Genomic DNA, 60948 nt, shown 5'->3' with positions numbered 1-60948 from the left:
AGTATCAGAGGTTGAGAATATTTCAACCTCTGAAGACCAATAATAGAGATTTTATCGCGCATGTGTCAATTTAATCACTGTAGAAAAAATCAAAGATGAAAAACAAATATTACCATATTAATGTCTAGTTAATGTTTATGCAGTTTACTATTTACGAATGATCCCGAATATATAACAGTAAATACTAAACCTTTAATTATGGAAATGTCACTTTAATTGAATCGAAATAATAGGCGAGGACTTTATGTTATGATTCTCTATCACTGACTCTTTCTAAAAAGCATTGATGACGTTTTTGAGTTGTGTTTTCAACGACGGGATTAAAAATATCAACTTTGAACTTCATCCAAGATCTTGGATGTTCGTCATAGTTACTTTTCTCTTTGTTGATTGCACGCTGAATAGAATCTGGATTGGTCGGCACAGCGTCGATATATGATTTCGACCTGTGCTTTTCACGGTATGTATTCAATTTAAATCAGATCTTTTACCGGGTGTCCCAGAAAAAAGTTCCGCTCTTTGAAGTGAATTTTCTCCAGTTCTATGAATTTCTAAACAATAAATTCTTTTGCATTGGAAAGAGGAAGGATAAAATTAAAATTTGAGGGGTAATTTATCAAATTTAGTCAACTGGATCAAAAGTTAAGCCAAAATGACTAAAAATTATTTTTTTTGTAATTGCTCAAAAACGTTGAAAGTTTTATAGAAGCATAATTGCATGCGGAGCATGATTTTCATTGTTGAAGCAATAAAAACCTAATGGAAGTATCTTTTTATGAAAAACGAAGTAAGATTTTAAGTGAAACAAAGAAATTTATCTGAAAAACTGAAAAATTTGATAATTCCAACCGATATTTGACATCAATAGCTACACTGATGAAATCAGCGCTACTTTTGACTTTAGGGGTCCTTAAGCCAAAACTTGAAGCTGAATTCCATAGAAAATAATTTGAAATGGCCCAAATGAAAATTTTTAGTCCTTTAGAGAATTATTTCAAGCATTTTTTGTTTTCATGTCCACTTTAAACTCTTTATTCTTGCAAAAAAGTAATAATTAGGTTATAAAATTTGATAGTAATTTTTGAGCCTTTTCAAAATGTGAAGTTTTTATAAGCACACACGATTTCAAACTCAATTTGTAGACATAAAGCCGCTGGAGAATTTTGGAGGAAAGTATCAAGCAATAGAGTTCACCTTAAAGAAAACATTGATCGAAAAATCTTATTACTTGACGAGGGATTGCCAAGTTTACAGGCCTTTTTTAGTCCAAATATTTTCTTACGCTGATGTCGGAAACAATGAATATCGTCTCATCTAATTTCTAAAGCTTCAATGAGCCAATAAGATTTTAAGATGGATAAAAGAGCTCATTTAAAATGCACGATATATGAGAATATGAGCATGCATACATCGTAACTTTTTTAATCGTAGGGCGAGCTTGGTTACAATAGCATACTTCTCCTGTTTCTTTATACCTCCATGCTTGAAGGAAGAAATTTTGGCTAAAAGAAAATTTGGCGGATTTGGCGGATTTGACTGAAATCCGCCAAATTAAGTTCCCGCCAAATTAAACATTTTGAAAATATGATCTCTTTTAAGGTGTTTTTGCTATTTTTTGGCTGTTTTGACGCCATCTTAAGGTTAAATTTTTACGCGACCGCCAAATTAAATTCCCGCCAAATTTAGTTTTTTCGTCCATCCGCCAAATTAAATTCCCTCTGGAAAAACTTTTTTGGCCATCCGCCAAATTAAATTCCCGCCTAAATTTCTTCCTTAAAGGTACCCTGAGTATCAGAGGTTGAGAATATTTCAACCTCTGAAGACCAATAATAGAGATTTTATCGCGCATGTGTCAATTTAATCACTGTAGAAAAAATCAAAGATGAAAAACAAATATTACCATATTAATGTCTAGTTAATGTTTATGCAGTTTACTATTTACGAATGATCCCGAATATATAACAGTAAATACTAAACCTTTAATTATGGAAATGTCACTTTAATTGAATCGAAATAATAGGCGAGGACTTTATGTTATGATTCTCTATCACTGACTCTTTCTAAAAAGCATTGGTGACGTTTTTGAGTTGTGTTTTCAACGACGGGAATAAAAATATCAACTTTGAACTTCATCCAAGATCTTGGATGTTCGTCATAGTTACTTTTCTCTTTGTTGATTGCACGCTGAATAGAATCTGGATTGGTCGGCACAGCGTCGATATATGATTTCGACCTGTGCTTTTCACGGTATGTATTCAATTTAAATCAGATCTTTTACCGGGTGTCCCAGAAAAAAGTTCCGCTCTTTGAAGTGAATTTTCTCCAGTTCTATGAATTTCTAAACAATAAATTCTTTTGCATTGGAAAGAGGAAGGATAAAATTAAATTTTGAGGGGTAATTTATCAAATTTAGTCAACTGGATCAAAAGTTAAGCCAAAATGACTAAAAATTATTTTTTTTGTAATTGCTCAAAAACGTTGAAAGTTTTATAGAAGCATAATTGCATGCGGAGCATGATTTTCATTGTTGAAGCAATAAAAACCTAATGGAAGTATCTTTTTATGAAAACGAAGTAAGATTTTAAGTGAAACAAAGAAATTTATCTGAAAAACTGAAAAATTTGATAATTCCAACCGATATTTGACTTCAATAGCTACACTGATGAAATCAGCGCTACTTTTGACTTTAGGGGTCCTTAAGCCAAAACTTGAAGCTGAATTCCATAGAAAATAATTTGAAATGGCCCAAATGAAAATTTTTAGTCCTTTAGAGAATTATTTCAAGCATTTTTTGTTTTCATGTCCACTTTAAACTCTTTATTCTTGCAAAAAAGTAATAATTAGGTTATAAAATTTGATAGTAATTTTTGAGCCTTTTCAAAATGTGAAATTTTTATTCATTTCAGCATAATTTTTGATCTAGTTGACCAAATTTGATAAATGACCCCTCAAAATTTAAGTTTATCTTTCCTCTTTCCAATGCAAAAGAATTGATCTTTTAAAAATTCATAGAACTCGAGAAAATTCACTTCAAAGAGTAGAATTTTTTTCTGGGACACCCGGTATATCATCTGCCGTAATAAATTTCCCCAGGGTTACTAAAAAGGCGGAAATTTTTGGAAATTTTTGCGAATTTTACGACCATTACTGGGACTAATTTGTCCAAATCTGATGTTTTTATGAGCAAAAATGATGAAATTTTTGTGTTTTTCCGTCCTTTAATGGGACTGAGATTTAACCTTATGATTTTTCCAAGCTGTGTAGGGACTGCCAGGTTCCAAAAAGGCATCCTTAAAGGTGGCACATGTCCATACCCTTCATTTACCTAAGTATCATTCCCGGACCAAACTCTCGTCCTTCTTCGTTTATCATCTAGATTTTAAGTGTAATGAAGTTTATGACTATGAAAAATGTTTTTTGTTGATTTTGTAAAGCTTATCTTTATAATACCAAATTCACTAAATTGTCACTTATGCAATTATGAAATTAATTCTAATGAAGCGTGTATTTTTGTGTCTTTATTAAAGTTAGAAAAATCTTAATGAAACCCCTGTGTCACAGACCTGTTGGGAACCCCAGCCCTACTGGTCCCCGTTGAAAAAAAACTGAACTCCAAAACCAGCCCCGTTGATTTTTTCCAGAGAGCAAAAGAGTCCCCATAGCAATTTCGATAGAGATTTTCATTCCCTCAGTGGGGAAGAAGTTCCACCGGGGTTGTGAGACAGGGATATTTGATGGGATTTTTAAAAAAACTTGTGTGTGTGTGTGTTTTTATATACTTTTTGAAAAACGAACAATAAAAAAGACATCTGGATGGCGAATCCTTCAATACTTGTTAATTTCACTGGACTCATTAAAATCTTTAAGAAGAAAACAGTCGAATCTAGCGCCCCCCCCCCAAGCGGTTTGCGTGAATGCATGATCAAAATCACCTAAACTATGCCCTTCATTGTTTTACCATGATTCATTCCTCGAATGAGGAATGTGTTTTCAATTTTAGCTTGTGAAAGAGAAAATTTTTGTACGGCAGTTGTCCCAAAACGTTGTTTTTTTTTGTTTTTTTTTGATGGTGCAATATTTACATTATACTTACAATAGGGGCAATAAATTAGAGTAAATTTGGTTTTATAAATAAATAAAATAAATAATTGAAAACAATAACCGCTAGTGGCACTAGACTGTAGCTAGCAGCAAGTGACAATGAGTCTAACCTATAGGGTCTAACGAAAATGACCGATTGAAAAAAAATATAATAGCACAACTAAGTAGTTGCGCCGGGCTGTAAAGAAACAGAAACTTGAAAATTTCATAAAAACTCAATAAAATTTTATAAAAAAAAAAAAAAATTAATTAAGAAACATTAATTATTGCTAACTCTTGAACGAGAGTTAGTCAGTTCAATATCATTTGTATTCAGTTCTCTACTCCAAATGGAACGGGATCCACGAATACATAACAAAGACGATCTCAACAAGCTGAATGATATTTTTGATCGAATAAACGAAATTGATTCATGGAGACGTACACCACGTTTTTCAGCAAGCATCACGGCCAATCTTTTGTAGAATGTTTGGCATTCACGTCCCATACCTCCGTTTGTAGAAAATACTAATGGGGTGAAGGTACCATTTTCGACACTGTTCACACGTTCATTGTAATGTCTCTTTTTCTCGTTTTCGTTTCTTTGGAAGCACTTGCTGAGCTCCAAACCCCTGTACCTTCGAGCGCTTAGGTCAAAGACCCTAATATCAAAAAATGCTCTTTGGCCAGGTGTCCAGAACCCAGTTGCGCTAACGTCAAGTCGTGCTCCTTCGGACGTATTCGCGGTTTTGTGCGTCAGTCCTTCGCCGTCAAGGGTGATTAGTCTCGGCTCGTTTCGTACGTTGACGCATACCTCATCCAAAAGTTTAGCAGTGATATCTCGTACCTCGTTATGTCTAAGAGTAACGTAGCCTCCTTTCTTGCAGGACAGAGCATGGCTGATATCAAAACGATTACCACAGACACATTCACTTGGTAGACGAGGGATACTCCAGTCATAACGAATTCGCAGTGCATCGTGAAACTGTTCCTTGTTAAGATCATAGCCTTGATCTCTGATTGGAAGGTTGGTCAACCAGTTCGATGCTCCGGTATAGCAATTGGCTTCGTGGATTCGTTTTTGATCATCAGTCATTTCCGCCCTGATACGATCTTGTTTGTCTTGATTTCTTCGGGTTTTCTCAGTTTTGATCGCTGCTTTAGTTTTTGTTTCATTGTCATTTGGTGGTTGGAGGTTCAAGATTTGGTTTTGTAGATGTTTGGTGAATTGTCTCGAGTTTTCGTGTTCGATGGGTGCGATCTCGCATACGTTTTTGAGACCGAGGCCTCCCAGTCTAGGTGGTAATGATAACAAGTCTCTTTCTAAGTCATTTACAATTTTACCCCCTGTAATGGCTGGAATGAGTTGGTGTCTGACGATTGTTTCGATGGGTGTTAAGTAGTTTTCCATTTCTGGAATTGTTCTTAAAAAATACGAAAAACGATGCTGGTAACCGCTGGTGTAACACGTGTATGCTGATTGTGGTTGAGTCACCGCTATTTCTGAAAGAAGAGTAAGTTCCTTGCACCATTTATCAACAATTTCTTTACAGTAACGGTCTTTAAAGTTTATACTACCAATAACTGCACCGAGATGCCTTTCACCGTCTTTCGAAACCTGGATGTTCGTTTCCCGGAAAATTTCTTCAGCCTCGTCTAGGTATTCCTCTTTAACGATAAGCCACGATTTAGTCGGCTGTGGAAAGTAGCCGAAGTGAGGAACAACGGTTGTAATTTGTGACCACCAGCGTTTTAACGAGAGAAGCTTTCCAACAGAAGTTATATCGTCGGCGAATGCTGCCATTTTATCGGGGATATCTGCAATTATTGATAGCATTATATTCAAAAGAGGTGTTATTCCAATTGCGTACACTGCCATACCGATCGGATCTCCTTGAGTGGTTCCTTCATTTGACTTAAGCTCGACACCACCGATAACGAAAAGTCTAGCTGGAGAGCGATAGCAGTTATTTACATAGCGAGCAAATATTGGACATAGCACCTGGACGTTGTGAAGTAGAGCTTTCCGGTTAATGTTATTAAAAGCGTTAGCAGCATCGACTAGTATTACTGCTTCGGCTGCTTCGTTTTCAAATACAGATCGCATCGCGTGGATTGCTGCTTCACTGCCCCCTTTCTGGCCAGAACACATCTGTACTCTACTGCCACCGACGATAACGTCCTCTTTAACGACTGCCATTACGAGCTTCCCACTGATGCGCCTCAAAACCTCTCCTACGCCGATTGGTCGTACTCCTGGTTGTTTATCGAGCGGGACTAGTCGTGAAAAACGTTGTTTTAGCGTTCATCAAATGTTCACAACTTCTATGCATATGCCGTTAGATGAACGTTGAAACAACGCTTTGTGCCAACTGCGTGTGTGAATGGACTTATATTGTCATAATCGCACTTATGTGAGTTTACACTGAATACACCCTTTCGACCGTACTCGCGGGGGCATTTTTTGGTTTTGTCCGCTTTATCCCACTAAAACCATCCCAATCCTTTTTTGACGCATTTTTCTATATTGTCTTTTTGTGCGGAAAAAGGACTGGGACGGTTTTAGTGGGATAAAGCGGACAAAGAAATGCCCGTGCGGCAATTGGTGGCTATACGGTCGAAGAGGTGTATTAGATTCTTCTTCATCTTAAGTCCATTTAGACCTTTTCAAAAATTACGTCACGAACATCACTCATGCCTCGTATTCAAACAATTACCATGGTGACTATGTCTCTTGAGACATTAAATTTTTTTATAAATAGGAAGTATTTTTGATAAAATCCGCTGGAAGTTAATCACCATGGTAATAATTTCAAAACGAGGCAAGTGATGTTCGTAGCATGATTTATCGAAAGGTCTTTTATTAATTTTCACAGAGGAACTTTCGAAAATAGATTTTTTGATAAAAACAAACATATTTACATGAAAAAATAATAAATAATACCACTGTTCTTGTTTGCATCAAATTTCCCATTAGAGAAGTCCAAAGTTCCCTTCTGTATTGAGCATGATACACGGGTTGCAAAATTATATCAATGGGTAGCAAAAACATGTGATTACTCGAAAAAGTTCACGTGATTTTATTCCCACGTGATTTTATTCCCATGTTAATTGCTTTACAACTTACAGCTGATAACTTTATTAGTGTCAATAGATTCGAACTAATAGTTCCATTTATACTGAGACGGAAAAATCGTCTGAGACGAGTAGTTTGTAAAATGTGATATGTGGAGGAGATCCTATTTATTGAATGAATGGAAAGTACACTCCTCCATAATGCTCATTTTCTAAATTGCTCGTCTGAGACAAATTAATCGTCTCAGTGTAAATAGAACTAATCACAAATAAATGTCATTGTAACAAGCATATAAAGATTTCGAGTAAAAGCGTGATTTTGACTTTCAGACTTTAATTTTGCAACCTGTGTATTCATCACCTGAGTAAAACGCGCCTTTAAACACCTGTTGATGGGACATCAGTGAGGTCGTATACATATTTATATAATGAATAGCCGATCGGGAATTCTTTATCCTTGGTTTTAGTATCTGTCTTTGCGACTTCGAATGTTGCTCCAACTGGGTATAAAACTTCTCGTTGACTCATAAGATATTGTGTTTTAACCCAAGGTGCAATTTCATAACCTTGTGAAGGATCAACAAAGCGAATAAGTAACCGATCTTTTTTGTGCAAAGCGATCTTTTTGATTTCCTCATCAACAGCATCGCCTTTTAAGTGAGATATATCCATGGTGGATGTGAACTTGAAGAATGTTTCCACTGTATTCGATAAAGGTTCTTCTCCATTTTTCTTCCAATTGGAATCAATTCTCACCAACATTTTCCCGTCATATTTCCTCATCTTATGTAAAGCATTTTGAAGCAATTTAGCATGTGCCTGGAATATGGAAAAAAAGCTTTTCATAACCAGAGCGAACCGTGGTGCAGTGGTAGAGCATCCGGCTACGGTTCGCAAGGTTGTGAGTTCAACCCCCAGCCGGGTCATATCAAAGATTCCCAAAAATGGTAATTGATGGCTCTCTGTTTGATGCTCAGCAATTAAGAGAAGGATCAAGGGTAAGTGGAGAAGTGGAGAAATCCACAGAGAAAGAGTGGCGCCTTCCCTACCTTCGGGTAGATAGCTATCGAAAGAGGAGCCTTCGGGTCGCCTCCGACTGCGGTCGCAGACTTGCTTTCTTATATAACCAGTAAATTTTTGAAAAGGCTTCAATGCTCTTATTTTTTATCATTTTCAGGAATGTTTGCATTTATCACACCTTGAAATAAACCTTTTCGTTTCTGAGGCTACAGGCGCTGTGGTATAGTGGTCATTGACATTGGTTGCTGCATAGGCGACTGAGGATCGATTCCCACTCGCAGCAGCTCACTTGGCAAGTGAATGAACCTTCACCCTGGTCAACCCATGCCATGTGAGGGGGGTTGGGTTGTCAGTTCAAGGTGCTGACAGGGCGCTCATTGGAAGCGTCTATAGTTGCGAAAATAGGCCTCAAAGCATCCTGTAACTCAACCAAATAGAAATCTAATCTCATGTTTTGTTCATACAAAAGAAGAAGCATATTCGAGTGATAATATTTCTTTCTTAGAAAAAACTCTTTTTGTCAGTGACGTTATGAGAAGTCTTCAGTCGTTTTGAATGAAATATAGTAGAATGGGCTATTCCTGAAAAATTTCGTATGCTTGTCAAAAAAGGGTGACCACTGGATTTTTACACTCGAAAACAAGACTCCCTGGATATTCAATTTTACGGACCATCCCCTTTTAGGCGACACCTCCTTAACACAGAGGCGATGAAGGAAATTCATACACCCCTTTCGCACAGACCCGGACTCGTTTTTTCAGCCAGTGAGGTAAAGATAACGGACTGAAACTTAATGGGAATCGATATTCCATGCCATTGTTTTCAAGTCAGAAAATGAAGTCCATGAATAAAGCCTTTCAATAATTTTAACTTGCTTCTTCAATAGACTAAAAATCATCGACTTAACGATTTTATTCGAATTAGAGAAAGATTCGATTCGAATTACAGAGAGAATTTTTTAAATCACTTTTCAGCTGAGGGGACGAACATTTTAGTTCGAATTAAAGTAGGAATTGAAAAATAGAGTTCGAATTAGAGAGAGTTGACTGTAAAACCAAAACTCATACCTTCAAAGTGCATTTCCCTTGTCCTTCTTTGAATGCAGATGGGTTAAGTAAAAACGCATTGACTTGTGGGTCACGACTATAGACGTTGATTGCAATTCGATCAACTTCGGTTAATATGTCACTCTTTTCATAACTGTCGTAATCTTTCAACATTCTCTGAAACCTGCATTTGAGATAAAATTTGTTTTAGAAATGGGTATTGGACCATTCCATTTTATGACCATACAGGGGACGGACGAACATTTCTAGGGGATAATTCGAGAAGAATTTTCAGGGGGTCTAAAGAAGTGTTTTTTCATTTTTTCAGTAGGTAAAAAGTTATTCTTGAATTTCCAGGGGTTCGTCCACCCTCACTTTAAGACATGAAAAGAATTTTTTCCAAGGGTTCTTTAGCAAATTTTGCCACTTTCCAGGGGTATCTACACTTTCCCAAGAAAATTGTTTTCACTTGAAAAGGTTCGTCCACCCCTATGTATGGAAATTTTATGGAACAGCCCATTGTTTTAGTAAATTTTTCTGCATAGGAGCAAGAAACTTGAAAATGTTTCTTGATAGAAGAATATTGCATAGACAGTTAGGGGCTGTTTATGGAGGAGGTTGGATGGATTTTTGAACGAATCAAATGCATAAAAGTAAATCACGTGACGTTCGAAAATCTATCCCATCTCAGCCCGCCTCCATATGAAAGCCCTTTAAACTTATAAAACAAGATCATTGTGCTCACACAACCCTCAGCTCTATAGGAATCCATATTCCTATTTCAAAATTCTTTTTTATGTGATATTCTGATTGAGGATTGGTTCCCGCCCACGCTAAAGCTCTAAAAGAATGGGCCAATTGCCCATCCAAGAGAAATGATAGTCAGCATTTGATTGCTGCATCTCTAGTCGGGTTCAACTACCCTTTCGTGTAAGGCTGGAATTTTTCGGTTGAACCCGTCTATCTCCGAAAACGAGGTCTGGGTTCCAGACCCTTAGCTGCAAAATCTTTGACGCGGTCTTGCAAAAATCCGTAATCTAAACCTTCCAGATGTTGAAAATTTTCTCGACCTTCGAAGCTTTAAGGATGACAATTTTATGCATCTAGGTTCCAGATAATGTTTTCTCAAATCTGGATGATAAATATCAAAGTCGGTCGCCAGTCTGAGCAGATTCTCTTACATAGGCCATTTCACAGTCGCAAAGCGTAATGGGTAATCAGGACCACTGCGCGCTAATAACGACTTACTATTGGTGAAAAGTTTTGAAAAAAATTGAAGATTTTTGACTCTAGCCAACGGGAAGCCGTAATGGAGGCGCAATCAGTCCTGATTACCCATGATCCATTTCGACCGTGAAATGGCCTATAGCCATGACCTTTAAAAATTTTGTACGTGCCAGTGTACGTAAACAGAATTCTTCATCTACTCGGATATAGCTAAATTTGGCTAAATCTAAGTGACAACATTGCAAAAAATTGCTTTTGTATTCATAACGTTCATACAACATTATACCAAATTTCTTGAAAAAATACAGGTAGAGAAACTGTATTAATTTTATTACGTGACAGACTGACTATAAAATATAGTGGAGTCTCCTTAACTCGAAAAAGCAAGTGGAAGAAAAATTTGTTCGAATTAAGGGAATTTTGAGTTATGGAGTAAAGGTAAGGCATTTTTAACTTAAGGGACCATAAAACTTGTTCGAGTTAAAGTGATCAGAGTTATAGAGATTCCAGTTAAAGAGAATCAACTGTACAATCATGGTCGAAATTTATTGAGAATTAAGCTCATTTTCTCGTTTTTCGAAAGTTTGAGTTCGGGCGTGAAAATCGATTTTGAGCCATCTCTTAGATTTAATCGGATATTTCAATTTGGCTCGGGTTGATAGACCTCCAGGCGATATTATGAGCCTTATATTGGACCTTTCTTAAATTTTTGGATCCTCAGATCCTAAGGTCGTAGGTCTTAAGTCTCATGTTAAAACTCAGAGTTAAAACTCTACCCTTCCAACCTACTTAGAGCACTTACAAATCGATTGTGGTTTCAAAACTTCCCGGTGAATTTCCCTTTTTTCTCAAATATTACGACCATGATTGTAGTATCATAAAGACAAGCGTACCTCTTTTGCTCTTCATCTTTTGTTTTATAATGTCTGATCCAATTAAATATCTTGTTGATCTCCGACTTGATATCAGGGTCGCCGTCTTTTACATCTTCAAATGTCTTTGATGTTGCAACTGCCTCCAATATCTTTCTTCTGTCAGTTAACTCTTTTCGGATTGCCGTCAAAATGTCTTTGGAATTCTTTTCTTTAGGGAATTCTGTTGTTTCGGGCAAAATCTTTCGTACACTTTTAAGGAATTTTTCACTTATTTTCTTGTATTCACCAGCTGACAGCCTAAAAAAATATTCGAAATATATTTCTTTCCAAACGGCGAGGTTTACAAACTCGAATCCAGTCCCCTTTTATTGATAGATAGATAGAGTCAACATTTTATGACGATAGCCAAGTTGGACTTTTAAGACACAGACCTGTAAGCCCGATGGGCTAGATCTGCGGTCTTTATCGAAAAGTGAAGCAAGTTTTGGTAGGATTTCCTACCAAAGAAATCACGTGACAACAATCAATTTTACTGGTTTGAGAGATGCGAAATAGCGTTTTCCGCTTAATTTTCTTGTTGACGCTCTGAAAACAATTAAAAAGCTAAAATGCTAGATCCTTTACATCGGCAAGAAATTTAAAAAGACAAATTTTTGCTTCACTTTTTTTTTGAAAGCTTAAAGTTGCCCTTCGAGCTTTACCGATATCTGTGCTTTTAGACAGTCTTTCGGTTGTTTTCACAGGATCCACAGCCAGCCGGCTCGGCTATCTATGAACTGAACGGAATGTTGGAAAGAGCGGAAATTCGAGCCGCGAACTCCTGGTTTGAGATGCTGACGCATTTGACCACTCGGTCATCGCTCCTAAATCATTTTAACGCTCAGGATTGTATCAACGTCCATTAGTAAAATCAGAACGTGGTACAAGTTTCTTTGGGTACAAGATAGCAGGGTTTATTAAGATTTGATTTCTCGGAATGCGTTCAACTCATCCAAATATTCGAAAAAAAATTTTATCTTCTACTATAAAAGCTGTCATTGGCCACCTACTTGATGGGTCACCAATAGTTTTAAGAGAAAAGCGTAGTAGCGTCTGAGTATTCCAATACTTAATACTAAATACTCTCGCTTATTTGAACTTTTAATTTTTGAATCTTTCTATAATTCAAACTTCTTTCCAGTCCCCATCAAGGAGAAACCCTCTTAAAATACTTTCTACGATTCGATTCTCTCTGTTATACGAACCGCAAAGAAGATTCCCGTTCGTTCGAGTTGGAATGAGTGAAAATCCATTGTATATTTTAGAAAGTTTCTTACTTGAAATTAGGGTCACTGATAACGTCGATCAAGTTCTCCTTATCTTCGCCTGCTACGCACGCGCGGCCAAACAGTTTTTTCGTTTCGTCATCGTCATGAACGAGGTTCATATTCTGGTCATAATAAATGACATTGTGATCGATTGGTCCATCATCTGGGTGCGCATCCTTCTTGTTTGAAGCTAAATGAAAAAGTAAAGGTTAGTTTACAGTATACGGTAGAGTCTCTTTACTTTAGCTGTTTTTTTACTGGAAAAATTGTTTCAGCCATAGAGTTTCAAGCACGAAGGGCTAGAGGCGAGACTCTTGGATGGGAAATAAGTGATTTTAATTTCTCTGGCCTGAGAAGGGTTAAAGTTTCGCCTCTAGCCCTTCGGGCTTGAAACTCAATGGTTTTAATACACCCCTTATCACAACAAGAGAACTCCCTACCCACTAAGGAAAGTTGTTCCCTATATTAAATGCCTTTGCAAGAAGACATTTATTTCTCATTCCCAACAGGCAACCCAGCTGGCACAGAACGTTTTCAACGTTCATTTAACGTTACATGGATGTTGTGAACATTTGATTGACGTTAAAACAATGTTGTTTCCCAGCTGGGAAAACAATGAAAGTTTGGGAATTTTTTCGTTCATTTAACAAAAAAAAATTCATTTCAGAATCTTACAGCCATAAAATTGACGGTATATACAGAAAAAAGGATAACCGGTGGTAGGGTTCGGGGCAAAAGATTACATTGTATACACCCACCACTGTTAACTCCACCCTGTGCTTACCCCTGTTTTAAAATTTTACCCCACCTCCTAAATCATTCCATTTTTTGGAGCCTTCAATCATGGTCGTAATATTTGAGAAAAAAGGGAAGTACCCATGAAATTCTTGTAGCTACAAACGAGTTAAAATCGCTCTAACTTGGGTTGGAAGGGTAGAGTTTTAAGTCTGAATCGTCCAAAGGCTCAGAGTATAGCCTGGAAGTAGATAAATTTCTCTCAATTTGAAATATTTGATTACATTGAGCAGATAGCCCAAAAGCGACTTTCTCACCCGAACTTCAAATTTCAAAAAACGAGGAAATATCCAAACTTCTCAGTATTACTGAAACCCCCTTAACCAGTAAGAATGTATTGGTATAAATTCAATGCAATTCCAGGCTACATCCATGGCACCATTCGGTTGCTCCAGGGGATTAAGGCCGGGTCAATCAAATCCTAGCAAATCATTTTCTAGAAATTAATTTTGGCCACGCAAATGAAGTGTATCATTTAGTAAATTAAGATTCAATCTCAACAGATGTTTTCTAATTAAGAAATTTGCATTATCCGAAAAAAATTTCGATGAGTATCCTACCGTGGCTTTAAGTCGACTTAGCGCTTCTAAGTTGATCTAGTACTCCTAAGTTGACTTACAACTTAGTTGACTTAGTGCTTGTAAGTTGACTTAGAACCCGTAAGTATAGTAAGCCACGGTAGAATCCCAATATCAGAATTTACCTGTATCAAGATTTAATTGAGTTGCAGGGTCAACATCTTTAGCATTTGGTGGTCCATCGTTGAATTTCTTCAGTGAAAGTTCATCATTTTTGTCATCAGAACTATCGGTTGATAACGACGCTTTCAATTCTTCAACTTCTTTGGATTCTTCCTTCGATTTGTCTTTTTGGTGAAGAAAGTAGAAATTCTTGATATGCGTCAAGATGGCGTCATATTTTTTAACGGAAGCACTCGAAAAGAGCCGGATTTTGACCTCCGTGTTTCTATTTTTAGTAACAGAGTTAGTAATTGCCTAGTTTTAAAGAATAGAAATTTCGGCAAAAATTTATGATTGGACGGATGAAGGATAATTTAGGCTAAAAACCGATAAGTTAAAAAACTGTTTAAAGTCTGAAATAATAGGAAGCTAGGGAATGAATAAGATAATTTAAATTTGGTAGGATAACAAAATTTGGTGGTTGATGGAAAACGTGGATTTTAGCTAAATCCGCCAAATCCATCAAATTTTCTTTCCGCTAAAATTTATTCCCTGAAGGTAGCTTTACTTAGGTTTTTAATACTTTTCCTTGGTGCTTCGATCAGTTTGGAAAGAACGAGAAGGATGAATAATATCTGGTGTAATTTGATTTAATGGGGGCTGGCAGCTGGCACACAACGTTGTTTCAACGCTTATTTAACGTTCACAACGTCCATTTAACGTTAGATCAACGTTAAAACAACGTTGTGTGCCAGCTGGGGCGGGGTGGATTTTTGTGACGTTACAGTTAACTCACACTTATTTGAAATCGAACGGAGAGTCTAATTTGTTCGAATGACAGAAATTCAAATTATAGAAAGCATTTTACAAGGATTTTCCTTTGACGAGGGCCGAAAATTATAGAAAGATACGAATAACAAAAGTTCGGATTAGTGAGAGTTCACTGTATTTAAAGCTTGTAAATCCAATGAGCACGATTGAAAAAAATGTAATTCCCAGTGAGGACGAGAGTTCAGAAGTATTTATCAATGGATATTTTTTTCATTGAATACGATTTTTTTGTAGAGAGTGAAATTGGGGGTATATTTTTGTTGCTTTGACAATATAAACTCAATTTTTTTTTTGGTGTTTGTTAGAAATCTATCTCCTTCTAGCGTCCAACATTTATCAATTCTGAATTCAAAGATTTTGGCAACCAAAAACAGAATTTTTCTGTTTCTTAGGCCACGAAAAAATTAAAGATCTTTTCAATAAGGTTGGGACTTTAAAAAAAGTTTGTGAGAAACACCCCCTTTTCACAGACCCACTGGGGACCGAAAAAACTGGCAAAAATATCGTCCCCATTTGAAAGTTATACTCTAATAATCGGATAAACAAATCCTCACTGAAAAATATTGTGCTACTTTATCCATTCCCGCTTAATCTTTGTGGCTTCAAAAAAATGGATATTTCGGCCAATTCTTCCAGTGGGAAGGGGTACCAGTGGGTCTGTGAGAAGGAGGTGTAGAAATGCAAGCTCTTCATCCAGAACATTACGAAGCAATTTCTCGGTTTCGTATTTATATTTGAAAAAATCATAGCTATTTCAATTTTTTCGGAGGTTAGCTTAAAATGTTCCATTAACTTACTGTTTTCTGGTTGAAATTCTCTGTTTTCTCCTTTCGCCTTTGTTTCTTTTTCATATTCTTCAACGAAAGAAGAAAGCTTTGATCTCGGTTGTTGCAAAGGGTTTCCAAGGCTGTCTGAGACACATTTGGCTAGAAAGACCAGCACAAAAATACCCTTAAGCTTCATATTTGCAGATAAATTTCCAGAAAAATGCTCCTTTTCTCACCACGAACCACACAAATATTATTAAGCGAGGTATAGTTTATCTAGCTTGCCATATTAATACTTGAAAGTAGCACAATAATAAAACAATGATGAACAACTTTGTTGCATGCCGCTTGTATAATTCATTCATGTTATAAACGTGCACCTTTCAAATTATGGCTTCAAGTACAATTGAATGTAATCAAAACAATGCTGAAGGATGAAAATTGAAAACGAATCGAGCGAAATTGAGCCATAGAAAATGTAAACATTGTTGAAGAAATTTAAAAACTTTCAAAAATGGTTATACAGTAGAATCCCAGTATTCTGTAGCAGAGTGTATGTTTATCGTTTCGTAGTAGCAATGAATTTTGAAATTAGCCGTAGATATCGGGTCTGTGTACAGGCTAGAATCCCCAGTGGAGTCTCCATAACTCAATTACGCACAAAAAAACGCAAATTCGTCCAGTTTAAGGAAATTTAAAGTTGTAGAATAAGGTTTATAAGACATTGTTAACGGAAGGGGTCATAATTGTTCGAGTTAAGGAGACAATCAAGTTATAGAGGTTCGAGTCAAAGAGACTTCATTGTAAAATGTTGTAGATATCATTGACCTCCAAGCCAAAAACACTATTACTAGATTTCTATCTAAGATCCTGAGTGATCGCAAAGGCTACTTTTGTGTGAACTGAGTGCGCGTTGGATAATAATATAGGGGATTTGTCTACCAAGAACACTATAGCTTAGCTTTCTCTGAAATTAAGCTGTGGAGACAAACTGCAAGAATTTTATCGTGCATATGTCTCAAGCACATTATAATATTCAAATAATCGCAGATGGAGAGCATAATATATCCCCATATTAAACTCAAGTAGATTCTATTTCCAGATATTTAAAACTCTTCTGAGACTTGAAAACCCCCCGGGGGGGGGGCACTCGATCTGAAAACGACCATACGTTCGGCCCAAAATTTGGCTTCTAAAATCGGACCCTTACAGTGCAGTGAATTTCCATGAAAAATCATACCCTTACAGTGCACTGTTTCAAAATTTCTCGGCCGTAAGGGCGAAAATTGTTGCAATTTTCCAAGAAAATGTGTAATTTTTCCTCCAAAATTGACCAATTTTGTGCCAATTTTACCAAAAAATTGGCCTGTTATCACATTTTTAGCTGGCGAGGGTTTACAAATATAACATTATATAATGTTTAAATTTTCTGTGAGGCACCAAATCATAGATTGGAAAAATAAATTTGGATTTCGAAAAATAAGTAGGCGGAGGGAAGTTTGCTTGTTTTTCTCTCTTGTTTAATATGGAGATTTTGAAAAAGATGAGAAACTAGATTTTTTGGAATGGTGCCCTAATATATCTTCTGTGTGCACCAACAAATGTTTTTTTTTACCATTTGTTCATATTTGGATTTTTGAGCTTCGACCGTAGAGCTGAAGGAAAAGTTTTGATAAATTTATAAACCAGATATTTTATATAATAAAAGCAAAAGTGAAAAATAAACCTACAGGCTGTAAAAAACTAGGTAAAAAGTGTGCGCATCAGATTGTTTTTATCTTTCTTTCTGTTTTGTTTTTCTGGTCTGGGATTCGAATTTCGAAAGTAAACATTTTATTGAAAACGTGTTCAAAACAATCGTTTTTACGTGCACATCAATGTCAATCAAATTATTAACTCGCCAAGATTCTGTATCGAAATAAAAAAAAAAACGAACCGGAAAGCGGTTGGTAGATCATTGAGCAGACTCACCTATACTACCTGGGGTTTTGTAGAGGTCGGCATTCAGACTAGTAAGAGGAATGATGGTAAGTCAACGTTTGACACATGTGGTTTTCCCAGTAGGGTTCAACTACCATTGTACATAAAGGAAAAAATAGTTCAATCATAAGTAATGAGATTGAAGGGCCAGGTTACTAACTTGGCTATCGAGGAATGTGGAATAAATTACGGACTACGCATGGGATAACAACTCCTAGAGACACTGTAATGAGACTCTTAGAGAGATCGATCCTGAGGGTACCGAAATGAGGAAGGCTAGAAAGTTAAGAAGGCGTTTATCAATCTGATGGCCCTAATACGCGTGGCATATACATGGCTACGGGCTTTTAAGAACGCGACACTTATTGAAAGCTCGACAGTTTAAAGGAAATCTCGACAGTTTGAAAGAATAATTCTCGACAGTTTTAAAGAAATCTCGACCACTTGAAAGAAATCTCGACAGTTTGATTTTGATAGAATTCTCGACAGTTTGAAAGAAATCTCGACAACTTGAAAGAAATCTCGACAGATTTTGAAAGAAATTTCGATCGACAGATTTTGAAAGAAATCGCCAAATGACCCTTCTCGGTTCCATCATAGATAAGCTTTACAGAAAGCTGTGAAACTCGTTCCGTTCCAATAACAAGCATTTTGGGAATAAAACACAGGTAAGTTGTCAGGCGCCATTTTGAAACGTTCGGCTTTTTGTCGGACTCAACATTATAATACTATTATAATCCCAAAATAAAAACATAACGAGTAGCTTCTTAATCTTTCATTTGTTTGATATATATGTAACATATATAACTGAACTCTTATATTACAAGAGGGGACTGCTGCGGCCGACTGGTCTGCTTCAAGCTGTCAAGTCAAAGTAAAATTTTAAAACATCTTTCAGGTCACAGCTGGAGCCGTCTTCAGCCCTTTGATTCTGTGCTTTGACTTTGGAGAATGTCTCAAAGAAAGATAGTTTGGCAACGTAAATCCTCATCTCAATTCAAACGAAGGTATTTTTGTTTTCTTATAACTTTTTTAACCAGACGATCTCAATCAAAACTATTACCCAAAATTTTGACGTTCGATTGAGATTCGATTGCGTTCGACAATCGAATTTCAATCGGTCGATTGCGTTCGATTTGGTTCGATTGGTTCGATCGTCGATTCCGTTCGATTGAGATTGTCTGGTTTTAAGTATGGCGGATCTCTGGAAATTGTTTGGTTCCCGTCTTCCGACCGACCCTGATTTTTACTCTGAAGTTAGAGTCGGAGAGTCGGAGACCCCTTTTGCCACTTCTGGATTCCTAATTGTCAACCACTGCGTGCTCAGTGTTTACAAGTTTTCAAATCGAAATAGTGAGCGCGGCGCGCCAGCGGAAAGTGAACCAAAAACCAGTTTATCTAGGGTGTAAACTGGATTTTGAATTTTAGAGTTTCAAAATTGTCACAATTTTTTATCAAAATTTATTATATTGTAAGACTTTTTGCGCAATTTTTAGGTCCATAAGTCAAAAATCCACTGTTTGCCCCAGGGGTATCTGATTCGCGGTAGTAGCAAAAAACGGCAAAAATGGCATTTTTTGTCCATTTTAAGACTATAAAAGGCCAGGAAATGGTCAAAATGGTTTCTAAATGGTGTCTTGTACTAATATTCAACACAAAAAGACAAAATAACCCCAGCGAGATCGCTCAATGTTTCAATTTCAGGCTAAAAAGGCCGATTTTCTCGGATTCTGGGTAGCAAAATGCATGAAAGCAGCATTTTTGAGGACCCACAACTTTTAAACTTTTTAAGGTACACACTTGAAATTTTCAGCAATGAAACACTTCAGAGAAAGCTCCAGGAAAAATCAAACTTGAGTTTTCAAATATTTCCTATAAATCCATAATGGCGCCCTAGAAATTGAGTTTTCATGCTAAATGCCAATATTTCAAGCTAAAACTTGGTTTTCTCTGGCTAAAATCTCAAAAATGGTTTCAAATGGTGTCCTGAAATCTTTGGGTGATGAAAGTATTCAGGAAAAACTCTGGGATAATCAAAATGGTTTGGGTTAGAAATTTGCCAAAGTTCGCCATATGGAATTGCATTTCCACTTAAAAACGCGATATTTAGAGTTAAAGTCTAATTTTCTCAGACTAAAATCTCAAAAATGGTTTCAAATGGTGTCCTGAAATCTTTTGGTGTTGAAAGTATTCTGGATATACTCTGGGAGAACCAAAATGGTTTGGGTTTGAAATTTGCCCAAGTCTGCCATTATGGTATTGCATTTCCCACTAAAACGCAATATTTAGAGTTAAAGTCTGATTTTCTCAGGCTAAAATCTCAAAAATGGTTTCAATTAGGGTCCTGAAATCTTTTGGTGTTGAAAGTATTCTGGATATACTCTGGGAGAACCAAAATGGTTTGGGTTTGAAATTTGCCTAAGTCTGCCAATATGGTATTGCATTTCCTACTAAAACGTGATATTTAAGAGTTAAAGTCTAATTTTCTCAGGCTAAAATCTCAAAAATGGTTTCAAATAGGGTCCTGAAATCTTTTGGTGTTGAAAGTATCCTGGGAACACTCAAGGAAAATCATAGTGGTTCACAATGGTCATATATATGCCAAAGTCTGTCATTATGAATTTCATTTCTTTAGGAAGAACATTCAAGCTTACTCAAAACATTGTGTTTTAGAATGAAATACAATTCCATAATGGCAGACTTTGGCAAATTTCTGACCAAAACCATTTTGGTTTTCCCATAGTATTTCCAGAATACTTTCAACACCAAAAGATTTCAGGACCCTATTTGAAACCACTTTTGAGATTTTAGCCTGAGAAAATTAGAGTTTAGCTCTAAATATTGCGTTTTAGTGGGAAATGCAATTCCATAATGGCGAACTTTGGCAAATTTCTAACCCGAACCATTTTGGTTCTCCCAGAGTATATCCAGAATACTTTCAACACCAAAAGATTTCAGGACCCTATTTGAAACCATTTTTGAGATTCTAGCCTGAGAAAATTAGACTTTAACTCTAAAAATCGCATTTTAGGGGGAAATGCAATACAATAATGGCAGACTTAGGCAAATTTCTGACCCAAACCATTTTGATTCGTCCAGAGTATTTTCAGAATACTTCCAAGATTCAAAGATTTCAGAACACCATTTGAAATCATTTTTGAGATTTTAACCCCAAGAAAACCAAGTTTTAGCTTGAAATATTGGCATTTATCATGAAAACTCAATTTCTAGGGCGCCATTATGGATCTATAGGAAATATTTGAAAACTAGAGTTTGATTTTTCCTGGAGCTTTCTCTGAAGTGTTTCATTGCTGTAAATTTCAAGTGTGTACCTTAAACAGTTTAAAAGTTGTGGGTCCTCAAAAATGCTGCTTTCATGCATTTTGCTACCCAGAATCCGAGAAAATCGGCCTTTTTAGCCTGAAATTGAAACATTGAGCGATCTCGCTGGGGTTATTTTGTCTTTTTGTGTTGAATATTAGTACAAGACACCATTCAGAAACCATTTTGACCATTTCCTGGCCTTTTATAGTCTTAAAATGGACAAAAAATGCCATTTTTGCCGTTTTTTGCTACTACCGCGAATCAGATACCCCTGGGGCAAACAGTGGATTTTTGACGTATGGACCTAAAAATTGCGCAAGAAGTCTTACAATATGATAAATTTTGATAAAAAATTGTGACAATTTTGAAAATTCAAAAAAAGTATTTTTTCATGGTTCCAGTTTACACCCTAGTTTATCCATGATCTCCTGATTTTTTAACCGATTTCATAATTCGGACCTTCGTGGAAGCAGACCACGCTCGCGAAGCATCACTTTCTAAAAAACAAGATGTTGCATGATGATTATGGGGCTCACAATCAATGAACAAAAAGATGGTATGTATGTACAAAAAAATATTTTCGACCGACCGACTTTGTAAAGTCGAAATGACGGGAACCAAGCAATTTCTAGAGATCCGCCTATTAAGAATCTCTTAATCTCTCAGTCTCTCGCTCACCTAGTCTGGAGACCATACTCTGTTACAAAAATATTTCTATCCTGTTAAAATCCCAACAACTTCACTGAAATACAGAGTATGGAATTATTGACAAAATAACAAAAGAAAAAACCGTTATTTTTTCAAAACAATTCAAAAGCTCGCGCCACTTCTTGAAACAATAGAGCTGTTTGACGTCATACTTTTGTTTATCAAATCATAACAATAAGATATTAGCCAATCAAATTCTGCGATTAATTCTTGCATCTTGTATAATTCCCGGCTACTACTGTCTATACTTGATATTTTTTTGAAACCACATAGACAGAGAAGTCGGGTCTCCCAGCTATCGCTCACCCTGCTGCCTGCCTGCTCCAAAACAGTGTCGTCAGGGATATCCCTTAATTGCAGTATACTGCAATTGCGGTATAAAGGTCACTTTCACATTTTTTCATATACTGCAATATACACCATTTAACAGTGTCGACTGCGCACGCTTATTGTATGAACAATATAATAGACCTTTTTTCAAAGAGGACGTCCTGTTGAATAATTATGTGGACCAGCCATATATAAAAACAATCATAAAGCCATGCATAATTACTGTATCATGCATTGTAATAATTATGCATGGTTTTATCATTGTTTTTTTTGCTAGACTACATAATTAAATTCAACAGGGTGGCCTCTTTGAGAACAGGTCTATTTTCCATTGTTTTGTTTTGATTTTGGCAACCACGGAAAAAACTTCACTCTCCCCCGTAAAAATGGTAGGTAAACATCCAGTTCTCATAAGAAAAACCAGCAGAGAAATGGTACTGTAGGTAATCCTTTTAATCAAAACTTCTTTTCCTCTAGATGAATTTTTGTGAAATTTTCAGGAGAGATACTAGCCTGGATATCCAGGCTGTAAACTATTTCACAGTCTAGTTTTTAATATTTTATGTTCTGGTTTACAGCCTGGTCTCCCTAGAGCGATTTGCATTCTCTTTAAGAGAATGCAGTCCGCTTGCTTGCGCTCACTTCGCTAAAACCGCAAGGGCCAATCTACACGGCGTTGAGCAATTCTAAAGCAAAAATAGGATAGTCCTCCAGTTGCTAGTGAAGATAGGGCTTTCTGTTACATGAAAACATGAAAAAGAAGAAAACAAGTTCATTTTCCAAGAAAACATGGTTGGTCATGATAATGCATGCAAACTTTTTTATGGACTTTGGTGTAATCTTTGGATGTTTTAAATAGTTTTAGATCTTGTAAGACTGCTTTTTATTAATTTTTGTTTTGCTGCCCTGGGTTTGCTAGGAAACATGGTTTTCACTTTCATTCTCTAGGGAGACCAAGCTCTATAATTTTAGAACTTTGTATGTTGAGGTAAATTTTGTTTTTTCTAAAATTTTGAGCTTGGATATCCAGGCTAGAGAGATACATAAAATTGTCATTAATATCATGTTCAAACATCAAAAACATTCTATTTAAATGAAAGAAAAAAATGGTAATGTTTACATTTCTCTAACCTTCCACAGTACTAAAGTGAGCATTTTTACCTACCGCCTCTACGGTGGAGATGACGAAACTGTTAAACGGTGTATTGCATATTTATTCAAAAAACAGAATTCGAGATTCAAGGAGAAAACAGGCACTTTTTTAACGCACAGGCAAAATATTTTTTCTCTGTAGATCAGATTCCTTTAATAAAGACAAACTCTTATAATTTGTCGACCAATGCTATATAGACCTTTTCGCCTTTCCAACCGCCATCTTGAATTGTATGCAAAAATAGAGGAACGAAAAAGCCGTGGTTGGATTTAGTTGGAAAATATGCAAAACATATCTGAACATATATGCAAGTTTACAGAAAGATTACCTATCCGACAGCCCTGCCTAATTCCGACCCCCCAAATAAAGGTTATGAAAAAAAATTCTATGTTTACAAACACTCCTTCTCCAAGTTGAACGAAAAACTATTGCAAGAATTCTCAAAACAAATTCAAAACATCTAACAAGATGGCTATAATGTTAAAATGTCAATAATGTAATTAAAAAGTGTGAATTGTAAAAGTCTGAATGTAATTACCTTTTATTATCATTTATGATGTTTGACAAATTGCAAAAAAAGTTATGTTTCGTATAAGAAGCAATTATTGTTAATTATTTGGTTCAACTGGTTTACTGTATCGAATTTCCCAGTTTTGTTGACACTTTGGTATTTTCGTTGCGTCACAGCAAAAGGTATTTTTGCTCCGGCCTAGGAGCCTTTAATGGTTAAGACATTTTTTGTCTGTTTATCTAATCCGATGATCTATTCCGATTTAACAAAAACGGATCACTGATTCCGATAATACTGTGATTTGATTGGCCGAAAAGTATTTAGAAAAAGATGGCTACAGTATCGAAAGTGGACTAGTTGACTGTGTAGCAAATACTGGCAAATCTCAGTGAAAAAGTGATCATTTTCATCCTTATTCATGATGTTTTGGACATGATTTATGAGAAGTTTGATGGTGCGTTGTACGTTGTACCGTCTGACTGTATACTGAATTCAAATACGTGTGTTTCTCATGATTTTATGCTGTAAAAATGATCTATTTTGGACTTTTGGTCATTTTTCATGATGATATAATTGGTGGTTGTTCCTTTTGGATTTTCAAACTTGACAATGAAACTTTCAAACACACAGCCATTGATACACAGTATTTTTTGTGGTGTTATGTATGGCTGAAAATGATCCTGTTTTGGACACTGTTATTGTCGTATTCATCATTGGCTGGCGACCGTTCCTTTTTTTTCTTTTCAAACCCGACACAGATTTTTTACAAAAATATCACTATGAGAATTCAATAAAGGATACTGAAACACAGTTCCTGTGTAAATTTTAACAAGATTGGAGAAATTTTCCCAGTCAGACAGTGTTATGGCTGAAAATTATCATTTTTGGACTTTCATCGCGGCTGGCGACCGTTCCTTTTGATTTTTCAAACCCGACACAGATTTTTTACAAACATATCACTATGAGAATTCAGTAAAGGATACTAAAACACAATTCCTGTGTAAATTTGAACAAGATTGGAGAAATTTTCACAGTATTATGGCTGAAAATGATCGTCTTGGACTTTGTCGTAATTTTGTCACGGCTAGCGACCATTCCTTTTGATTTTTCAAACCGACACAGATTTTTTACAAACATATCACTACAAATGAGAATTCAGTAAAGGATACTAAAACACAATTCCTGTGTAAATTTGAACAAGATTGGACAAAATTTTCACAGTATTATAGCTGAAAATGATATTTTTTGGACTTTGTTGTAATTTCATTGGCTGGGGCGACCGTTCCTTTTGAACATTTTTCAAACCCGAAACAGGTTTTTTCCAAATATAACACTATTTATTACATACACACTATTGTACCATTTTATTTGGTTCATCCTACTCTTCTCCATGTATTATCCCAGCAGAAAAAATAATGCTTAGTTAAAAACCCGTGGCTTAATGGGATAAACTTTCGCGGGGATTAAATTTCGCTGATTTCGCGGATGTCATCGTGGGTGTCATCCGCGAAATTAAGTCTCAATAGAAATTTGGAAAGGCCTCATCCGCGAAATATTTCTAAACAAAACTGAAAATTTGTCAAACAAATACTTTTTGAATGTTTACTGGCATCAAAGAAGTACTAATAATGTGTATTTCAACAACCAAAATGCATATTTATTCGTTAAGATTATTTCTTATACTCGCTCTGCAATAGATTTATTGTCTGTTCTGATTAGTAGTTTGTGGGCAACGTTCGAACACAACTAACTCAACAAGCTCATCTTTCACATCTTTTAATCTCTAAAGCCGGAGCTTCCAGCGCAGCTGGTTTATTTATTTTAGTTTGTATCTTTGAAAGACCACGTCGGATTTAGGCAGGGCTGTCAGATTTAGGACCACTCACGGTAAAACAACAAAAAAGCATCTTATAAAGGAATATTATAATCATTAGAACAATAAAAGATGGAATTTCTTAATCCAAAATAAATTATTTACAGAACAACAAAAGCCTTTTAGAAATTTGTTCTTAAAATATTGCATATTCTGTTTTCATGCCATTAAAGAATTTCACCAAGACAGAGTACCCACACATCAAACTTTCAGAACACCCAAACTGAAAGCAGTAATTATGACGAAACACATTCAGCGGGTTCAAATCAATGTTTTGATTTGATCGTCTGACGGTTCTATTCCCAGGAGACTAATTTACCGTCAACCGAATAAGGAATATTTCTGTCCTTCGCCGGTAATTTTTCAACTTGAGTTTATGTCTAATGTTATGGTTTTTTGAAGTGCTTGTTCTAAGAGATGAGCGAATTAGATTATTTCTAGTTTTCAAAAGAAGCAAATTTAATCTTTCTTCTACAAGATTACACTTAAAAATATAAATGCCAATTATTATGCATGTAAGTTTTACATTAATACTTTCTTTTTGCATATGTTTTGCATACTTTCTAAGGTAATTTCACCACGGCAATTCAATATGGCGGGTGGAAAGGCAAAAAGGTCTATGTAGCCGTTTTAAGCCTTTGTAGGCTAACAACAAATGAAGACTACCGCAATTGCAGTATACTGCAATAGCAGTATACCGCAATAGAGGGATTATCCCAGACTGATAAAAACCAGTTTGGTACCGTGAAGTCGGGTAACTTGCTTCATCAGTGGAGGCTAACATATGCATAGCCCTCAAATGAATGGCCTGGCTGGTCATTAAAATACAAAGTTAAATCAAAAACAAAATGGTAGAACGGAGCTGCCAGCAGAGCTGCATAATTCAATTGTTTTGAAATTTTGTTGCTTTGGTTGGTCAGTCTTTTGATGACTATGCAAGTTTCCCTCCACTGATGCAAGTTACCTGACTTCACGGTATTGAATTGGTACACACCACACATCTCACTGAATGTAATATTTGGTGTGAGCATCAGTCTTTCGGTTGGCCTGTCAGCTAGTGCAGACCAGGAGAAGGATCTAAAGCCAGCGTTGTTTTATAGTAGATTTTAGTACTTTTACAATTAAAACACAATCAGGCCAAGGGTGTCAAAAAGAAGGGGCATATGAAATACCGCAATCTCATTGGTTGAAATTTGATAAACAGTCCGCGAAGGAGTGCTGCGGCTCTGCGGCACTTCCTGTGTTCCGGAGCACACTTTTTGGCAATTGGTCTGCGCACCGGAACTCTGAAACGTTCCAATGCACTTCCGGTGTTACAGAGCAAGATATCCGCGAAATAATTACGATAGCGCTCCCATCCCAGTGCTAATCACGTGTGAAAACTAACTGCACACGCACATTTTTTTTAAAATCATCATGGTAGTTTCGATATTTCGCCCAGTGATGCTTTTGAATATAATGTGACAAATTTAATTTCATTGATTAACGGTTTTCTAGAATGTGTTAAAAATCACTTGCTCTGGAAACACCGGAATAGCTCTGGAACTTTCCGGAGAGAAAATAGTGTTTTTTTAGCTGGTCCGGAAAAATATGTAAGTTTCCGGAGCGCCGAGGGGATCAGTAGAAGTTGTAACTGTAGTTGTAACTTGTCAATGTGTTGTCAGTATTATATTTTTGTAAATGGAAAGATAAAAGAGGTAAGACTAGCCTAGTTTCTAATCCTGATATAGGAGTTTAAGTCTAGACTGGCGTGCACATGTGTGTGGTTTTTTGATAAAGTGCAGTTCAAATAGTATATACCTTAGTTTGTTTTCTAATAGCCTTTGCAAAAATCAGTAGGCTGTTTTTAAAATTTCATTAAAGGATCATGTATCAATTGTAAGCTAAGGACTGCTGCTTGAAAGGGGGAATTCTAGACATGTCCTCCACTTGATATTCTCTACATTTTTCATGCTTTCTTTTCAGGGTACTTTTCTGTTGATGTTTTTCTCACAATGAAGTGCACAGTGCGCATCAAAATTGAGCAGGTTTGTGAACCCAACTGTACTCCTTTTGAGAACATCTTTATTTTTAAAAGGGACCGTTGCATCTTGATAGTGAAACATAAATTGGTAATTTTAGGGATATGTGTTATTTTCGAAATTTTGAAATGTTTACTTTTAATTTCATAAACCACGCACATCATGCATTTAGAAGAACCTCAGGTTTAATGAGGTTTAATTCGCGAAATTAAATTCCGCGAAAATTTCTTCTCGCAAAAATGTCTTCCCTTATTAAGTTATGTAAAAGAAGCGGAACCATTTTCAGAAATCATTTGCGACACATGAAATGTCTTACTTGAAATTCATCTACTGAGGATTTCTAAAAATTAGATTGATTTCATTGATTTCTTCCATTTACAGTCTACTGAGAAAACCAGCTAGCATACATATTTAACAACAAATACGTTATTTTTTTAGGTAGCGTGTCCTGGGACAATACATCTGCGGAACAAAAATCCAGTCTTCTTGACTTTGTACCTGTTTGGACGTATCCATCAATCACATCCAGTTTATCCAACGTTTCCATTGATCTTCAATTGTAAATTCAAATTTTGTAGGGTAAGTGATAGAGATTTCAATCAATATTATACCAATTTTTCTTTCAATAGTAGAAAACTAAAATATAAGTTTTTATCAACCAATTGTAATTTCATTTTTCTGAAGAAACTACCAATAATCGAAATTCAGTACCAGGTATAGCTTAAAATGAGAGATATGTCATCTCTTACCTCAAAGTATAGTAACAGGTACTAACTTTTTGAGAACCAAAATTAAACACCACCACCCGTCCATGAGTTGGTACCCTGGAGCTGTACCCCCCTGCAATAACCTGTGATTGTGATTTTTAGATTGTTGAAAGCCGTATCATTTTTGGCCAATAATATTTAAAAAAGGTATCTTTTACTTTCAGATTTTTACAAATGCAAAGACTCCAGATCATGTTTTGGAAATTTTAGAAGGTATTTGTTGTTTACTTTTAATGTTGTCTTATAATGTTTGGCTATCTGTTTCTTCTCAATCGATTCGATAATAAATGTATTTTAAGGAGCCAATTTCTAGCAGGTCAGGGTCTCAGGCAATCTTTGTCAAATGTGTCTAGTAATGCTAATCATGATTTTAGTAGTCTCGGCATATTTTGGAGTATCTATTTCATTTCTTATCATTACATATGACGCACGCTTGAACAATCTGGTGTTAATCGGCTCCCCTGATTGTGGGAAAATGCTGAAATTTTATCCATTGTTTATAATTTGTAATCCTCGACATAATATAATATCGACACAATAATTATTTTCCACAGATGACTCCATACTGATTGAACTGAAACAAGAATCAAAGCGACTTAAAGGTATTTTTTAAATGACTACACAAATTTTACGATGAAAGGGTTTTTAAAGGAATAACTACCAAAATGGTAAAATTAAAAACTCAACCAAAGCTAATAAAATGGATACAAGTTTACGGTAGTATACACCTTGTTTAAGAGAAAGGTATCTTCCCTCTATACTGCATCCTTTGATGAAGAGGATGTAGAAGAAGAGGTTGGTATTGATCTATATCCTAGTTAATGTCTATCATTCCCAGGACTTGGCAATCATAGCTTGTCCCCTCGGCCTAAGGGGAGGGTCTACACTAAAGAAACTCTCCCTTCAATAGCCTGGGACTTGAATGTTCTGGAATTTCGGGGGGTACCCTCCACTTCTTTGGGTACCAAAATACCAATGCTTTTGATTGGATCCTAGGGGATCCTGGGTTATTTTTTTATGATGTCATCATTTTTTGAAAAGGATAAACCGTTGCCAAAACATTCTTTTGATACCTAGTAGCTGGCAAAATATGGTTAAGTGTATCAAAGGTTATAATGATTTATATATTTTAAGATTTTATGACATGCCTTCAGAAGAAAATTATAAAATCTGATTTAGTGGATGTTAGTGGTTATTGTATTAATGTAAAGTTTAGTATACATGCTGCTAATTAGGCTATTTAGTGAGGTCTGTTAGCACAAAAATACTTCAGATGGTGATTAAAGCATGAAATTTGGCACAGATGATCCTTAAAATCCTCTAAAACTTAATTTTAAACAGTAACACCAAATTTTGCCACCTGGCCACCTGCCAGATGACGTCATCAGGTGGCTTAGCAAAAATTTATTTTTTTGAAAATATTTAAAATCTGATGGTATCAGCGGAAAGAGCATGAAATGCTGATGAAAATCGAGGTATAAAACATGCCTTGAAAATCTTCCTATCAAAAGTTATGAAGGTTTAAAGTTTTGTGATGACGTCATCGTAAGCCTTTCCAGGCAAAACCTAAAATCCCGTAATAACGGAACTAGTTGACCAAATTTAGTGTTTTATACATGAATCCATGCCAAAATTTGAAGTTCCATCTGATGCTTGGGTCTAAAAAACATAGGAAGGCTTAAAACATCCAAAAAAATTAGTTGGTTGTACACTGTGTTCCTGAAGGGAGAAACGCTGCGTTGATTTGCCTTGTATTGTAAAGCTCAAAATCTAAGTTTTTGTATTCTGTAGGATTTAAAGCTTTTAATTCAATTTGAACATCGGAATCGGAAAAAACAATGAATTTTGTTATGAATTCATGTATAAAACATGAAATTTGGTCAATTGGTGCCAAAATTACGAGGTTTTTAAGTTTTGCCTGGAAAGGCTTATGGTGACGTCATCAAAAAACTTTCAACCTCCATAACTTTTGATAGGAAGATTTTCAAGGCATGTTTTATACCTCTTTTTTATCAGCATTTCATGCTCTTTCCGCTGGAACCATCAGATTTTGAATATTTTCAAAAAAATAATTTTTTGCCCAGCCACCTGATGACGTCATCTGGCAGGTGGCCAGGTGGCAAAATTTAGTGTTATTGTTTAAAATTAAGTTTTAGACCCTCCAAGGATCATCTGTGCCAAATTTCATGCTTTAATCACCATCTGAAGTATTCTTACGTTTTTATATGCTACCTGACCTCACTAATTGTAAAAGTTAACAGTAACACAGAGTGGTAAACTCGCTCTGTGCACCACGGAAGTAATAAACAATTTATACAGTCACATGATAAAAATTTCAGAACATAACAATTATAGCCTGTGTTTTTATCAGCACGATACACTTTTGTGTTTAGGTGGTATTGTATATATTCACTTTAAACCAGAAATTTTGGCATTCCCCTATTAAAAAGGGGGGGGTGCAAACTATGCTCCGGCTTTCTCGCAGAAAGATATTTGTAAGGAAATGAAGGCAAGCAACTTATTCCTAAACGACAATTGCTACATGCATCAGCATATTGGTGTACCCATTAAATCTACAGGGGGTTTGGCTATAAATCTTGAATCGTGTAGGGGTTCTTAGATCTATTAAGTATCTAAAGGGGTGTTTGATAGTTGCTACGATATTAATTGTGGACTCTACCAAAACCATCTATGAAGAGACTTTGTATATTAAAATTTTGCATACTTTGGTGACAAGTTTTTTTAGCTACATTTTTAAAGAACGTATTATTCACCAGAATTGTTCTTTTCCTTTAGGTGGGCATGTTATAGCTACATACGAAGAAGCTGCGAAACCATTTTTATTCCCTGCCGAATCAATCATTCCAAAAGAAGATCATCTTGAACAAAAAGTACTTTTAACAAGGACGAAATATTTCAACAAAGGAAAGGTATATTGCTTATAATTTTAAATGTCTTTTGCCTTGTGTTTTAGTAGGTGGCCAACCCTTAGGATCTGTAGCATCTTTCGTGAGATGCAATCGCGTGTGATTAGTTCGAAGGTAGGCGGGGTTTTAAAACTGCTGATCAGGAGCTTCGTAGTATTAAGTGTCAAGTGTTTGTATTAAGATTTTCTTGTAGATATCTCTTATCCAAAGTTGAACGATAGATTCTTTTCAAAGTCACTTTTTTCTGGCCCAGCCAGTTACAGCAATGACTTTAAATATTAACAGAATTCCATCATCTCTTGCAGTCTGTTGGTTTAGATCCAGAGTTGACGTTTCGAACGAAAACTGTTATTGAAGTGAACGATTATTCACCACTGAAGTCGACTTTTTCTCACCTCTGTAAACAGGTAATATTTACAAAACTAATTAATAAAATTTTCTTTGTTGATAGCTGAAGCTTCTTGTTCTACATTTCTACGTTTTGCTCTCAACAGTTAAACGCCCCTAGTACAGTAAGAAAATTAAACATTTAAAAACATTTTTTACTGTACTGACGACAGTTCTCTGTTGAGACCAAAACGTGTTTGAAATAAATTTAATAAAATGAATGAAAAGAAGCTTCAGTTATCAACAAAGTTTTTAGTTAAGATGTATGAAAGGATTGACTTGATCAATAAAATTTTCACATACAAATGTCAGCTTTAACAAGAGGTACCCTATAAATACAATTTGATTTTAAAAGGCATTTGAAGTATATTTTCGATGATGCGTCATTTTATTAACACGAATTGAAAAATTTCGTGTTAATAAAAAACCCCCATAATTAAAACCAGCCACTGTTTCCTTAAAAAAGCTGAAAAATTCGTGTTAATTTCACATCGTGCAAATTTCAAGGCCGTTAAATACTTACCTAGTAGTATTTGTGTAATGAGGTATATTTTTTTACTTTTGAGAATTTTATGCATTGGGTTTGTTGAGGATATTGGATTTTTAAGGGGGTCCAAGATGAATAAAAGGACTGGTTTTCGGAGGGCCCAGTGAAGCACTTTGAAAGACAAGAAATAATTAGAAATACTTCAAAGTCTAATCATAATAATTTATAAGATTGAAGGCCGGTCTCCGCTTGCGCGCGCTGTGATTGCACTTTTTAGCTTCAATCCTTTTTTCTTCGAGAAAAGATTACGTCATAAAATTCTTATATAAAGGATGTTTCAAAAAATATCGTATAAAGGAATCATATTGAATTTCCCTCTTAGTTACCACACACTTCCTACCGTGATTCGTCCTTCGTTCCAGCCATCAAGGCCCATCAAATTGAAGATAGACTCTCAAACACAACGACGTTCCAACCTTCCAATAAAGCAACCATTAACACTGACGATAACTTCTCTAAATCTCTCCCTATTCCCAATGGAAAATCGAAATCCATCCTTAAAACGCATGCAACGCAAAATGAGAGTAATTCTAAACATTGCATTTGCGAATGTCCGGAGCTTGAGGATACCGATGTCAACCAATGGCTAGACCACAACGAAGAGAAATCAAAGAAAAGAGTCAAGAAACCATTTCGGACGGGCAAAGAACCAAAGAATTTGATCTCTAAACGAGATTTTGAAGATGCTGGCGACTCGCGCTTATCACCAAGACAAAAATTATTCAAAGGTTCGCTTTCCCAAAACAATTGATAACTTCCTTTTGAAACATGAGGCCATCCATATAGGACTTACGCAGTGAAGGGGGGAGCGGGAGCAACGCAAAAGTGTACGTCTATTGTTTCAATGGCGTCTTTTCTATTGTTCTTTGTGTATTCGCGGGCGGTATCAAATATATTATTTGGACGATTTTTGCGTACATCCTATTTTGACGACCCTCATGTCACCGTTTTGTGATTGTAAGGCTGATTTATTCTGAAAATAAATATACAAGGGTGTTAATTTGGTTATTTTTCAAAATTTTTAACTAGGTTTCCAGTTGTGAGGTCTATGGTGCTATATCAGTGACATCTTAAAATTAGTGAGTTTCCGACCGCAGTGCAGGGCGACTCGAAGGCTCCCTTTTCTCTACCTGTCTACCCGGAGGTAGGGGAGGGCGCCACTGCAAATTTTTTTTCCGTCAGCGGACGAAGACCTGAATTAGCGGCTGAAGACCTGAATTAGCGGCCAAAGACCTGAATTAGCGGCCGAAGACCTGAATTAGCGGCCGAAGACCTGAATTAACGGCTGAAGACCTGATTTAGCAAGTCACCGGCCGAATACCTGATAGATAAGTTAGGGTTAGTTAAAGTAGCTTGAACCACTCTGCAAGGCATCAGTTGCGATGGTCCAGTGGGTTAGTGCAGCGGTATCGAAGATGAAAGATGGGTAGTTCTAGGCGAGTATTGGCATTAATTTTCATTCTTTTTAGTTCAAAATCTATTAACTTAATTTGTTTTCAATACTATTTCCCATGGAAACATCATATGAATTTCTTGATTGAATTTATAAAAAAAGATTATAACAAGTTTCCGCAATTCATTTTCTCCAGGTTTTCGGCCGTTAAAAAAGGTATTCGACCCCTGCATCAAGTCTTCGGTTTTTAATTCAGTTCTTCGACCGGTAAATCAGTTCTGCCACCGCTAATCCAGGTCTGCTTCCGCTGACGGAAAAAAATCTGCGGCGCCCTCCCCTCCCTGGATTTCTCCACTTACCCTTGAATCGTCTCCTTAGTTGCTAAGCATCAAGCAAAGGCATCAAGTATCATTTTGAGAATCTTTGGGATGACCTGCAACAGGCTGGAGATCGTACCCACAACCTTAATTTAAGATTAATATCTTAAAGACCAACCAATATTTTTTATTATTCATCACCTTCTTCCTTTGATCACTTAGGTATATGCAAAAGCTGTGCCGTCCCTTTGAAGTCGTGCACCCTTTGTAGTGCTTACAAAACAGTTTACGGCAACGAGCAATTCTTAGCACATCGTTTGCAACGTAAATACACCAAATCGCCTTCTTCAGAGTCGACAACATCTTCAATATCTCCTGAAAAGCGTAAAGAATACGTGAACGAAATCTCACAAAGTTTAGTCCAAAATAACAAAAGTGCTTTCTTCGAAAACTTACCTACGTCAACGCCGTACGTTGAGAAACACGTGCGTAATCCCATAGTGACTACACTTTCTGACGATGATGAAAACCTTGAAATACCCTCAGAAGAGGAGCTCGAACGTAGACATGACGAAGTTCCGGAAGAGAGAATTGAACGGAAATTATTCCATCAACGAGGTGATGATTACAAGACGACCAACGCGAGAAAGAAAAATACGTACGCACACGAGACTGAACGTATACACAACCGGATCAAAGAATTGATGATTAAGAATGACTCCGTTCTGGTAAGCTTTTATCTTTTCCATTTACTCTCGGGTACCTAATAGCCGGGGGGGGCGCTAATTAATTTCTCGAAAATTTTCCATTCCAATCTTCCCGCTTATTAAGTTTAGAGATTTTTTCCAACCCCCCCCGGCTATTAGGTACCCAAGAGTATTTTTTGGAAGCGTATTTCCTGTAAAATTCATTGATATTTTTCTATTTTAGACGAGCGACCGAGATAGTGAATTGTGTTAGTTCGTAGGGCACCCTTTAGAGCAGGGCAAACTTTTTTGGACCTACCCCGGTGGGGTAGAGGTCCTATAAATCAACCGATGTCCGTCTGTTCGTCCGTTCGTCCGTCTGTTACCAGCTTTTCTCGGGATTGGCTCATTAGTTTTTTCCCAGAATGTGACGGAGCCCGATTTCGGAAAACTAAAATTTTCCGCCCGAAAATGCCGGAAATATGCCGGAAAAACTGGTTTTTTGGCATTTTCTCGAGATTTTATCATTAGTTTTTTCTGATTTTTTGCTCAAAGATGCGTATTAACAATAGCCAAAACATGGCCGAGTCCGATTTTTGAGAAAATTTTTTTTCCGGCCGAAAATGCCGGAAATATGCCGGAAATCGCCGTTTTTCTTGATTTTCATTGGACTTTTTCCATATAATTGGTTGTTTTTTTATTCAAAAACATTATTAATAGCAATGCCCACCATCAAGCATGTTTCAATTTTCAATAAAATTGATTTATGAAGCCGGAATTTTCTAAAAATCGCCGGAACAGCCGATTTTCGCCGGAAAAACGGTATTTCTTGAATTTCTTGAGCTGTACTTTATAATTTTTCATGAAATTTTGCACACTGATGCAAAATGTCAATACCTAAATTGTGACGGAGACCGATTTTCGAAAAGAAATTATTTCCGGCCGAAAATACCGGAAATATGCCGGAAAAAGTGTTTTTTTGGCATTTTCTCGAGATTTTAATTTATCATTAGTTTTTTCTGATTTTTTGCTCAAAGATGCGTATTAACAATGCCCGAAACATAGCCGAGTCCGATTTTTGAGAAAAAAATTTTTCCGGCGAAAAATGCCTGAAATATGCCGGAAACGCCGTTTTTCTAGATTTTCATTGGACTTTTTCCTTACAATTGGTTGTTTTTTCATTCAAAAACATCATAAATAGCAATGCCCACCATCAAGCATGTTTAAATTTTCAATAAAATTGATTTTGAAGCCGGAACTATTTTAAAAGTCGCAGGAACAACCTTTTTTCGCCGGGAAAACGGTATTTCTTGAATTTCTCGAGCTGTACTTTATATATTTTTATGAAATTTTGCACACTGATGCAATATGACAATACCTAAAATGTGACGGAGCCCGATTTTCGAAAACCATTTTTTTCCGGCCGGAAATGCCGGAAATATGCCGGAAAAACCGGTTTTTTTGACTTTTTCCCGAATTTTCATTTTTAGTTTTTTCTGATTTTTTGCAGAAAGATGCGTATTCGCAATGCTCAAAAAATGGCCGAGTTCGATTTTTGAGAAAAATTTTTTTCCGTTTGAAAATGCTGGAAATCGCCGTTTTGCAGATTTTCATTGGTATGTTTTTCACACAAAAACATTATTGATAACAATGCTCACCATTAAGCATGATTCAATTGTCAATAAAACTGATTTTTGCAACCAGAACTTCCTATTTATTTTTTCCCTACAATCCTTCCCTCTCCCCCATAAACAATCAATGATGAATTTATTGTGTTGTGTATTTTCGCTAAACGCTATATTTTCTGACTGGTTTTTTTCATTTTTCTTTTCGCATTGCTATCTAACTTTCATCATCAGGTAGCTCCATTCAGCATGTTGCTTGTTTATATTATAATGCTCCTAATAGGCTGCCGATTCGACAAAAGAAATTGCCTTGAATCTCATGTAGTTTCTCGATAATATTGGAAATTATTGATATTTTTGTCAAGTCAGCAGTTTTTCAGCCACCATTTAGCCACCTTAAAAATGATATTTTCGTGATATACCAGGCAGCTTTTTCGGTTTCTTTAACGTTTTTGACCAAAAAAGTGTTTTTTTAGAATGTTTAAAATGCACGCGTTCTTTAATGAGAACCAGTAAGTTTTTGCTTAGGCTGCACGCATCCCCTTTTGAAGGAAACTCGTTGTGTATATCCTAGAGTTACCCTAGCCTGTACCACCCCGCCGCCACGGGAGTTTTTTGAAAAACCGTCTTTTTGACATTTTCTCGAATTTTCATCCTTATTTTTCTCTGATTTTTTGCAGAATGATGCGTATTCGCAATGCTCAAAACATGACCGAGTTCGATTTTTGAGAAAATGTTTTTTCCGGTCAAAAAAGCCGGAAATTTCCGTTTTTGCAGATTTTCATTGGATTTTTTCGTTTCATGTCTTAACATCATTTATAAGAATATCCACGATTAAGTATGGTTCAATTTTCAATGAAACTGATTTTGGTACAGGAACTTTATAAAAATCGCCAGAACAGCCGAGAATCGCCGGATTCAATGAATTCAATGAATTTCTCGAGTTGTTCTCGTATTATTCTGCATTTTTATACTATTGTTCTCATTTTTCTATTGTCTTGTTACATCAATCTTCAGGTAGGCCCATTCAGCAAGTAGCTTGTCATATTTTGAAAAAAACTTGCCATAGGTCGGTATGTTACGGTTAGCGAGATTCTGTGTCTCAGGTTTGTCCCAGGTTTCTGGTACAAAATCCTTAAAAAGTAGGAGTGCTCTTTTGAAAATTAAAAGATACCATTATATTGATGCTAAAAATAGCTATGCTCCACCGCAGAGACATTCAGAGATGTGCGTAAAAATGTCTGAGACACGGAAAGTTGCCTAACCGAACTTCGAGTTATCTTTTCAGTCAGCGAGAAGAGTCTGGTACAGAGTAGAGTTACCCCTGTCTTTGTGTCTCTGTCATTGGATTTCTAAACTCCAAATTTGGGGTAACTCTCGGAAGGGAATTTTATACATTATGAACATCCCCATGTACCTTAAGTGGATTAATTTTCGCGTGGATTAATTTTCACGATTTTCGCGTATTTTGGCCATTTTCGCGAAATTTTGTCCACGCGAAATTTTTAGAATTGCAATTTTTGCCAAAACCCCTAGGAAAATGAAAGAAATTAGGTAAAAAACAGGCCAAATCGCGAAATTTAGTCCACGCGAAAATTTTCAATCTTCCATTCGCGAAATTTTGTCCACGCGAAAATTAATCCACTTAAGGTATCAAAACATATCAGGAGCTTTGTTTTTGCTGTGATTTGGTTATTTTGTATTTTTCGTAATTTTCAGGCAACGGTTTTCATTTGCGTACTCCATTCAATTATTAACTAAAAGGGGCTTAAAATCGGCATTTTTACACATTTTATAAAATTTGCGATTTATATTGATGTTAATTTTTCATAGTTTGCACCCCTTCTTTAAAGAAAAGGGGGGGGGGGCAAAAAGGGGGTTTGGAAATTTCTCTTCGAATTTTTAATCATATACAGAGGATTCTTCATAACTCGAACACACACATTCCTGTAATCAGATGGTTTGAGGTATTAAAGATTACAGAACCTTCTGTGGTCCTTAGTAAAACCTCGAAAAAATTTTGTGTGACAATTTTCCAAAATCGAGATATCAAAATTTGAATTTTTTGAAAATGGGTTCTTACACGGTTCTTACGTTGAAATTCTATTGTTTTCATTTCATTTCTTAAAAGCCAAAAACTTAAAACCTAAATATCTCGACTTTTGAAATAGTTAGGCAATAATATTGTGGGATTTTGCTCTGGACAATAGATGGATCCCACATGCCAAATATTACAAACCATCATTTAACTAAAGGGACCATAAATCTTATCGAGTTAAGGAGTTGTTGAACTTTTTGAATTAACCTTGGAAGGTTCCGTAAATATTCCTAATAACATAACCCCAAAAGAAATGTTTGAACAGATTTGATCGAAGATAAGGTGAACATTTTGATGATTGATATTCCATTTATTGAAATTGAGTAGACAGAGTTTTAAATTGAATTTACATCTTTCGATCTGTGCACACAAAATAGCAGCTTGAAGTGTGATCGAATTTCACGGTATGAAAAAAAAAGATCATGTTTAACAACTTTAAAGATAATCCTTTTTTACGATTTTGAAAATTAACAAGAGAATTTCTCGTTTTTTGCCTTTTTTATAAGCACATGTCAATTAAAAAGGTTTTTGAGGGCCTGAAGGGACAACAAATTAAGTTTTAAGCTTTCTTTCTTTCATTGATTTGCAAATGAGATTTAAAATGGTTTTGAATTTTGAAAAATGTGTTCGTTTTTTTTCTTTTGTTTCTAACAAAATGTCTATTATTCATTTTATAACCAGGTAGATCCATGAAGGTATCACTTGTTCCTGTTGAATTATTCTCGGACCTACCTGTAGGCTTTATAAATTAACCAGTGTTCATTCGTTAGTAAGTTAGTCACCCCGGGGGGTACTAGGGTTGTGAGCTGAAGGGTATTTACCGTCCGACTTTCGACCCTGGGACCCTTAGCGGGACTAAAAAGGAAAAAAGAGGAAAATTTTGCGATTTCTACGACCCTTAATGGGATTAATTTGACCAAATTTTAATCTTTCAAGGAGCAAAACTTATTATTTCCCCTTTTTCCATACCTTAGTTGGACTGAAATTTGATTTTGTAGTTTTCCAACCCTTACAGTGACTTTAAGGTCCCAAAAAAGGCACCCTCATGGGCGCCACATACCCGTACCCTTCACTTGCCTAAGTAACCCCAACCCCGGGTTAGTTACTAGCTTTTCTCGAGCCAAAGTTTGATCTGTTATGATAAGCAATTATCAACTATCCTCGTGTCGGGTTAATCCAACCAATCTGATGTTTTTCACAAAGATTTGTAACTGTAAACCCTTCTTTTTTTTCAAAAACGGGTTTTTCACCTTTTTGCGAAATTCAATCATTATTTTTTTCTAATCTTTGGTATAAAAGTAGTGTACCATCATACGTAAATAGAAGCTGAGGCAGATTCTCCTAAAATTCTTTTTTTCAGTTTAAAACAATGAAATCTTAGTTATAATAGGAATTGCACTATTTATAAACATATGCCGAAATCTCTCACGAAATAATCAAATTTGATGTGTTTTTTTGCATGAAAAATTTATATTTTTTAAAATTTGATTCTTTAATATGATCACACTTCCAATTACCAGCAAGTTACCAGCTTACCAGTGATTGATTCAATCGCTTTTTCTGATTTTGAATTCAATGTTTTTCTGTTGATTAACCCAGGTAGATCATTAAAAGTATCACTTGTTATAGCCAACGAGCTAGACAGACAGACACTTTTTAGGGCTCACTCGATGGAGGAAGCCGTAACTACCTGATTTTACTTTTTTACTTCAATCTCAGAGCTTTTGATCAAAATTTAAATTTTTTTAGATAATGGTAAACGCGAAATTTTCATTTTTTCTTGGATTTCCTTAGGAAATGAAATTAAAAAATTCACTTTATTAGTTCATTTTTTGCATCAACTTTCTATGATTTATTAATTTTACTTTCAGCAATACGAATTGTCAAGTGAGGAATCTGAATCTGAAGATATCGAGTACGATGGAAGAGGATTACAATACAGTCCAAAGAGTACGTCGAGTAGAAGAAGGAGTCTACCTTCAAGAAGGTATCTATTTTTCTCCTTCTTCCCAACATTTGTATATACTCTCAACATAGTAGCGTGCTCGGTCGACAAGACCTGGTGAGGCATTTTTAAAAGTTTGGATTTTGGCGCCTCTTATTAAAAGTGAAATATGTTTGTAAACATCACACGAGCAAAGCAAGCACGAAAGTTTTTGGCTTTTTTTTGTTTTTTCTCTTTTTGACTTAAAACTACTACAAGTAAAAAAGAGAGGGGCGCCAAAGTTAGATGAAATCAGAGGCGCCTTTTTGCACCCCTTGTCTTTCGGAGAACCCCCAAAAATCGGCCGCTGGGGGCCCCTGACCCCCCTACCACCACGCTACTGCTCTCAGGTGCTCTTAAAATAGTACCTTAAAGTCCGTCTCAAAATGTGGACCCTTTTTCAACGAATCTCTCTGTACCCATTTATGCTATGTTACAAAGTTATACACCGTTGGTAAAATATTTTCGAGGAGAATTATATAAAAGATTGAAAAATTTTCTATAGAATAAAATATTGAAGAAGAAAAAATATAGATAATGAAGTTGAATTATTTATCTACCAGCTCAAATAACTCTTTTTTAGAATATTGAAACGTCGTTGATCTCGAGTCAATGTTCATATTTTCGTATCTTTCTTAGATAAAAAACTACAGCACTAGTGTCATGTCATGTTTTTTGTACCAGTAGAAAAATTCTTAATTTAATTTGGACCTTATCTTGGGAGGTCCTTTAGATTAACCTTTGTTCGTATGTCAGTTCGTTACCAGCCCATTAGTTTTTTCTGATTTTTTGCATATTGATGCAAAATGACAGTACCCAAAAAATGACGGAGCCCGATTTTCTGAAATCGATTTTTTGGGCAAATGAGGCCAAAAAGTGTCTAAAAATAGGGATTTGGGCTTTGTGTGAAATTGATTAGCTTTTTTGTACCAAGACAAAAGGCAATGATCTTTAAAAAGCGACAGAAACCATTTTTCTTGAAAAAAATTTTGACTTTGAAAATCGGATTTTTATATTTGGGGAAATTCCCTTTTTTCATTTTTATGGAAAAGTATCATTTTTTTGTGATTTGCTTGGCATTTTTTTCTGATTTTTTACACAAAGATGTAAAATGGTTATGTTAAAAATCTTACGGAACTCGATTTTCGAGAATATTTTTGGCAAATTTGGGCCAAAAATTGCCCAATAATTAGGTTTTTCGGACTTCAGGTACAATCGTCTCATTACTTTTTCCTGACTTTTTAGACAACGATGGGAAATTTTAATTCTCAAAATGCTAGTTCCAGATTTCAACAATCTTTTGGCAAATTTGAGCTAGATCTCGGACTTTGTGTCATTAGATGTTATCTTTTGCTTTATCAGGCCGGTCAATTCAGCATGTTGCTTGTTAATATTTATTCTTCATCGTCTTTGATTTTCGGTTTTATAAAAATAATCTATTTTTTACAATATTATCCTCGTAAATAATTTTCCAACGGTGCATAACTGTATAACAAAGCATGTGTGGGTGCTGAGAAATAGTTAAAAAACTAAAGTGTCTACATAATTTTTAGGCAGACTCCATTTTCAATTGTTATTTTGGGAAAACTAAAAATGGTAGATCATGGTATTTTAAAAGCACTTCATTTTCATTGCTTTGCAATGCTGGAAAGAAATTTTGAGTAAAAGTCATTGACGATTCAGTTTAACACACCTGTCTCACAGCCCCGGTGGAACTTTTTTTCTCAGTGGGGATAAAAATTACTATTGAAATCCCAATTGGGATAGAAATTACTTTGTTCCAAGGTTAAAAAATTCAGTGGCGATTGTTTTGAAGTGCAATTTTTAAAGATTGAATTTCGAATGGGGGTGAAATTCTAAGGCATTTTCCCACCAGGGTCAAAATTTTTGTCAATCTTTCCAGTGGGGTTGGGCTCCCAGCGGGTCTGTGACACAGGGGTATAGTTGAATAGTAAACGGGTTATAAATCAAACATTGAAGATAAAACAACACCCCTGTCACAGCTAGCGGGTAAAGCATGAGGAGTTGATCGCAACTTCCCGTCACAGTTAAAACATGACTCATTCTCAACTTCAGTTGAGCTAGAATCAGAGAATGTCTGTGTATCTGTCTGTCTGTCACCTCAAAACTTTGGTACAGGCTGGAGACATCAATAATGGGAGGATTCAGAATTTAGATTTTTAGGGGCGAGGTCACGAGTTTTAGTCTCAACACGGAGCCAAAAACTTTGGGGCACGCTGGAGTCTTTAAAAATTGTCTGATTTGATTGAAATTTTGCATACTTGTTCCTTGGTTTAATCAATAAAACACCCCCAGAGGTTTCGTTTTAAAAGTGTCTGCCCTTAAATTAATCAAATTATGATGGTGATCATACAACGAAGAAATATGTCAGATGCAATTCTATTTTTCCTTCAAATGTCTCTGCTTTACTAATTGAATTCCATTACTAAATTTTTAGTGCTGTTACACCTATCGGAGGCTCGGAGAACTGGAGAAGCCAATGTTTTTCTGTCGATCGTCGTAGCCGACGGGAAGTATTCGATGCCAGTTTAAGACAGAAATATAAAGAACTCTACGACGATACCTTACAAAGCTATCACGGTCATACTTCTCCATAAGCCTTTTGGGACATTGGAACATTTGGAAAATACTTTGGACATTCAATTATAAATATTCACTTTGTCATATAGCTTAATTACCTAAGTCTAAGTAATGTTTTCTATGTATTCCATACCATCGTTTATGATAAGGACCAATGACCTTTACTCAGCTAATCAGCTCCAACCAAAATATAATATACTTTTTAAGCAAAATTTGAATTGCTTTTTTATAAATTGTTTTCAGATGTTTTTTACATGTCACGTTTTGTCTACAAAGAGCATTACTACAATACAAACTTGTAGCTTGTATCCTCTAGCTTTTCGGTCAAACTTTACTGTATTATCTTTTAAAAATTTTTAAACTGTAGTAGAACACTTACTTGAGAGAAGGTTGTAAATATTTTTAATTTTTAAAGTATTTATATATATATTGTACAACATTTTTTTATTAGTTGATTAAGTAGTTAATTTATAATTGTTATATTATACTAGTGATTTTAGATTTTCGAATATGAATGAAAAGAATAATTTTTGCAATATATTGCAAATTACAAATTGAATTTTGTTAAGTTTTTATTTTTTTTGTTTTATAGTTGTTTTATTGTCCGGAAAAAAAGGTATCTGATTTGATATAAAATAGAATGTTTTTGTAATAAATAAAAAAATACTTCATTTCCAAAGGTAATTAACGGTGGGTTCTTAAAAGGAAATAAAATTTTCACTCATATCAATACCGTTCCATTTTTTTTAACGAACACACTTTATATCCTCTGGTTTCTTTTATTCCTTGGTAATGTCAACTTTATAATGTTGATCTTTATCGAATATTTTACTTAAAACTTGTTTTAATTTTCTTAATACTAGAAAATGTTTCAGCATTAGTTTTAGTGTCATCAATAAATATCAGCCTTTTAGCAAGGGAGGCTATTTAGCCCTCGGTGAGTGACGACACCGCTAACCCTAGTCTTCTGACATGTTCAAATAATGATAAGAAATTATCTCATTAGAAAAAAGCAAAGAAATTTGATCGATTTTTACCAATCAAATTACACTCTGTTTTTATAAGAACCAGTAAATGTTGTCTCAGGCTGGGCTGCTCTTAACTTTTTGAAATTTTCTTAATACAATGGGCTCTTCCAGAAAAAATCCGTTCATGGGGGGTGGAGGATATATTATTTTTTTCATGAATTACCCCTGGACATTTTGATTTTTAACCCCCTGGACACGGGTTATACCCCTGGACAAACATCAAATCAACCCCGTGGACACAAAAAATTACCCCTGGACATTGGAATTTACCCCCTGGACATTGCAATTTTTTGGTATTTTTTCAATACCCCTGGAAAATCCATCCTCCACCCCCCATGAACGGATTTTTTCTGGAAGAGCCCAATGTTCGTAATACGCTGAGTTTCTTTACTTAAAAATTTAAGATGGGTTTAAAATCTATTAAAATCAGTACTCTATTTGTAATTTCTGAAATAGGAGGCTGGGGACTGTTCTTAATTCATTCCTAGGCTTTGGCTAATTTCTTATAGAAAAATCATGTATTTCATCAATACCTTTTCACTAATTCGGTTTAGCTGTGTTCAACATCATGGTCAATTTCAGATAATCGTCACAAATGAGATTTCTAGTTTCGAATAAGCTCAATAGACTGAGACAATCCCTTGTAAGGGTTGCACGTCTTTCATTTTTTTAAATCTTCTGTTGTGAACTAGTTCATATGTTACAGAATCGATGGAATGCTGAAGCTCAACTGACTAGTTTAGATTTGTAAAATAAATTTTGATGGATGATTTTTTCCAAATCTTCCCTTCCATACAACTTGATGTCAGACACTTATGTGTAGAAATTGTAAAAAATCTTTCAAGGTAATATGAAAAAATTGTCTTTTTGAGCATTCTTTGAAGTGATGTAACTTTTTACTTTAATAATTGACTTCTCCGCCAAGTCAGGAATTTCTATATCGCAAGCTTTTAATTAGTTTTTTTAGAATTGCCGAGTTAATTACTTTAGTGTGAAAACGGTGCTATGATATTTAATGAATTACGTTGTTTCAAACTGTTCCTATAATGCAGATAATTTATTTTTGCTGCACTGTGTTAATCACTTCAGTGTGAAAACGGTGCTATAATATTTTTTATGAATTACGTTGTTTCAAACTTAATTGATAATTTATTTTTGCTTTACAGTGTTAATCACTTCAGTGTGAGAACGGTGATATAATATTTTTTAGAAATTACGTTGTTTCAAACTTGTTTCTATAATGCAGACAGCTTTTATTGTTTTTGCTTCACTGTGTTAATCACTTCAGTGTGAAAACTGTGCTATCATATTTTGTACTTTACAGAATTTCTTAAACTTCCCCTATAATGCAGACAACTTTTATTTTTTTTGCCTCACTGTGTTAATCACTTCATTATGAAAACAGTGCTATAATATTTAATGAATTACTTTGTTTCAAACATGTTCCTATAATGCAGATAGCTTTTTTTTGCCTCACTGTGTTAATCACTTCAGTGTGAAAACGGTGCTATAATATTTAATGAATTACTTTGTTTCAAACATGTTCCTATAATGCAGATAGCTTTTTTTTGCCTCACTGTGTTAATCACTTCAGTGTGAAAACAGTGCTATAATATTTAATGAATTACGTTGTTTCAAACTTGTTCATATAATGCAGATAACTTTTTTTTCCCTTACTGTGTTAATCACTTCAGTGTGAAAACAGTGCTATAATATTTAATGAATTACTTTGTTTCAAACATGTTCCTATAATGCAGATAGCTTTTTTTTGCCTCACTGTGTTAATCACTTCAGTGTGAAAACAGTGCTATAATATTTAATGAATTACGTTGTTTCAAACTTGTTCATATAATGCAGATAACTTTTTTTTCCCTTACTGTGTTAATCACTTCAGTGTGATAACGGTGCTTTCATATTTTGTAATTTACAGAATTTCTTAAACTTCCCCTATAATGCAGACAGCTTTTATTTTTTTTGCCTCACTGTGTTAATCACTTCAGTGTGAAAACAGTGCTATAATATTTAATGAATTACTTTGTTTCAAACTTGTTCCTATAATGCAGATAGCTTTTTTTTGCCTCACTGTGTTAATCACTTCAGTGTGAAAACAATGCTATAATATTTAATGAATTGCGTTGTTTCAAACATGTTCCTATAATGCAGATAGCTTTTTTTGCCTCACTGTGTTAATCACTTCAGTGTGAAAACGGTGCTAACATATTTTATGATTGAAAGAATTTCTTAAACTTCCCCTAATAATGCAGACAGCTTTAATTTTTTTCTTCACCGTGTTAATCACTTCAGTGTGAAAATGGTGCTATAATATTTGATGAATTACGTTGTTTCAAACTTGTTCATATAATGCAGATAACTTTTTTTCCCTTACTGTGTTAATCACTTCAGTGTGATAACGGTGCTATCATATTTTGTAATTTACAGAATTTTTTAAACTTCCCCTAAAATGCAGACAGCTTTTATTTTTTTTGCCTCACTGTGTTAATCACTTCAGTGTGAAAACAGTGCTATGATATTTTATGAATTAGGTTGTTTCAAACTTGTTCTTATAATGCAGATGATTTATTTTCCACTGTGCTAATCACTTCAGTGTGAAAACGGTGCTATGATATTTTATAATTTAAATGTATTTTCTTTTTCTTACCCTAATAATGCAGACAGCTTTAATTTTTTCTTCACCGTGTTAATCACTTCAGTGTGAAAACGTTGCTATAATATTTTTTAGGAATTAAGTCGTTTCAAACTTGTTCTTATTATGCAGATAATTGATTTTCCACTGTGTTAATCACTTCGGTGTGAAAACGGTGCTATGATATTTTATGAATTACGTTGTTTCAAACTTGTTCTTATAATGCAGATGAGTTTTTTTTGCTTCACTGTGTTAATCACTTCAGTGTGGAAACGGTGCTATAATATTTAATGAATTACGTTGTTTCAAATTTGTTCATATAATGCAGATAACTTTTTTTGCCTCACTGTGTTAATTACTTCAGTGTGATAACGGTGCTATCATATTTTGTAATTTACAGAATTTCTTAAACTTCCCCTATAATGCAGACAGCTTTGATTTTTTTTGCCTCACTGTGTTAATCACTTCAGTGTGAAAACAGGGCTATAATATTTTTTAGGAATTAAGTGGTTTCAAAATTGTTCTTATAATGCAGATAATTTATTTTCCACTGTGTTAATCACTTCGGATTATGAAAACGGTGCTATGAAATTTTATGAATTACGTTGTTTCAAAGTTGTTCTTATAATGCAGATGAGTTTTTTTTGCTTCACTGTGTTAATCACTTCAGTGTGAAAACGGTGCTATAATATTTAATGAATTACGTTGTTTCAAACTTGTTCATATAATGCAGATAACTTTTTTTTCCCTTACTGTGTTAATCACTTTTAGTGTGATAACGGTGCTATCATATTTTGTAATTTACAGAATTTCTTAAACTTCCCCTATAATGCAGACAGCTTTTATTTTTTTTGCCTCACTGTTTGAATCACTTCAGTGTGAAAACAGTGCTATGATATTTTATGAATTACTTTGTTTCAAACTTGTTCTTATAATGCAGATGATTTATTTTCCACTGTGTTAATCAATTCAGTGTGAAAACGGTGCTATGATATTTCATAATATAAATAATTTCTTAAACTTCCCCTTATAATGCAGACAGCTTTAATTTCTTTCTTCATCGTGTCAATCACTTCAGTGTGAAAACGGTGCTATAATATTTTTTTAGTAATCACGTTGTTTCAAACTTGTTCTTATTATGCAGATAATCTATTTTCCACTGTGTTAATCACTTCGGTGTGAAAACGGTGCTATAATATTTAATGAATTACGTTGTTGCAAATTTGTTCCTATAATGCAGATAACTTATTTTTCTTCACTGTGTTAATCAATTCAGTGTATAAACGGTGCTTTAATAATTTATGATTCATGATTTTTCTCAAACTTCTTCTCATGTGGAAGGTTTTATTTGCTTCATTGCGTTAATCACTTTGGTGTGAAAACGGTGCTATGATTTTTATGAATTGTGGTGTTTCAAACTTATTCTTATAATGCAGATAACTTTTTTTTGCTGCACTGTGTTAGTCACTTCAGTGCGAAAACGGTGCTACGACTTTCTATGAACAACGTTTTTGAAACGTGTTCTTTTAATGAGCAGTTTCCAATAAATTTTTCCCTTCAATGTCAAACCATCGAAAGAGCACGCATGTCAGACTCTGCCGCAAGGTATTTTTGTGGCAAGACGCAATCGTTTTTATTTAATGTTATCCATCGAAAGAGTGTTCATTCTAGGATGGTTCTCCAACTGTTGTTAAACTAAGCATGACTTTTCACATTTATTTGCAAATGTAAACTGAATTCTGTCATCATTAAAATAGACGTCTTTTGTTTTGTTTTCTAGCCACTACAATTCTGATTGAAAATCATGTATGTTAATGAGAAGTGAATTTCTATCCGATTTCGCAACATATCTCTCCTTTTACATTGAATATGTCTCAAATTTCAGGCCATTAAAACAAAGTCATATTTGATACATGTCCGTTCTTGTTTCCTATCTTAACTGTCAGCTTTGTTGACATTGGTTATCGTTTCTGATTGCGTAGTTTAATATCAAAAGGCAGGGCTATCGAGTTATAAACTATAAGCATAACTTTAAGCGTTATGTTGATGTAATGACATTGTTATTTATCTTTGTGTCGCAATAAAATCATATTATTCTTTAACTGCAGCATCATAAAAGACAAATGTATACTCTCTATATTTCTCTCTCAATCTTCCTAGAATGTGTAAAGACGAATCTTGAATATTTGCTTAGCCATTAGCTGTACAAACAAATCATTCCTTTTTATTGAAACTCTAGCTTCTGTGTGTTCATTGGGAAGGAGATGGAACAGTTGCATTAATATCAAATAAAGAAAATTATTTTTTTTTCATCAACTGTATATGAAAGATTGTTTGTGGAAAACATAAAGTTTCAAAATGGTTAGTGCCAATAAAAGACATTTTACTTTTCGAGTTCTTAATTATTGAAAGTGGTCTGTTATAAGTTGGGCACGGGTGCTGTTTTATTAAACATCTTCGAACGTACTTGCATTGAACAGAAACAAAATGATTGATGACAACTTCAATTTTTTCAACTATCAAATGATTACCATTAATTCAACTGAAGCAGCAACGATTGCGACCACAGCCACAGCCACATCCACTTTGAGTAAACCACAAATTACTCCACTACAATTTCGGATGAACGCACTAGTGACTTTATTATTTTCGATTGTTGTCATCTTTGGAAATGGAGCTGTTATTCTTGTTTTTGTCTTTGATAAAACAATACGAACTATTAATAACAAGGCTGTTACACTTCTCGCAATGACAGATTTTTTACGGGGAACTCTTGTAATGTTACCAAAAGTTGTAACACATTTGACTGTGAGTTACTCGTTACCAGAACCTATATGTGGTATCACTGCTGTTTTTAGTGCCTTCACTTTCTTTTTTCATCCCATGGTATTGGCAATGATCGCTTGTATTCGTTATTTTGTTATTGTTCCCTGGAGTAGAAGAGCAAAATATATGACAGTGACAAGATTAAGAATCATTTTTGGCATTGTCTTCAGTTCTGCTGTCGTTTTCTCAATCCTACCATATCTTGGCGTCGGTGAATATAAGTTCAGTCCATACCACGGCGTATGTTTTGCCAACTGGGAGCCAGTTAATCGAGTGTTCCGAAGTATATTTTATGTCTTCGTTATTGGAGTAGCCTTTCCTGTTTTAACATTTTCATATACCAAGCTCTTTCTCATGTTGCGAAAACATAACAAAGCAATGCGAAGACATGTCGTCAAAAGCCATCCAAAAGACCTAGCTACTCGAAATATTGTTGCGATTGAAAAAGGGGTTTCTTTAACTCGTGTTAAGAGAAGAAGTCACTCTGCAATCTATTACGAGGAGTTTGTAAAACATAAGGACAGATTGTCAACAGATGATCCTGGTAAAAATGTAGAGCAAAGTGCGGAGCTGAAACTTTTTGAGAGCCTCGATATTGAGAGCTTGAAAATAAAACACAAAGAGAGGATATCGATTTATTCAGATAATCTTGGGAGGCATCAGAATAGCTCAACTATCAGCCTTGACGTTGACATTTGCACTGTTGACCAACTAATTCAAACTAGAAGCAAAATTAAAGTAAACAGTTCGGCAACAGAAAGTGTCGAGGATGCAGCTAGAATTACTTTTTCAGAGAACAGAAAAAGTAAAGTAAAGTTATCTTTTGGGAGAATTCATTTATCTAAGCAGGAATATCAGATGACCAAATTAATGATACTGATTTTTTTAGCCTACGTCGTTTGTTGGTTTCCTGCTGCTATTGTTAATGTTGTTGCCCTAATTGATACAAAACATGTCCCTGAGATTTGGTTTGCTGTTATTGTAACTATGGTTGAACTCAAAAGTTGTCTGAATCCTTTGATTTACGGGATTGGAAATCAAATGTATAGAGACAAAATAAAGACATTTTTCAAAAAACATTTACCTAGTGTATGTAAGTAAAAATAGAAAACGATTTAGGAAAGTTTGACTTATTCAACCTGTGCGAAATTGAGAAACGCGCTTTTTATTTCAACTTGCTCTTAAAACAGATACTTTACTTATTCTTGATTGTTTTTCTGTTGATGAGCGAAATCAAAGATTTGTCAATATTGTGAGCTTTCTCAGCTATTCATCTCATGTTTATCTTTCAAGTGTGATAAAATGCATTCCACAAATATCATATCGTATTTCCTCCTATCAAGGGTTACCGTCAAGGGTTACATTTCGAATTACATATGAGAAATTTACCATGTATTAGGCTTTTTACTCATCTTTTGTTTTACTTTGAGAATTTTGATTTATGATTTGTGTAAAGTTTGTCTAGGATATATAGAATATATGCAAGGGGTAAATCACTCGAAATTTGGTGTACTAGATTTAGAATTTTTTTTTCAATTTTAATTCCTTTTTTATTTAAATTTTCTTTCCTAATTTTCGTGAAAGAACATTAAATTCGTAAGAAAAACCTGAAATTAATGAACGTCTATCAAGTACGAGTTTTTAGATAAATTTTGCTTACATCACCCTGTAGAATTGAAAATCTGGACGGGTAAAGGTTGTTTATTGGAATTCCTTTTTTCATTTAGTGCCTTCATCGTAATAAGTACTCTGTCAAGGAGGTAACACATTTCTACTATTCTCTTCGTACAATGGGGTGTCAAATATTTCTGATTCCCTGGAAGATTCCCTTTGGAATAAATTAAAAAATTTCGAGTTTCCAAAACAATTGTTATCATTATTTTTATGACACCATTGAGTAACACTTTCTCGATCGTCGTTATTAACAAATTTTTCCAATGACAATATTACTTTTTCTAATTCCACATCTTTTATATTGACAGTTTCTTGATTGATTATGTTTAAAACGTCTTAAATACTCTTGGGTACCTAATAGCGGCCTCCCCCGCTAATTGATTTTTGGTAAAAAGTTTTTAAAAGTTCCCTCTTTTGGACTTCGCTCGTCACTCAGAAGTTGCCCATTACTATAGGATTCATTTTCACGATTCGTTACATCTTGGTTCAGTTAAATCAGTTAAATTTATTGAGTTTTTATCATCATCATCCTTCGACCGTTAGGGTTTTAAATACATACATTAAAGGTCAGAGAGTGGGTCACTCGGGGTTGATAATAATTTATCACCCTACAGTAAAAAGTTAGAAAATGAATAAAACTTACGTTGGAATATTTGAGCATTGTAACAAGTCCTTTCACATGTCTTCAATTTTGTTCAAGGTTGTGATATTGCATTCACTGAAGGGACTAAAAATTGCGTCATTTTCCAATTGTATCTAGCAGCACTTTCATTTGCCCCTGATTGAATTCCTTTCTTATTGGCTTGATTTGAGCTTTGTCAAGTTTTGGGTTGGTTCTCCAACTGAAATTTAAAATTCTTCTCAAACACCTCTTTTTTGCTTTCCCCAAGCTATTGGATGATTTAGCGGTTTCCCCTGTATGGTTGCAATAAAAATGCCGTGATTAAAGTTTGAATTATTGTTCAAACGCAATAAAGGGATCTTCCGGTCATTTCTTAAGTTTGGCTTCGAAGTTTCATTTTATGAAAAAAATTCTCATGTCTTAAAAAGATTATCTCTTCGACTTTCCCTTCCAAACAGCTGAATCAAAATGGTGTGTATGTGAAGTCACCTGTTGCCCTCTCTTCTTTTATAATTTGTTTAACAGAAGATGAAGATAAGTCTAATGAGAAATGTTATCTTTCTTTAAATTCTTCTCCCTATTGTGAATGGTTGTGAACTTTTCCTTGTCAAAAAAATTACCCTAAGAAAATGGAAGGTAGAAAAATACTGGGTTTTCAATTCCAGCCAGTGCGAAGCGGGGATAAAACTACTATACTAGAAAATAGGACAAATCAACAATATCAGTCAGAAATAATTGGTGTAAATGTGATAGATGTAGTTTTATGACCGCCTGCGGTTTCTTGGAGGAGGATGAATATTTTGCTGTCACGAGATTATTAAGGGAGCAGACCCATACTACGCTATGGAGAGAAATAAATGTGTAACTCAACATCCTGATTTCACCAAATTTATTCCTGATGAATCTTATCTGTACTTATAGGTTTGATTAGCTTAAATGATTTATTCAGTGATTGCCTGCCTCAGCGTGACAAAACTACTACCAGAAATCAATGTCCGCAGAAGATTACCAGCTTGTGCTAAGAACTATAAGGGAGCGAAACCTCTAGGTGTGTTGTAAAGACGTTTAAATTGAGCTTGCAAAGATCTGTTTGAAGTTCCGTGTTAAAGATAATCTTCTTCAAGGCTTCGTGTGGTTTAGATCCTGCCTTTAACCAATCATATTGATTTGTCATGGGGTGGGGAACCTGTGCAGTGGAAATTCGTTGCCGTCAAACTACTCTGCCAGCTCTTTTCCATTTCGTTGCAAATTTGCACTGTCCAATACAAATGATTTACTATCATTGGAGCCTAACCTGCCAGCTTCTCGTATCCTGTAGATGGAAAGAAATTTTATCAGTTAAATTAAACACTAGTATTGTTGCAGTCTGAAGCGTGTATGTGTTGATATGTACGTAAACAAAATCTAAGAATACAGGGCAGAATCTTGTATGCAGTAGTAATTTGATCTTCACGACGTATATATTGTCCTTCTAATTAACCTTAATTATCTATTTCTTGTTGGCTGAGTGATAATGTAAGCATAGAATGACATTTGGCGTCTAAGTAAAGAATATACCTTTCTTCTTTGAAGCTGTGATGATTTTTTTTATAAGCCTTTAGCTATATGCCATGGATCGAATTGGTGAATCAGCAATTGAAAAGGGGATCAGTTGCCTTTGGCTTCTTAGTTTATGTGTTCCGATCAGTTGATTTTCTTTGGAAAGGGATCTTTTCTTTTCGCTTCCAGGCGATTTATCCACTCCGTTGCCAAATTCTTATCTTTAGGAAGTCCAAAAAAGGTAAAATCGCTGTCTCGTATTTGACTCTTTTTGCAACCACACGCTGACATCTTTTCATTCTCTAACTATATTCAAAGGCAAAATATATTGTAACCGTTCTCGTAATTCCCGTGATTTTTATCGCAAAACACCCATGAAAATGAAATGATGAAGTTATATGAAAGCTTTACATTTTTTGAAGGGAAGGAAAAAAGAAAACCAAATAAAGAATGAAAACGTTATTGGTAATATCAGTTCAATTCACTGGAATTCACTGTAAAATAAGCTTTACATGTGACAACAATCTATGGCACAACCCATTACTTTCGGCATCCGGTTAAAAATTACGTTTTAAAACAAGATGGCGACTATTGATTTTTCTTTCTCATTTGTTAAACAAAAAGTGGTCATAATCTCCTTATGTGAAGCTTTTTAGGGAAAAGAGAAACGTTTTCGTAGATTTTTCTTTGAAATTTTGCCATTCCAAAAGTAAATTTAAAGAAAAACAACAATGTTTTTAAAATTGAGCAAAAGCTTTTCGATTAAAAATCATCTCCAGTGCTACAAATGATGTTAAAAATTGGAAATCAAAAAAGTTACAATTTATGTGTTTAAAAGCAATTAAATAAATGTAGTAAAAAACTGGATAAAAGAAACATCATAAAATACAAAAGGCAATGCATGTTAAGAGAATACGTAAAAAGTAATTAAAATAATTGACTAAGTTACTCCATTTCGGAAAAGAATTAATCGCTTTGAGTCAAGTTGGTCATTTAAAGACGATCTCTTGAGGGCTATGATAGATGCCTCTAAATTCTTCCGTAAACCAGTTTTCTCAGAGGCATTAAAGATAACCGTCCAAACGAATTGATGATTAGGGAATTTACGCAGGTGTTTGGCTGGTTCAGAGTTTTTATCAATGTTTTCATGTTCCCCCCATCTGGTTTCGACGTTTCTTTCGGTTTCTCCAACATAATTATTTCCACAAGTGCAAATTCCTTCATAAATTTTGCATGCCGGGTATGGGTTCTTATCTTTGACATTAAATAATTGCCTGACTTTCTTTGTGGACCATTTAACGTTTTCGTAGATGTTTTTATGTTAACAGTGATATGAGAGGAACTTAAAAAAAGACCGGAGATTCCCTTTAAGAAAAAATTTGTAAGCTGTAAATAATAAACCTTCTTCATTAATGGTTTAACTCAAATTTTGATGAAAACCTCTTCAGGATAGATGTGAGCAAGATGTCGGTTGTAATTATGAAAATTAAATGTAAATTACTACTGAAATTTAGATATGTAGATAGACATATCTTACCCTGAGTTTTTGCCAAAGACACAATCCATCTCAGAAGTGACAAACTTGTAACTACTATGAGTGATACCCTGAAACATTATGTAAATAGGTCATCCTACAGTTAGTTCGTTTTAATCTGAGAAAATCATTTTGATGGCCAATACTTGTCATCCTTGACATGCTATGCACACAGGCCCAGAGTCACATTTGCCATTGGTTAATTCATTCACGAACTCTGTTATGAAATTGACAAGGTTTTATCTAACTAAGGTTAATTTCCTAACTTACATTAAAAATCAGATTTCAAAGTGACTAAAAATTGCTATAATATTATTTCAAGGAACAACTTAAGAAAATTCGATTGAACCCAGTCTCTACTTTTCGCTTAAGTTCTGCAGGAACACAAACATTCTCATAAAAATGAAACAAGAATATATAGTATCTATACCTGAGTTTTTGGTGAAACATTTATCTTCCTCTTTCGGTTGGAATTCTTCTCTTGTCGATCTAGCCATTTTTTCGATACTTTAAGTCTCGTATTCACTTTCCTGCGTTCCTCAAACATCGTCTTAAAACATCTTTTCGTGCATTAATGTATTCAACTGTTTTCTCATCTCCACTTCCATTTCCCAAAACTGTCAAGAAAGTATTTTAACACATTTTCTACAAAATAGTTACTCAAATCCGCAAAAAATAATAAGACTTTTTACTATTCTTTTCAATTCTTATAATACAGTTAGTAGTACGCTCTAATTTGATGTTTTGTTTTACTGTTTGATATGTTCCCGTTTTCAATTCACATTGATATCACCTTTAAACTGCCTTCCACCTTAAAGACAGAATTTGTGACCATCAAATAAACCATGATAAACCATGACCTATCAAATTAAACAGAAGTATAATTACATCTCGGGTGAGTTAGGGCGTGTCTAGATTTTTAAAAATCACAAATCTCGAATCCGCGACCAATAGCACCCATTCTTAGGGACTCACTTATGGATTTTTAGATGACCTATACTTTAAGGTTTCAGGACCCGGTTGTTACGTAATTAAATATTAACCTAAAAATTAATTATTAAAGAAAGTGTGAATTATGACGTCATCAAATTATGACGTCATAAATCGTAAATTAGCTCTAACTCTATAAGTACATGTCGAATCTTTCTCAAATTTGGACCAAAGATTTCCTAATGGTGCCGAACTTTTCAATGAAAATTTTTTTGAAAATTTCGATGACGTCAGCAAAAAATGCAAAAAATCGAAAAATGCAATTTTTTGCTGACGTCATAAAATTTTTGCAAAATTTTTTTTTCAAAAAGTTACATTTCAGTTGGATGCATCTTTGGTTCAAATTTGGGAAAGATTGGACATGTATTTTTAATATTATAGCGAAGATACGATTCATGACGTCACCAAATTCGATCAAATTATGACGTCATGATTACAATTTCTTTAATAATTAATTTTTGGGTTAATATTTAATTACGCAACACCGGATCCTGAAAGCTTAAGGTATAGAGGTACTTTAGAGCCCTAAGTGGATCTCTGAATCTGGCTGCTATTGGTAGCGAAAACTTAGGGTAAACTGTTAGGTTTCTAAGATTTGCCCTAAGTCACTCGAGATGATGATAGGTATTTTCGTTTCATTCATTAAAATCATAATCACACGATGAGCTATTTTTTCTCAATTGGCGCGCCTTCAAAGAGAGCAATTAATCGTTAATTGTATTCTGTAGAGAGCAATTAATCGTTAATCACACTCTTCGGAACGTGATGAAATTTCAAAGCCGCGCCAATGTTTCAAAAAACTGTTTCCTCTTTTTAATCTTCCCGCCTTTTTGTTCGAACGTCTGATGTAAATTTCACCATTTGACTTTTTGAAAGAAAAAAAATTATACCGGGTGACCCACGAAAAAGTTCGGACGTTTCTCGGCGTCTTGAGGCCGAACAAATGTCCCAAAGTGCTTGGAGTTTTATTATTTAGAAAGTAGATATCCTAACTTAAATCCTAGCCATTACTTTTTAAATTTGACGCACAAGTTCCCTAGTTATGAGCTTTTAAACTCAAAAATCACTTTTCGGAAGGTGCAAAAAACAGGTAAAAAAGGGGTATCAAATTAGGTATTTTTAGACGTTTTTGATATACAGTTTTTGAGAAAAGTCCTTGAAAGTGCCAATTTTGATAAAAACTAGTCTTGGTTTAAACAAAAACTGCTTTAAAAGGTGTTTTTAATAATTATTAATGTCATAAAACTCGTTAAATAAGTCAATTTATAAGAGATTTTCTTATTGATTGCATTAATTTAATACCTCTTTTTTACGTGTTTTTTACACTTTCCGAAAAGTGAATTTTGAGTTTAAAAGGTCATAAGTAGAGAACTAGTTGGTCAAATTTAAAAAGTGATAGCTCAAATTTTAAGTTAGGATATCTACTTTTTAAATACCAAAATTCCGAGCACTTTGGGACATTTGTTTGGCCTCAAGACGCCGAGAAAGGTCCGAACTTTTTCGTGGGTCACCCGGTAAACAAACAGAATACATAGCAGAAGAAGATGGAACGTTTTTTTACTTCAAAAGATTCTGATATCAAATCCTTACAAGATGCCAGCAAGTGTAAAAACACTCAAAGATCAACACATGGATGGATAAAAGTATTCTCTTCCTGGGCTGAAAGTAGAGGCTTCGAAAAACAAATTGAACTTTATGAACCGAGTGTGTTGAATAACATATTGGAACAGTTTTACACAGAAGTGAGGAAAATTAATGGCCAAGAATATGAACCAGACAGTTTGAAAGTGATGCTTGCAGCTCTCGATCGACATCTAAAAGACAAAGGTTTCCCTGTATCGATTATTTCAGGAAGAGAATTTGCCTCTTCCAAAAATGTCCTCGAAGGAAAAGCACGTCAGCTTAGACAAGCTGGGATGGGAAAAAAAAAACAATAAAGCTGAGAGCCTTACAGACGAAGAAGTAAATGTATTATGGGATTGTGGACAGATAGGAGATGACAACGCTCGTTCGCTTATGAATTCTGTTTGGTGGTGTATCGTGCAGCAGTTTGGCATGCGAGGAAGAGATAACCATTACAATTTAGAAATCGATGATTTTTCCCTAAAGGTAGACAACAACGGTAGGACATATGTACACTTTGTTGAAGGACCTTCCAAAACAAGACAAAGAGGTCTAAATTTCAAAGCAAGATCTATAAACCCGAGAATGTATGCAATTGGTGGGGCTAGATGCCCAGTTAGATTGTTTGAGGCTTATATATCGAAACGTCCAGAGGAGTTGCGCAATAAAGGGCCTCTTTTCCTTGCAATTATTGATAATCCAAGGAGTCAAAATGTATGGTACAAAAACTCTCGTTTAGGAAAGAACTCACTGTCAAATATGATGAAGAATATGAAACAAAACTCTCCTCTAATGGAATCTTCTTGCGCTGGAAAAAATATTACAAATCATTCTCTAAGGAAAATGACTGTTCGTACATTGAAATCTGCTGGTTTCCAAAAATGCGAGATAAAAAATATAACCGGACATTCGAAAGAAGAGGGTCTTGATGCATATGATTCGGGGAATGAGGATGAAATGTATAAAATGTCAAGCACCCTTGCTCAACAGAAACAACCGGTTGCAACAAAAGTAAATCAAGAGCAAAAGGAACCAAACTTTTCATTCGGTCTTGACTGGCCAAAAATTCCTTCAAAACAGCTAAATCAAGGAAAAATGATTTTCAATAACTGTTCTAACGTTACAATTCAATCAGGTAATGAACAACAACCGAAAAAAAGGAGAAGGAGGCTCGTGATCTACTCTTCAGAGGAAGAGTGAATTTTGTTTAAATCTTTTCAATATTTTATTAAAACTTTTGTACGATAGGATTTTTGTGTTAGACCCTTTATAATTTTAATGTTAATGTTTTGTTGCTTGTTGTTGTGAAAAGAATTGTGTTAATCGTTTTCCGAAAAAGAAATTCTGTATTTGTTTGATCAATGGAAATCGACACTTATTTCGACGAGAAACTGACAAAAGAAATAATTTTTTTTTAATTCTGAATGCTTTTGGTCCTTTTTGTTTGCAAGAAAAAATCTCAATCTTCATAATAAAACCAATAAAACAGCTAGGAAAGGCCAAGCGTGTGATTAGCTCGTAATCACATGATAACTCGTGAAATTCGAAAATTGCACTTGTGATTTTTTTGTTTTGAATTTTCCTCGTCCTTTCGGACTCGGAAAATTAAAAACAAAAAAATCACTCGTGCAATTATTCTCGAATTGCACTCGTTATCATGTGATTACATATACTAATTAGCTGTCTAAATGACCTTTTTTCATATAAAGGAAGGTTGGATTTCAATAAAAGGAAGAAAATTCGTTGAAAAATCCAAAAAAATCCATCAAATATGGGTTTCGAGGTACATCCAGCCTTACTTAGACTTTATCCAGTCTAGAACCAAAAATCTGATGAAAATTTAAGTGAAAGTAAATTAAAATGATTTTGATGTAGATTCCCGTAGATTTTAAACCTTTTCGTACCCATCAGTTTCAAAATTTATGTGTTTACATGATTGAGCCTATTGCGATTGCCAATTTTAAAATAAAACTTGATGGGACGATTTTTAACGTGTTTTGAGCACTTTCAGAAAGAACTCTTTTATTCAATTGAGCATAATTTTCGATATAATGAACCGAATTTAAAAAATGACGCATCAAAATTTAAGTTTATCTTTCTTCTTGGTTCTTGGTTCTGTTAAAATTTTTAGATCTCGAGAAAATCATTTTCAAAGAGAGAAACTTTTTTTGTGGCGCACCCGGTATAAAATTTTTTATAAATTGTCGGAAAGCCATTGGGTTCTTCGATGGATATATATGTTGACCAACGGTGATAAGACCTGTGCTGGATAGACTAAAGTCTTTCCTGGTACTATCTTGTGTTTCATTTTAGACTTTATGATATCATTACATTTTTGTTAGTACTTAGTAGGGGGGAAATTTGTTCGTTTTTTTGAGGTCGCTCGACTTTTTTAGTCAAAACGCTTGTTATACATTTTTGGAAAGCTAAGGGGTAGGGAAATCAAAATAATTTGGGTGCCAATTTTTTTTCGGACACTTTGGTGTGATTTTCGGACAAATACGACGGTCTCAGACAAAATCATAGGGTGAAAAATTAATGAAAATATTAGCTTGAGAAAACGGAGACCTGTTGTATATTTTTGGAAAGCTCTCAAAAAATCAAGATTAGTGATATATTGCGAGTATAGGTGATTTCTTTACCTAACTCGAGATATTAATCCTTAAAAACAGTGTTTTTTAGCCAGAAACAGCTGTTTTGTACAGTTTTTGCGCTATCGGAAGCTCAATATCAATCTTAATTTTTTGAGAGCTTTCTTTTTTTCCAGAGTGTTCTAAATGGGGCCCTCCAGCGGTTTGCGTGAATGGGCATTTTTGGTTGCGTGAATGGGCATTTTTGGTTGCGCGAATGCATGAAAATTGAAAAAATATGGATTTTCCGACAATCTTACACAGAAATTCAAGCCACGGCCAAGTCATTTCAACAAAAAACTTATTTACACTGCACTGTCAAACAGGCTAGAAATTTAGACAATCCACACAAATACCTGTATCATGCTTTCACTTCAGCAGTTGTGACAGATATCATGGAGAGCAACTGCGTTCTAAAAATTATTTGATTTATTTATTGTAGCACCCAGTATAAATGTAAATAGGTCTTCAGGTTTTTTAGCAATCTGGCAGAACAGCACAATGCAAAAGTGATTGCGTATTACGAAGTATCAGGACACGGGAGAGGTTTAGTGGATGCAATTGGCGCATTTGTAGTGAAGTCATCATTATTGACAAGGTCTGTTATCTCTGATAATCTAATGTATAATTGTGCTGATCATATTCAATTCAATCGAAGGTGAATATTTCCTCGTTTGATTCTTGCTTAGGTGAGTGTTCTAAATGGGGTGAAAAAAATACTGGTGATATTAATATATCGCATCGAAACATGTTTAACAATAAAAATTAACTGTAAACTGTAGGCTGTAAACTATTTCACGATTAAATCTTTTATGACATCAGGATTGAAGCCTACAAACAATTATAATAATGTTGTAATTAATATTAAATATTTTGTCGAGAACCAGAGTGTGATTCCAACCT

At 35.0% G+C, this 60948-nt stretch overlaps 3 protein-coding genes and 1 long non-coding RNA gene across 4 annotated transcripts; 2 read left to right on the top strand and 2 right to left on the bottom strand.

Moving 5' to 3' along the window:
- Positions 1-6960: 6960 nt before the first annotated feature.
- On the bottom strand, positions 6961-16033 carry LOC136811725 (reticulocyte-binding protein 2-like). Its single transcript, XM_067068348.1, has 6 exons — positions 15734-16033; positions 14129-14290; positions 12640-12820; positions 11342-11620; positions 9243-9405; positions 6961-7974 (listed from the first exon to the last, which is right to left on the bottom strand). Exons 1-6 carry the CDS (start codon positions 15897-15899, stop codon positions 7534-7536), a joined length of 1392 nt encoding a protein of 463 aa, XP_066924449.1. The 5' UTR covers positions 15900-16033; the 3' UTR covers positions 6961-7533.
- A 2467-nt stretch (positions 16034-18500) lies between these two features.
- Positions 18501-43484, top strand: LOC136811713 (spermatogenesis-associated protein 6-like). The gene is made up of 11 exons (XM_067068339.1): positions 18501-18690; positions 27548-27609; positions 28042-28182; positions 28535-28583; positions 28925-28972; positions 31167-31300; positions 31603-31704; positions 32554-32959; positions 34164-34669; positions 40222-40337; positions 42793-43484. Exons 2-11 carry the CDS (start codon positions 27577-27579, stop codon positions 42950-42952), a joined length of 1695 nt encoding a protein of 564 aa, XP_066924440.1. The 5' UTR covers positions 18501-18690; positions 27548-27576; the 3' UTR covers positions 42953-43484.
- Positions 43485-48164: 4680 nt separating this feature from the next.
- Positions 48165-50770, top strand: LOC136811703 (D(2) dopamine receptor A-like). Its single transcript, XM_067068330.1, has one exon. The coding sequence runs from the start codon at positions 49095-49097 to the stop codon at positions 50532-50534; it is 1440 nt and encodes a 479-aa protein (XP_066924431.1). The 5' UTR covers positions 48165-49094; the 3' UTR covers positions 50535-50770.
- A 3650-nt stretch (positions 50771-54420) lies between these two features.
- On the bottom strand, positions 54421-54894 carry LOC136810883 (uncharacterized). Its single transcript, XR_010847171.1, has 2 exons — positions 54806-54894; positions 54421-54610 (listed from the first exon to the last, which is right to left on the bottom strand). It is a non-coding gene; the product is annotated as an uncharacterized lncRNA (long non-coding RNA).
- Positions 54895-60948: the final 6054 nt, after the last annotated feature.

The sequence above is a fragment of the Clytia hemisphaerica genome, unplaced genomic scaffold, assembly GCF_902728285.1.
Source record: "Clytia hemisphaerica strain Z4C2 unplaced genomic scaffold, Clytia hemisphaerica genome assembly, whole genome shotgun sequence".
Taxonomy (NCBI): Eukaryota; Metazoa; Cnidaria; class Hydrozoa; order Leptothecata; family Clytiidae; genus Clytia; species Clytia hemisphaerica.
The sequence above is the reverse complement of the archived record's forward strand: the minus strand, read 5'-3'. Positions and strand labels throughout refer to the sequence as shown.

Bases quoted from the DNA above. Each gene is read 5' to 3' on its own strand.
- LOC136811725 (XM_067068348.1), bottom strand. From the start codon at position 15,899: ATGAAGCTTAAGGGTATTTTTGTGCTGGTCTTTCTAGCCAAATGTGTC. The intron at 11,621-12,639 runs GTAAGAAACTTT...ATATTTTTTTAG, and splicing joins ATCAGTGACCCTAATTTCAA to GCTGTCAGCTGGTGAATACA. The intron at 9,406-11,341 runs GTACGCTTGTCT...TCTCAAATGCAG, and splicing joins AAAGATGAAGAGCAAAAGAG to GTTTCAGAGAATGTTGAAAG.
- LOC136811713 (XM_067068339.1), top strand. From the start codon at position 27,577: ATGAAGTGCACAGTGCGCATCAAAATTGAGCAG. The intron at 28,584-28,924 runs GTATTTGTTGTT...TATTTTCCACAG, and splicing joins TGTTTTGGAAATTTTAGAAG to ATGACTCCATACTGATTGAA. The intron at 34,670-40,221 runs GTAAGCTTTTAT...TTTTACTTTCAG, and splicing joins TTAAGAATGACTCCGTTCTG to CAATACGAATTGTCAAGTGA.
- LOC136811703 (XM_067068330.1), top strand. From the start codon at position 49,095: ATGATTGATGACAACTTCAATTTTTTCAACTATCAAATGATTACCATT.